At 37.2% G+C, this 72089-nt stretch overlaps 1 non-coding gene across 1 annotated transcript; it reads left to right on the forward strand.

Moving 5' to 3' along the window:
* Positions 1-33790: 33790 nt before the first annotated feature.
* LOC145123009 (small nucleolar RNA R71) lies at positions 33791-33897 on the forward strand. Its single transcript, XR_013714890.1, has one exon. It is a non-coding gene; the product is annotated as a small nucleolar RNA R71 (small nucleolar RNA).
* Positions 33898-72089: the final 38192 nt, after the last annotated feature.

Genomic DNA, 72089 nt, shown 5'->3' on the forward strand with positions numbered 1-72089 from the left:
CCGAAGTTGCACAAATCATGATTGACTTTATCAAAAAGATGGAAACAACGTTGAAAAAGACTGTTCAAAAAATTAAGAGTGATCATGGAACTGAATTTAAGAACAATGTTCTTGATTCATTTTTGGTGGACAAAGGAATTTCGCATAATTTTTCGTCTCCATATACACCACAACAAAATGGTGTAGTTGAACGAAGAAATAGATCTCTATGCGAAGCAGCAAGGACTATGCTGGCATATGCGAATCTTCCACAATACCTTTGGGCTGAAGCAGTATCCACTGCATGTTTTACTCAAAACAGCTCTTTCATCCATCGGCGTTTTAACATCACTCCATACGAAATTCTCAACAATCGAAAACCTAATGTGAAATTTTTCCATGTTTTCGGATGCAGGTGCTTTATTATGAATCTCAAGGATAATCTTACGAAATTTCAAGCTAAAGCAGATGAAGGGATTTTCTTGGGATATTCACATATCGCATATCGTGTGTTGAACAAAAGAACACGAAAAGTGGAAGAAACTTTTAATCCTACATTTGATGATTACTATATTAAACAAACTGAAACGCATTTTGAAAATCATCCTATTCTAAAAGAAATACAAGATGAATCTGAACCCTCACAAACGTTGGATATTGATTATGATTTAATTTTTCGTATTTCAGATCATGTTGTTGATGCTGAAATTAATGCCAATGATAATCATCTCCCTGAATTAACAAAGCTTACTGATGATTCAACATCAACTTCTCAAGAGATATGCGAAAGTATGCAATATAATCCAGTGGAGGGGGAGCACTTGGATTCGAACACTCTTGTTGAGGGGGAGCATTCTTTCGAGGGGGAGAATGAGATATTGGATGCTGATGTTGAGGGGGAGCATAATGTTGAGGGGGAGCATTTAGAATATAATGAAAATAATAATGATTTTAATGATGTTTGTTCAATTGCAGGTTCAGAGAATGATGATTTATATGAAGATGCACCTTTCGACTTTGATCCAGCTTATCCATCAATGGAAAAGTGGACAAGAGATCATCCGAAGGATCAAGTAATTGGGAATCCGCAAGAGGGTGTTTTAACAAGAGCTCAAATTCGTGCAAAGAATGAGGTATTGAATACTCATCAAGAATTTTGCATGTTCAATGTTTTCATCTCTAAAATTGAACCAAAGACAGTTAAGTTTTCAATGGAACACTCAGATTGGGTTGTTGCGATGCAATCTGAATTGTCTGAATTTGAACGAAACAAGGTTTGGAGATTAATTCCCAAACCTGAAAATGTTTCGATTGTCTGGTTAAAATGGATTTTCAAAAACAAAACCGACAAAGATGGAAATATCATTCGAAACAAAGCCAGACTTGTTGTTAAAGGATATTCACAACAAGAAGGAATCGACTATGAAGAAACTTTTGCCCCTGTCGCAAGACTCGAGGCTGTTCTTATATTTCTGGCTTATGCAGCTCACAAAGACTTTGATGTTTATCAAATGGACGTGAAGTGTGCATTTTTAAATGGAGAGGTTGAAGAAACAGTTTACGTGGAACAACCCCCAGGTTTTATTAACGAAGAACATCCTGATCATGTTTATATTTTAGATAAGGCAGTTTATGGATTAAAACAAACACCACGAGCATGGTATGCAACTCTTACTTCATTTTTGAAACAATCTAAATTTAAACAAGGATCTGTTGACCCCACATTATTTCGAAAGAAAGTTGGGAATCATCTAATGCTTGTTAAAATTTATGTTGATGATATTATTTTTGGCTCAACTGACCCTGCCTTGTCTAGAGAATTCGAAGATCTGATGAAAAGTAAGTTCGAAATGAGCATGATGGGAAAAATCAATAATTTTCTTGGACTGAATATTCGTCAAAGCAGAGAAGGAATTTTTATTAATGAAGAAAAATATACGAAGAAACTGCTTGAGAAGTTTGGATTGACGAATACCACCAAGTTACGAGTTCCTATGGTAACTGGCATAAAGTTGACACCTTCGTTAGATAAACCTGCAGTTGACCTAACTCTTTATAGGAGCATGATTGGTTCATTACTTTATCTTACAGCTAGTAGACATCATATCATGTTCTCTGTGTGTAATTGTGCTAGGTATCAGTCAAATCCACGAGAACCACATCTCACCGCTGTGAAGAATATCTTTCATTATCTTAAGGGAACAATTTCGTTAGGATTGTGGTATCCTTCGAAAATTGGGTTCTTTGTTCAAGCTTATTCGGATGCAGACTTGGGTGGTTGTAATCTTGATAGAAAGAGCACAAGTGGCGGATGTCAATTGCTCGATGGCAAATTGGTGAGCTGGCAGTCAAAAAAGTAAACATGTGTATCAATTTCAACGGCTGAAGCAGAATATGTGGCTGCTGCTGCTTGCACATCACAAATTATATGGATCCAAAGTCAATTGCGTGATTATGCAATTAATATGAAAAAGATTCCATTATATTGTGATTCTCAAAGTGCAATAAGAATTTGTCATAATCCTGTGCAGCATTCGAAGACTAAACATATAACTCTTCGTTATCATTTCATCAAGGATCACGTGGAGGATGGAAATATTGAAGTGTATTTCGTGAAAACAACTAATCAGTTAGCTGATATTTTCACGAAACCTTTAGATGAAAAATCCTTTGTAAAAATTTTAGAAGGACTTGTAATGATCGATGGAAATTCTGTTCCATGCGAAAAAGGAGAATGATGGTTGACCAGGAATCATTCAGAGGTGCTGAATAAAAGACAAAGCAATGTCATTCAGCGTTCAGAGGTTACTGTTCATAGTCAACGCTTCAACCCCTTCGAATTCGTAAATTTGTCACTTTTCAGGGGTTGATAAATTTTCGTGTATTTGCAACAAGTACATTTCGTTTGTCATTTAATTTTCGAAAAATCAAAAATCCAAAAAGTTTTTCGTTTGTTTTGTCATTTAATTTTCGAAAAATCCAAAATCCAAAAAGATTTTCGTTTGTTTTGTCATTTATTTTAGGAAAAATCAAAAATACAAAAAGATTTTCGTTTGTTTTGTCATTTAATTTTCGAAAAATTAAAAATCCAAAAAGATTTTCATTTGTTTTGTCATTTTATTTTCGAAAACTTCAAAATTCCACAAATATTTTCGTTTGTTCTGTCTTTATTTTCGAAAAATCAAAAACATCAAAAAGATTTTCTCTTTATTTCGTTCTTTATTTTCGAAAAATCAAAACAACAAAAATATTTTGTTTCTTATTTCTTTTTTGTACTTTGTTGTAGATATTCATGATGATACACAGTGGATAATGCTTGCAGTTCTAGGGTCAGGTAAATCTATCATACGAATCTTTAAATTTTTGAATATTTTGAACTAGTTAAGTTGTCCCTAGAAGCATGCTGCAGCATGTTGTCCAAAGCCTTCATTGACTCAATGTGTGTGTACGAAAGCCTTAATGAAATCTTTCATATGAAAATTTATTCCCAATCAGGCTTGTATTCACATTAGTCTCTTGAGCTAACTGACTCTTCTCACAATGAGTTAAGAGTTTACTGTTTTGTCCAAATATAATAGAAGTACATTTCGTGTCTTACATCAATCTTTTTCATCCAAAAAGTTCTTAGACTGTCACACACGAAGACATATGTCCTAGAGAATCTGTGTTTATGATCTGACATCATGAGACCGTGATGAAAGTGAAACCCAATTTTCTAAACTTTTAAGGAATTGACGGGGAAATATGATCCAGATTTTCACGAAACATTTGTTTCAGTACCCAAATTCGAAACTCCAAATCATATTCATTTCATATGAGTGGTCTTGATCAAACATTCGAAACCCATGATGTTTGTTACCCAATAAGATCCAGCACAAATTTTTTTCATGAATATGATCTTCGTGTGAGTTTCATTCGAAATCCAAAGTCACTTAAAATTTTTCAAAGCAAACTTGTCACTGACTACACTGGTCAAACAAGTAATTTCTGTTACAATTTATCACCTTATGTTTAGGTTGATATGTAATGAAATTTTTATAGCTACCCATGAAGCCTTATAAAAGAAGCCCTTCGATGCTTATCTACAAGTAATCGATTGTATTTCACGGGAACATGCACAAGCTGTTGATCATCTCTCTTGATGATTAACGAAGCAATCTTTGCCCGGGGTTTTATCTGCCTTCGTGTCAAATTGATATTTTGACATCACAGTATCCCACATTTTTCTTATTATTGCTTCTCGTCTAAATTCTTTAGAACACTTCACTCACGAAATCCTTGAGGTTCTGAGTAATACCAACTCAGGCTGATGATTTCAAACATCTGGCATATGACTTCGCTTTTTCATCCCAAAAGTGAAAGAGCCTTACTTCCATCCGAAGGGTTCTGACGGTTACAATTCTCTTGGGGCAAACAATACAGGCTGTTTTTCAATGACGTATGGTATTCTGTCCGGGTTTCAAGGAGAAATGACAGTTACTTTTTGACGCATGGCTACTTTTACGGAGTAGTGGTCTGACTTTCATGGTGCCACGTCGGATCTCATTAAATGCACATCCCGCTTCAAATTCAAACTCCAGGGTTACATATAAAAGGGGATACAAGGGACTATTATCGGTTTACGCGTTCAGAGGAAAAATTCCCAAATTCTCTCTGATCTTCAAAGCTTTCAAACCCTAACGATGGCGACTTCTGCTCATGTCGATGCTGACCCTTCTCAAGCCACTGATGATGTGTCTTCATTACCGATTATGAAGATTCAAGGAACTAACTATCAAGTGGAGGCCGATGTTTCTCAATACCCTGAAGAATTAAAGATGTTAGTTGTTGCTTTGAAGAGTTCTGTTCTGTCAAAGGCAATGTTCAGTTCGTTTTCAGTTCCGATGTCATGGCTTTCTCAAGCAGGATCAATAGCTACATACACCAAAGCTTTTGATGCCATTACTTTCAATTTGGTGAATGACAAAAAGGTCAGATTGTCCAAGAAACTCTTTTGCCAAATTCTTGAAATTCCAAATTCACCACCGTATGTTGATTTCTTATTCCCTCAAATTGTATATATGTTCAATGAGATGGGTTATCAACCTCAACTATCCAAGATCAGTGATTTCAAGAAATCTGGTCTTCCTAGTATTTGGAATTTTTTATTTGGTATTTTTCTGAGGTGTTTAACTGGTAGAACTGTTGGTCTCGATAAAGGACGAATGGAGGTATATGCCATGGTTGTTGGGCTATACTATGATCTTCAAGTGGATTATTCTACACAGTTATGGAAGGAATTCCAAAAGAGTGTAGAAAACACGAATGCTCTTCATGGTATTTCGTGTGCGAGGTACTGGAGCTTGATTCTACAATATTTCTACAACGAGGAGGGGATTTTGGTACCCAATGATGAAGAAAAAGCTGTTTTTCATACATACCACTATCCGAAGGATGTCACATTTTCCCTTTATGGCTCGTATTCCTAATGCTATGCTAAAACGAGTTGATCCTACGAATTCAGTCTTGGTGGCTTATTTGAAAAACATTGATTCTAATGTTGAAACTGGGAAATTATTGCCAAGAGAAGAGAAGAAATCCAAGCGTTCGAAGAAGAATGAACCTGGTTCTTCTGAAAAGAAAGTCACGGAGTTGAAATCTACGAAATCTTCAAAGAAGAAGCCAATTACAGTTGAAGAGCCAGTGGTACACGAAGTGTCCGTTGCTGAGAATAAATCGATTGAGCCTGTTGTTGAAGATACTCGAGAGAAAGTGGTCATTCCTTCGAAGACCGGTGTTTTTCGAAGAATCAAAATGAAATCTCAGCATATATGCAAGTCTCCAACACCTAACGTGGTACGAAAGCCTCAGGTTACTCATCAAGGTGTCTTAATTCGTGAAATACCAGCACCTGTTTCTCCATCGTCAAAGAAACGAAGGGCTGAAGATATGGCCAAACATCTTTCACAAAAGAAGAAGAAGAAGGCAAGAAATCTTGTAATCTCCACTAAGTCCACAGAAGACGAAGATGAACGAATTCCTGAAACACCAGAAGCAACTCTTAACAAAGAAAGTTCAACTCCTGAGAAGACAATAGTCATACCACCCGAAGTCTCGGTTGCCAAATCAGTTCCTGAGGAGGTACGAACTTCAGGCATCACTACAAACGTATCTGATACGGATGCAAATGTCACTATGGGTGAAGGAGATTCGAAGAAAGAAGATCAAGGTCATCCTACTTCTATTGCCTTCGAAAATATTGTTTTTTACCTCCAAAAATCATTCTAATTACTTCAACCACTGATTCACCTACATTCGAAAATATTATCAATCAACCCTTTACTTCCATTGTTTCTTCTTAATCCACTGATCCACCCAAAATTAATTCGCCTGTTCAAGAAACCATTCTTATGGAAACCGAAACTGACAACGAGGGTTTTGGAGGCATGTTTGATGAATTAGAGTTTCATGACGAAGAAGAAGATTTTCCAGATCATATGCTGATGACGATGAAGCAGTTTAAAATTTTGAATACGAAGTTGAATTCCATAATTCAATCTCAATCTAATCTGGGGGGTGGTTCGTCGGTTTCGAGTTTGGAAGTTGATACGATGTTGAAAATGTTTGAAGCCAAGGTAATGAGTAAAGTCTCTGGGATGGTTAGAGACTCGGAGTCGAGAATTTTGGAGAAGGTTGATCATATTGATCAAAACAATGAGCTACGAATAAATTCTCAAAATTCGAAGTTTGTAGGAGACTTGAAACAATTGAAGACAGTTGCAAAGGAAAGACATGTTCTCTTTGTTCAGGAAGTTAAGAAAGTTAGGGAGGATGTTAATTTGCAGATTCGTGAACTTCGCGAAGATATGCAAAAAGAGATTGCTAGTGTCCAACACGATTATGCGTCTCTGAATCAGAAGATTGACATTATTTGTGATGCTGTCACGAAATTTGTCAAGTTGTACGAAAGTATGAGTCCTCAACTTACTCAACTTTCTACAATGGAAAGTAAAAACTTTATGGAAGTGATTACGTTGCCAAAGGATTTAAAAGATCTATCTGTCAAGCCAGTTTCGTCTTCTCTAATTACTCCAGAATTCTTATCCCATAAGTTCACACAATTCGAAGCTATTCTACACAAGCAACTGGCCCCTCTTTCTAGTATATCAAGACTTCTACCAACAACAGATGCCCCACCTGTTCTCATAGGGGTGCAAGGGGGGGAAATAAAAGTTAAAGATACGAAGGCTGGTGGTGAAGATGCGAAGGTTGTGGGAAAGGTGTTTTCTTCGAAGATCCCAACAACGAAGCCAATCATAGCATCTGCTGGGCCGGTTACTTCAATAGTTGTAACAACTATGCCAATTACAAGACCAATTTCGAAAGGAATTGTGATTGGTAAATCGGCTGATACTAGTGGGAGTGGTTCGAAAACAAAAGAGGTAATAGATGATTCAGCTTCGAAAGATAAAGGGAAAACTAAAGTTGTGAAAAAGTCGAAAGAAGAAAGAAAGCTTAAGCGGAAGCTGAACTTGAAAGGCTAAGGTTGGTACAAAGCATAATGACTCAACGTGCTAGTGATCCTAAGGGTATGGACAAAGGTGATCCGTTCAAACACTACAATTACGAAACAATTGAAGCCAAGGTTGCATATAATCATATGTATTCGTTTGAGAAGAAACCAAAGCAGAGTTACATGGTTACAAATAATGATCCAAGTCAGCTTGACTTTCCAGTGAATGAGATGATGTTCATCATGCCACAATTCAAAGCAGAAGGAAATTTCAAAGTGAAGGATGATGGTACTCACATGAAGATTAGATTTCATGCTGTTCTTGCGAAAGCCCTTGAGGAAGTTTGGTCTTTGGTGAAGATCAAGAAAGTTATCAGTATAAAGAAGGATGTGGTGTTCGAAAACACCGTCCAAAATATCAAATACGTGGTGGCCAGGGCAAATGGAAATATTTGCGATTTCACAATTGCAGATTTTCCATTAATGAACTTGTATGATCTTATACAAGTTGCATTTATTCTGAAAGATAAATCTTTTTGATATCTTCAAAACACTGAACCTGATGAATTTAAGCTTGGGGTTGCTCACATCAAGATTTTCATCGAAAATTATTATGAGTGCTTGGCTCTAACTGATGTGGAGTTAGCTACAGCTAAAGGTTTGGAAATAAAAGCTCCAATGGCACCTACGAAGACTCAAGCTGATTTGAAAAAGTATGCTGATGGGGAAATCTGCTTGAAGCCTTTTGGGTTAGTCTTCGTAGGAAAGGACAAGGCTGGAAAATCAAAACGTTTCTTGTTCCAGGCATGCGAAGTGGAGATATATGTAACGTCTCAATATACGAACTTAATTGTTCGTATGAATCATTGTAAGAAGAACAATTAAGGAGATAAGAAAGAGCTAAAGAAGATAATATCCTGGTACACAAAAATTCGAAGAGTGAAATTGTATTCCATCCAGCTTCTTACAAATTAAGATGTTCGACTATGATTACAAAGGGGGAGATTGTAAGGGTCAAATATGTTGTAATTAGTCGAAGTGTGGTTTGTACTCTTCGTATGTTCTGTAATCTATTTTACTAAGGCGCTTTTATACGAAGCTTAAGTGTCTATGCCTTAGTATATTTTTTGTACGCTTTCTGTTTCCTATAAATAGGGATATTTACTAGAGTTAGATAAGAGTTTTTTTACAGACCTGTCTTTGTACTCTGTAAACATTCGAAAGCGTAATAGAGCTGAAACAACATCATATTTACATCCGTTGTTCAATCTCACATTCTTACTTCAATTTTAACTCTGATTCATTTTACTCGATTCATTGGTTCATCAAAAAGCGTACATGAAAGATGATATGAAAAAGAGTATGGATGGAGATGGAAAGATGAAGTGTAGAGTAGAGAAGAGCTAGAGCTAGAGGCAGAGATAAAGTATGTGGAGAATATGAAATGAGCCTGAGAAGAGACTAAGATATATATAAGAGATAAATGATTGGAAAGAATAGCATTTTATGCTATTGGCGAAGAATATTAGTAGGTATAGCATGAGAATAAGAGAATAGAATGCTAAGGCATGATAAGAGATAAAAGAAAATAGATAGATGTGATGAGATGAGAAAGATTGGTAGTCTATGCCAAATCCAGAAGAGTTTAAAATGTAGAGCATGAGATAGAAGAGAAGATGAAAGATTTTAGTGTGAGAGATTAGAAGAAGAGTATATGAACATGAAAATAGAAGGAATATAACTCACCATACATTATTGTCTGATGTTGTAGAGAAGTTTCATGTTTTACAGGTTTAAGTACCAGCACCCGTGGTACCAAAAGTAAAGACAGGAGCATAAGGACTTAGAGTATGTTTCGTTTCCTTGTTGTTTCAATTTTTATGTATAATGTTATTGTAAACCCGTGACTATGCTTAGGATATGAAATATTTTTATTTTTATTAGTTTATTGAATTTCGCAAATTTTAAGAAATAACTCTGATAATCCCATTAGATTAGTTGTTAGAAACTAAGGGTCTTTATAATTGGTATCAAATCCATATTTTAAGTGAATTAGGTTTGGGTGTAGCCATTCCTAGTCCTACGTTGTGGAATATAGATGAGAAGCAGAGAATATATGTTGGTTTTGAGAAAAACCATGCTAAAAGATTATGGTACACAATTAAAAAAAGTAAAGACAAAGAACTTGGAGAGTATGAGTTTAGTAGATGGAACAACATGGAAGGTTTGGGTCTAGATTGTTAGAGAACAGAGAAGTAAAATTTATTTTGTGAAATGACAAGAAAGTGACTCTCTAGTTAAAGAGATGTCAAGAGTATGTAGAGAGAATGATATTGTAGTATCATGAAAGAAAGATGTGTAAGAAATGATGTATCATCGTAGATGGAGAAAAAGAGAAAGGAGATAGCTGAGAAGATAGAGAGGAAGTGGTGCAATAAGTGTCATAATTGATACTTAGGAGGAAGAGAGAGATAGTAGAAGTGTTGATGTATTGGACTGTTAAAAGCCAAGGAACTTGAGAAATGTGGGTCAAGACTTCTGTGGAAGTAAGAGTTAGAGTATGTATAGTAAGAGGACACTTTGTGGTATGCCTATATAAGAGAAATAAGAGGAGGTGTAGCTCCTATAGTTAGAAAAGATGGACAAGTGATTGTATGAAGATGTGTGTGTTATGTAACACTTTACTTATGGGTAACTATAAGAGAAAGAAGAAGGATTGACCTTACGTGTAATAAGGGATATTTAGAGAAATATTATGAAGTTAAATAAAGAAGTGGGGGGAAAGAGGACTCACTGGAATAGTCTAAGGTTGGGTGTAGTTTCCCTAATAGAGAATGAAATAACTCAGTGTTATCTAGAAATGAGATGCTAGAAACATTGGGAGTGTGTGACTTACCAATGCAAGAAAAGAGTAAGCATATGAAAATACAAATTTTGGATGTCTCAAGAATAAAGTAGGTAATAAGAAGTGGGAAGGTCATTGCAGTTGGCTTGCGAGCAGCCGTGGACTAAAGATAATGAATACTCAAGAAACTTTCATGTTGTGAATTAGGTGATGAAGTGGTGATATTGAACCTAGGTAAGTATGACATGTATGCAGTGTATGGGCACTGCAAACACATGCTACTTATTATAGTTCAATGGAATCACTAATTTTCCTAAGGATCAAGTGGTTGAGATGAGCAGTGATAACATGGTTGATTGAGAAGAGTTTTCATGAAATAAATAGAAAACTTGTGAACCGGGGAAGGTAATGGTGAGGTTGAATCTAGGTAAGGATAGTGTGCATGAAGAAATATGGGTTATGCCTACACATTGCAGTTATGGCGATTCAGTAGAACCATTAAGCAACATGAGGATCGAGTGGCGGGACAAGAAAGATAAACATGCTACATAGAAGAAATTACCATATTTAGTGTGAGACTTGGTGTCTTAAGAGTAAAAGAAAGCTATATTTGAAAGTTTGGTGCACAAATTTTCAAGAGAATATGGAGAAAGAGATGTTGTAGTTAGATACAACATTTTAGAATGAAAGTGAAATAAGTAGATGTAACAATTCAACAAGGGTTAGAGCGATATATTCGTGCATGAAAAAGAGAAACAAAAAAGAGGATTATATACATTATAATCCTTTGTAAGATCATGTACTTATAATTATACACTTAAGATCATGTATATGAGCATTTGTGTATAACCAAAGCATGTTATGAGTAATACCCTAAGAGTAGATAAAAAAAGTATTGCATTAAATGTCTTATAATCCTATATAAGAATAGATTATGAGAGAAGGTAGTTATGTATACCTAAAAGAGTTCAGATAGAGATAAAGAATGATCATACCTAAATGTTACTAGAAATGGATAAATACTAAGTACTTAATGAATTAAGTACTAGAAGTGTAATAGAAGGTCACTTTATGAGATAAAGAGATAGAATGTTCGTGGGACAATAAGTATGTGATGATTCACATAATAGAGATAAACATGTGTAGAAAGATGATTCCATCGGGAATGAGATAGATGTTCCTTCGGGGACAAGATTATGATTTCATCGAGACAGACAACGAGTGGACACCATAGCATATGGGTGCCATGGTGCGGGGCCAAAGTAGAATGCCCTAGAAAAAGAGTACCAGCGCATGGCAGCAAGATGGCCACAACAAGGCAATTGAATGATTGACTTTGGCCCGGGTTAAATAGTTGACACGACGCAATGAACATGTAATCTTAGCGGTTAGCTATATATCAAAACCTTTGTTTCATTTCATTCTCTTCATAAGCAACCCCAAACCCCTATATAAATAAACTCAGACGATTTGGAGAAGGAAGAACGATCAAAGGGAGATTATGGGTATTTATGGATTGGATTGAACATTAGACACGCATGAGGTAACCACCTTCTCCCTAATTACGCTAATTAGGGATTTATTGTGTGTTGATGATTTTGTTAGATTGCTTGGCTTGATTAGCCTATAGACTGAGTATGATATTAGTGATGGTGTTTAGAAGCTTCGAACAAGCTTTATATGCGATTTTAATGGTGAAATGCGTGTATGTGAAGTTAGGGTGTGAAACGTTAACTAGTGATTGATAAATTGATTTATTATATTAGATTATAATGAATTAGGTATTATAGGGTGCTTAACTCATTGTTAGGATTGGATTAAAAGAGATAAAATGAGAAAATAGATTTATTATCCATTAAGTGGTTATTTTGAATTAAAGAGCAAATAAGCTCTTAATAGGATAAGATAAGTATTAAGATCTTTGTATGTATGTATCAATAAGCCTTCAGAAAGAATATGGATCAATATAGTATCAATTGGATAGAGGAGTCAAGAAGGATAGTTAGTCCCTCTGTCCCAAAATTTTTGCCTACGTTTGACTTTTGAAGTCTTTCAATGTCAACATTGACCATAAATAACTTTATTTGTGTTATATGAGTTTTGATGAGACTTATAAAAATGAAAATACATTTAAAAAACAATCAATTCATATATCTTTCATAAAAAATTATATAAAAAAAGTAAATTATTTAAGGTCAATGTTGAACAAAAGAGACTTAAAAAGTCAAACGTGGACAATAATTTTGGGACGGACGGAGTATATCTTAATATGTTTGTATGTATGTATATATGTATGTATGTTTTTATGCAAGAGTCAAATATCAGAGTCTGACAAAGAGAAAGAAAGAAGAGGATTATATGCATTATAATCATGAGTAATATCATGCACTTGTGATTATACACTTAAGATCATGTGTCAGAGCCTGTGTGTATATCCAAAGTATGTTGAGATGTACAGAAAGGGAATAAGGGTGTTATGAGTAATATTCTTACGAGTAGATAAAGAAAGTACTTGATTATATGTCTTATAATACTATGTAAGAGTAGATCTTGAGAAAAGGTATCTGTGTATACCTAAGATAATTCAAATAGAGATAGAGGATGATTACATTTAGAATAATCATAGTGTAAGTTCAATGTTTAGACATGATGGTATTGTGTGGAATACCTAAGTGTTACTAGACACGGATAAAGACTAAGTACTTAATGAATTAAGTACTAGAAGTATAATAGAAGATCTCTTGATGAGATAAAGAGATAGAATCTCCATGGGGCAAACATTATGTGACAAGTCGCATAATAGAGTTAGAGATGTGTAGAAAGATGATTCCTTTGGGAATGAGATAAATGTTCCTTCGGGGACAAGATTAGGATTCCATTGGGAAAGAGATAAAGGTTACTTCAGGGATAATATTTTAATTCCTTTGGGAACGAGATTGAGGTTCCTTTGGGGACAAGATTATGATTCCGCCAGGGATGAGAAAGAGGTTCCTCCGGGGAGAAGAGTATGACTCATCCGAGAATGCTATGATGGTTTTTTTAGGGAAAATAAATAGATGAGCCCTTTGGGGATGTAGATAGATGATTCTCGTGGGAACTAATCATTATGTATGGTTAAAAAAGACAGAGAAAGTGTTCCATGAGTGGAACAAGGTAATGGATTTTTTTAAGAACTTAGAAATAATCTATGAGGGATTCAAGAGAAGAAAGAAAATGTCAAGGGATCTATGAGAGATCGAGAAGCGATGTATGAGATCAAGAAAGAAGAGTAACATAAGAGCATGTATAGATCATAGAGAATAGCAGAGGAAAGGATGAGTTGAAATAGATTATGGATGGAGATAGTAAGATTAATAATAGAGTAGAGAAGAGCTTGAGGTAGAGGTGGAGATAAAGTATGTAGAGAATATAAGATTAGCCTGAGAAAAGGCTAAGAAAAATAAAAGAGATAGATGATTGGGAAGAATAGAAGTGTGTTCTATTGGAGAAGAGTAGTAGAGGGTAGAGTATGAGAATAAGAAAATATAATGCTAAGACATGAGAAGAGATAGATGTGGTGAGATGAGAAGGATTGGTAGTCTAGGCCACAAGAAGAAGGCTTTAGAATGTAGAGCATGAGATAGAAGAGAAGATGAAAGATTAGTGTATGAAAAATTAGAAGAAGAGTAGATGAACCTGAAAATAGAAAGACTATAACTCAACGGGATTGGTCCAACTGTCCCTTCCCTGGTCCTACTCGATTTTTATTAGAATAGAGGGAATATTATTAGTGGAACGGGAGCACTTACGCTACCATTTTCCCTTGCATCATCATTAAGTGGAATGTGCACAAAGTAATAGAACCATTGGATGGCCAGCGATGGTGTCCTTCCTTTACCGGGTCTGGGTTGTTGGCCCTATAAAGACTATCATGTTAATAAGTTGGTCATGTCATTGACCTATGAGATGGCTCGTTGGTTGGATAATGATTAGAAGTTGGTTTGACGGGTTGTTGTTGCTCTTTAAGTTGTGTCGCGACTTACCCGTAGGGGTATGTCATCAATCCCCCTTAGTCTAGTAATGATGGTGTGGGCACAGTCCAACCATTATGGTATAGATTTCAATCACACATGTCTCGGTTTTAACTACTTGTGCGATTATAACTTTCGTATTTTTATTCGAGATTTTCGACCCCTTGGTTACGATGTCATCTTTCATTTTTGATTTCCCGCTTTTTAAATCTTTTCCATAAATACTTCTTCTACTCATTCTTTCATCTTCATTCTATCTCTTCCTACTTCATCTTCTCTTATACTCTTTCATCGTTTCTGATATAGCTTTTCCACTAACCATGTTCTCTTCCGTCGATGTGGATCCCTACACTGGATTACTTCGATGCTCTTCGTGAGAAGTATGGTTTTCAGCTGGAGGATAGCGTTGTGATTCCTCTTGATGGAGCTTCGTTCTTAGATCGTCCTACTAGAAAAGTTGGTATCTTTTTCAAGGCCTTCAATATCGTCTATCGCCTAACCACTTATTATTTTCTTGATGAGTTGCTCTGTAAGCATGGAGTAAACATCTACGAATTGAATCCAAATGTTATGACCAAGATTGCAGCGTTCGAGATGCTTTGTTGTTCCCAAGGGTTTCTTCTAGACATCTGGGTGTTTAAGAATTATTTTTGTCTCTCCTCCTCTAATGAAAAATAGACTTTTTATACCCGGAAAAACAGTAATGTCCTTTATCACGAGGGAAAAAATATCATTAAGAATTTGCAAAGTTACTGGTTCTGGGTGGACGGCTCTTATGTCGGAGGTCCTTACTACTATATCGACTCAAATTTTGACAAGGCTCCCAAACTCCTTCCTCATAACCTAGAGGTTTTCTTTATTTTGAATAGCTTTATTGTTATTCCTAAGGAGTTCCTTAAATATATTATCGATGGGGCTAGGATGAGCACCGTGTGGTGTTGTCATCGTGAAATATAGGAAATTTTTGTTTTTAAGAATGGCAATACTTTCCCCTCCCCCCCTTTTTTAGGGAAGAAATAAGATATGATATGTGTTTTCCCTCAACAACGGTGGAACGGGTGTTAATATTTTCCGATTTTTTGGGAAAGAAATTTAAGGGAGTCCTCCAATTTTGCCTTGTTGCTTTAAACTATGCATTTCCCTTTCCTACCCAAAAATTAGCTAGGTCATGTCTGCCTATATAGTTTCTGCTTTTAACCAATTGATTGTTATTGAGGGTGATCCACCTTCCACAACTCTAGTGAGTGTTGCTGCTACTGTGTTGCCTCCCTTCGAGGGAGCTAATAACTCAGAGTGTGTTGTGGAGTGTAAAGATGGTATATTGACTGAGTTTTGCAGCTGCCGCTTGAGGAAGAGAGGTTTGCTAAGCATCAATTTACCTTCTGGAGGTATGGGTGGGACATTTATTGTTGATCATTTCCATACGAGAAACCATGGTATAAATTTTGTTGCCAAGCTACCTCCTTCCAGCAGGGAAGTGAAAATTATCCTCGATGATGATGCTAAACGGTGTGAGGGAGTAATTGGGTGCAAGAGCAGCCTATTGTTTCGAAGTTAGCGTGTCCAGGTAGCCTACATCAAACACATGAAAAGGTGTCAAAAAGGTCGCTCGTGGGATCAGACATGTCTGACTATGATGATATAGTTGCTGACTAGCAGGTGAAAGGTCCACTAATGACTCTAGTATTTCCTACAAGGAGGGGGCTACTAAGTTTTTCCGTCATGCTTTCCCAAGTGGATGCTTATCTGAAATGGATTGTTTTTTTGTTTGATGATCAAACAATTGGTTATCTGGTGTTTTCTTTTGTGTAAAGTGCATTTTTTCTTACTGCAGGTGCTCGGCGTCTTCGTCGTTTGAACATCTTCAATGCGAAACTTCGTTGGACTGAGAAGGACATGCAGCAGTAGGTGGCTTCTTTAGAGAAAAAAATTGGTTCCTCACATCAATAAAGATAGTTAATTGTTGTTGAGAAGATGGTTTATGAGGAGTGCCTAACATATGTGGAAAACAAACTTGATGAAACTTTACAAAAAAACGAGTCTTTGAATATCCAAGTGGAGAGTTTGGAGAGGGAGTTGCTAGAGAATGAGAAATAGCTTCTAGATCATGAGGTCAAGACAACGAAGATTGAAGATGAACTCAAAAGTTTATAAAATCTTTGAGCATCCCCAATTTTTTGCAAGGTGTTGATCGGATTAAGAAAATGTGTTTGGCCGCTTGCAAGGAGTCGGGTCGTGAAGGTGTGGAAAAGGAGATTATCGTTGGGACCTTTGATGCTGGTGAGATAGCAGATTCTATTGATGCCTTTATCACTTGTGATTATGCAGCTTTGATGCAGATAGGCAAGTTGGATATTGATGGTCTCTAAAAGCTTTGTGTCGATGATGATAGTGATGGTGAAGTTACTAGTGGAGCCAAGATTACTAGCTTGGACGGAGGTGTGGACAAGTAGGCGAGGGTATTTTTTGTGGGTGATAGGAGTGTTCCAATTGTGCTGCCCATTATGGGTGTGTTGTCTCTCTTTTTAAGTCAGTTTTTACATTTAGTAGCCTTGCGCGACTTTTTTCTTTTGCTAACTTTTGGATGTAACTATATTTAGGAGCTTATGTTTGCAATGTTAATATTGTTCTTTTTGAAATTTCATTTGTCTACCATGTTCAAGATGTGTCTGTTTTTGATTCTTACTTTTCTTCGCTTACCCAATTTGCTTGGTACTTTAGTCTTTGGAGTTTGTTTTCTTGTTGTGGGATGTATTTTTGGGAGAACTGACATACGGCTGTAAATAGTTTATAGCAAAGTTAATATTATTAACAATATGGCAGAATATGTTTAGGTAAAAGTTATAACGTCTTCAAATAATACAGGGTTGGTTTGTGCAACATGTCGCTTTTGTAGTTGTGTTCAGATACCAAGCATTTTTCTTGGTAAATTTTAAAAAGTTTTTAACCAAAACGAGGTTGGGCTGAGAATCCTGTTGCCGGAAAGAGTTGGACTGAGAAGCCAAACAATTTTCTTGGTAAAGGTTACAATCCTTTTAACCAAAATGAGGCTGGACTGTGAAGCCTGCTTCCGTGAGGAGTTGGGGAAAAAAGCCAAGTAGTTTTCTTGGTAAATGTTACAATCATTTTAACCAAAATGAGGCAGGGATAAGAAGCCTGCTGCTGTGGGGAGTTTGGCTAAGAAGCCAAGAAATTCTCTTTGTAAAGGTTATAATCCTTTCCACCAAAATGAGGCAGGGCTGAAAAGCCTGATGTCGTGAGGAGTTAGGTATAGAAGCCAAGAAACTCTCTTAGTAAAGGTTATGAACCTTTCAGCCAATATGAGGCAGGGCTGAGAAGCATACTACCGTGAGGAGTTAGAATGAGAATCCAAACAACTCTCTTGGTAAAAATTATGATGCTTTTAACCAGTAAAAGGAAGGGTTGAGAAGCCTACTGCCATGAGGAGTTGGGCTGAGAAGCCAAACAACTCTCTTGGAAGAGGTTATGATCCTTTCAACCAAAGGGAGGCAGGCTGAGAAGCCTGCTTCCATGAGGAGTTAGGTTGAGAAACCAAGAAACTCTCTTGGTAAAGGTTATGATCCTTTTAGCCAAAGTGTTTTTGTGAGAAAATCATTTTCAGAAAAAGAAAACTACTTCGGTGATCAATCCATCTAGCAAGTATTTGCATAAAATCGTAAATTGTAAAATTTGTTACAAGGAAAAGGTATGGCCGTAGATACTTCCACTTTTTGATACCGTATTCCCCTATTATGCAATTTTTCCCCTCTTTTCATTTTAGAAGAAAAACTTTTTAAGATGTTGAATATTCCAAGTGTGGGGAATCTTTCTTCCTTCCAAGGTATCCAGCTCATAAGATCCATTTCAATGTGTTTCCGTTATTCTGTATGGGGCCTTTTCACGTCGAAGCTAGTTTCCCCCTAGGCTCATGACGGCTTATTTCATTTTCTCGCATGACCAAATCATCCACTTTCATGACTGGCCTGTGTACCTGTTTTTTGTAATAATTATTAGTTTGCGCCTTGTATGATGCTTGACGGAGTTGGGCTCTTTCTCGCTTCTCTTATAACATATCAAGGTTATTTTGAAGATCGTTTTTTAATATTCCTTGATAAATTCCGCCACACACATAGATCCCGTTAGCAACTAGGGTGGGAACACCGCTTTTGTCACGTATGTTAAGCTGAACGGTGTCTCTTTGCTACTAGTCAGCAGAGTGGTTCGGTAGGACCATAGGATATTAGGGAGCTCTTTAGAGAAGTTGCCTTTTGTTTTTCCTGGCGCTTATTTATTTTTTTTCACCAAATTTTTGTTGGATATTTCTGTTTGGTCGTTGTCTTGTGGGTGAGCCACTGAAGTAAAGTGTTGTTGTTTGTGCCTGTTCTACCATCATCCTCTAAAAGGATTTTCTACGAACTACAACCCATTGTTGTTGATCAAAGTTTTAGGGGGTCCCAAAAAGGGTTATTATATTTTTCCACATGAAGTTAATCATGTACATCCCTTTTATTTCTGCCACTAGATATTCTGCTGTCTACTTGGTATTATAGTCGACGGTGACCACCAAGAATTTTACTTTCCTTGGTGCTTCCTGGAAAGAACCAAAAATGTTAATCCCCCATTCATGGAAAGGCCATGGGCTCTTGATGTTGGTTAAGTTGTCATATGGAATTCATTGCGTAGGAGACAACCTTTGACACTCTATATATTTTCTAGTGGCCTCATCTGCTTTTTTGTACATGTCTGGCCAGTAGAGGCCCATACGAAGTATTTTTCTAGTTAGAGCTCTTGCTTCGTCATGCGCCCCTGCTTTGCCTTTTTGTGTTTCATCGAATACTTTCTTTACCTCACTTGTTGTTATTCATTTGAACCACGATATCAAATATCCCCTCCTATATAGGTCTCCATTTCGAATTGGGAACAACGGTGCTTTGCTTTTTGTTTTCAGTGCTTTGGATAAATCACCGGGTCGCAAGCCATGCAGAATATAATTATAAAATGGAGTAATCTAGCCGCTTTTATCTGTGGAGATGGTGTTTGTCTTTTCATCACATATACTTCGTTGGTGAAGTATTTCCACCAATACTTTCATCGAAAGGTGATTGACTGTAGTGGGTGCTAGCTTACTTAAAGCATCTGCTCACCTATTCGCGTTTCTCTTTAGTTGTTGTATGGACAAATTTTCGAAAGATGCTGCCATTTTATTCACATCTTCCATGTATTTTTTCATTGTTGCATCCTTCGTGTCGTATGTTCCATTGACTTGATTTGTGACCAACTTCAAGTCAGTCATTTCTTTCAAGTTTTTACTTCTATTTTTCTTGTTATCCTTAGTTCTGCCAACAATGTTTCATAATTAGCCTCATTGTTAGATGCCTCAAAGTCAAAACATAGTGCATAAGAAATTTCATTGCCTTCATGATCTGTGAATATGATGTCTTCCCGATAACATCCAACTATTATTCCCAGCTACGAGTTCTCTAATCCTATCTGGATAGGTATGGTTATTTTTGTGTTTCTCATCTGGAATTTTTGTCAATAAATCCGTTTAAGCTTTCCCTTTGATATTCTTTTGAGGGTGGTAGTCAATGTCATATTCCCAAAGTTTAATTCCACATTTTGTTAACTTCCTAAACTTCATAAGTCGCAATAGGATGCTCTTGAGTGGTTGGGTTGTCATGACTTCAATTCGACGAGCTTAGAAATATCAACATAATCGTCTACCTACATATACTAATGCAAATACCACCTTTCAAACATTGGGTAGTTCAGTTTCACTCCCTGTAGTGCACTACTTATGAAGTAAATGGGTAACTGACTATCTCTTCTTTCTATTATTATTAGTATCGATACAACTTCTTCCGTTGCAGGTAAGTATATTGATAGTGTTTCTCCTAGCATGGGGGTGGTGAGGGTTGGAAAAATATGGAGTGCTTTCTATAACTTGTAAAGGTCATGTTCTGCTTGTGGTGTCCAACGGAAACTATTCTTGTCGATGCACCCCTACCACATTTGAAACAATGGCATGGCCTTGTAGCACACCATGGTATGAAGCGCCCTAGCGTCGTGTTCTTCCCATTTAATGTCTACATGTCTTTTAAGCTTCTTGTTTCTGTTACATCAAGTAACTCCTTCACCTTTTCTGGGCTTGGCTGTATTCCTTTGCTTGTTACATAATACCTTCAGAATTCTCCCTCCTGTATGTCGAATTTTGCATTTGACTGGGTTTAGCTTCATGTGGACCTTTTCTAGGGCTTGGTGTGTTTCTTCGACATCTTCAAGTAATGTTGAGTCATTGGGGATTTTAATTATCATGTAGTCCACATAAACCTCTATATTTCTTTCTTTCTGATCCGTGAAAACCTTATCGACCAGACGTTGATAGGTCGCCCCAACAGTTCTTAATGCAAAAGGCATTTTTTATAGAAAAAGTGTCATGATTTGTGTAGAATGTCGTCTTTTCCTCATCTTCATTCCTCATTAGCATTTCATGGTAACCCTTATATGCATCTAGAAAATATTTCCACTAAAAACCTTGTATTGACTCGACCTTTTTGTATATCTCAGGTAACGGGTATGAATCCTTAGGACATGCTTTGTTTAAATCTGGGTAGTTAATGCACATCATGCAGCTTTCGTCACTCTTCTTGGCCATGAATGGGTTTTCAGTCCAGGTTGGGAAGAATGCCTCATGTAAGATGCCTTCACCGACTAGTATAACTACATATGTATTTATTTCCATATTCCATTCTCCCGCTTGTTTCTGCTTCTTCTGTTTAATTCTACTGATTCCTTCTTGTATGTTTAGCCCATGTTCAATTACAATTTTGTCTACCCCTACCTTATCGATTGTTTTCCATGTAAAAACGTGTGCATACTTCTCCAACAACATTATTAATTTCCCTCTCTTCGTAACAGGGAGCATTGTGTTGATCCATACTGGTTTGTCAGGGTAATTGCTATTGATGACCTCCTTTTCCTTGGGTGTTTTTTCTCTTGGGAATTTGAATCCTATGGTGATATATGTGGCTTCCATGATTTGATTGCATTTGTGCCTTGGCATGGTCTCAACAAGTATTATTATTGGACCGTCTGATGTATTGAACTTGACCAGCCCGTGCACCGGTTACACTATGGCTCCAAATTTTAGCAGTACAGTCCTGCCTAGGATGATGTTATGCTTCGTTGAGTGGCATATCACTATAAATTCTATTATGACTTTCTTCATTCTCTTGTCATCGGGACCGTTCAGTGATAGCTGTAACTTCATTATTCCCAACAACCATATGTCGAGCTCTTCCTTCCATTCCCTAGGCATTTTTCTAAAACAATGCTCAAAAAATAAATTTAGCAAAGCTCCATGTATCTATGTAAACTCTGTGGATTCTGGTGTCATGAATTTATGCCTAGATAACAAGTGGTCCACTCCTACTCAAGTTGTGTGGGCGTGGATCGTGCATAGATAAAATGATGTTCATCTTATTTTTGATCATGTATTTTGTGTGATCTGTTACATGGCTGCTACTCTATCTTGATCGGATGTCTAATATTTCTTGTGCCGTCTCTTTTGGTCAATCATCATTTCGGTGTTGTCACTGTGGAGCTCTCTTTTCTCCACATTTGATGCGAAGACTCCATCCTATATTATTTATGTTGCCCTTCAATTGTTTCTCCTCCATTTACTGTCGTAGCATGGCACATTCGAATGTATCGTGTACTGTGATGCGATGATATTCGAAAATTTTAGCTCTTGCCTTACCATGTTTCTCATACCACTTGTCGGAGATGGAGTATATTTTTTACCGTCTCGCTCTTATATCGTCCCGATGATATGGTTGGTTTTGCACGTCATGTTAAGAGTTGCTTTAATGAACCATTCGAAGTATTCTTTCACTGATTCTCCTTCTTATTGTTTACATCCAATGATGACATGAGTATCTCCTCTATAGCGTCATAGTCATATAAAAATTGTTAGCAAAGCATACTTTAGCTACGCAAAATTATTGATACTTCTTGGCACTAACCTCTTGAACCATGTCCTTGCATTTTCCACCAAGCATGGTAGGGAAGTATGTATGCGAAATTTATATATTACTAGTTTTAAATTTATAAAACTAACCTACTTAACTAACTAATTTCACTTACACATTGTACCTAGTAAATTTATATGATAGTTTAGGTAGATTAGGTGTTGATCATAGGGAACATAATATTAATTTAGAAAATAACTACTAATAATTAAAATAAGAATCAACTTTTAATATCGGGTTTTTACTGATTTTGCAAGTTCAGTAACTTAATTCAAACAACTACCAATTTAACAACTATTAAAATTAAGCAAGGAATGGATACACGTGGACCCTTCCAAAGTCAAGGCGATTGAAAACTGGGCAACACCAAGAACATCGACAGAGATCCGCCAGTTTTTAGGCTTTGCCGGCTACTACCGAAGATTTATACAAAACTTCTCTAAGATCGCAAAGCCGCTCACTACCTTGACTCAGAAGGGAGTGACTTTCAGTTAGGAGAATAAACAAGAAGCTGCCTTCCAAACGCTTAAACAAGCCCTCTGCAGTGCTCCAATCTTGTCTCTCTTAGAAAGGACCGAAGACTTTGTGGTCTACTGTGATGCATCCAAGCAAGGCCTAGGATGTGTGCTTATGCAAAGAGGAAAGGTCATCACCTATTCCTCAAGACATCTCAAGACTCAAGAGGTCAATTACACCACGCACGACCTCGAATTAGGAGCAATGGTGTTTGCCCTGAAGATCTGGAGGCACTACCTTTACGACACAAAGTGCACCATCTTCACAGATCATAAGAGTCTTCAGCACATTCTCAATCAAAGGGAGCTCAACATGAGAAAACGACGATGGGTAGAACTACTAAATGACTACGAATGCGAAATTCGTTATCATCCAGGCAAGGCCAACGTAGTAGCAGAAGCCCTGAGTCGGAAAGAATATTCGGGTCGCCGAGTAAAATCATTAACCATGACCATCCATTCACACTTGTCCACATAGATCAACGAGGCGTAGCTAGAAGTCTTGAAACCCGTGAACGTCTCACGTGAGGCATTGCGGGGAATGGATAAAAACTTTGAAGTCAAGGGTGATGGAGCTCGTTACTTCATGGATCGAATCTGGACACCGAGATTCGGCAGGTACATAGACGTTGTCATGAATGAGGCTCACAAGACAAAATACTCCGTTCATCCCGGTTCAGAAAAGATGTATCTGGACCTCAAGAAACTTTATTGGTGGCCAAACATGAAAGCAGAGATCGCTACCTATGTGGGCAAGTGCCTGACTTGTGCCAAGGTCAAGGTAGATTATCAAAAGCCCTCGGGTTTGCTTCAGCAACCGGAAATACCCGAGTGGAAGTGGGAGTGGATAACCATGGACTTCATAACCAAGTTGCCCAAGACGACGGGTGGACTTGACACCATTTGGGTGATCGTTGATAGGTTAACCAAATCCGCACACTTCCTACCAATAAAAGAGACCGACAAGATGGAGAAGCTCACAAGGACGTACATTAAAGAAATTGTATGACTACATGGGGTGCCAATGTCCATCATCTCCGACAGAGATAGTAGATTCATCTCACGGTTTTGGAAATCACTCCAAAAGTCCTTGGGAACCAAACCCGATATGAGTACCACTTATCACCCCCAAATAGACGGTCAAAGTGAAAGGACCATACAGACACTAGAAGACATGTTAAGAGCTTGTATGATAGACTTTAGTAAAGCCTGGGATACCCATTTACCACTCATCGAATTCTCATACAATAACAACTATTACACTAGCATCAAAGTCGCGCCATTCGAAGCTCTTTATGGGGGCAAGCGCAGATCACCTTTCTGATGGGCTGAGGTGGGTGACACGCAGCTAGCAAGAGGACAAGTGCCTAATAGCACACTTACTGGCTCAGAGATCATACGGGAAACTACATAGAAGATTGTACAGATCCATGAACGGTTAAAGGCATCCCGGGATCGGCAAAAGAGTTACGCAGACAAGCGACGAAAACCCTTGGAGTTCCAGGTTGGTGACCGCGTACTGTTGAAGGTCTGACCCTGGAAGGAAATGATACGTTTTGGCAATCGTGGGAAGCTAAATCCAATGTATATCGGACCATTTGAGATCCTTGCTAGAATCAGCCCGGTGGCTTATAAACTTCGACTACCACAAGAACTCAGTAACGTACATCCCACCTTCCACGTGTCTGGTCTGAAGAAGTGTCTGTCCGACGAGACTCTTGTAGTCCCACTCGACGAAATCGAAGTAAACGAGAGTCTACACTTCGTAAAGGAACCCGTAGAAATCATGGACAGGGAGGTCAAGAGAACGAAACAAAGTCGTATACCCATAGTGAAGGTTCGTTGGAACGCCAAGCGAGGGCCCAAATTTACTTGGGAGCGAGAGGACCAAATGAAACAGAAATACCCACAACTTTTCCTCTAGTTTGCAAGAACCCGTCCAAGATGCAAATTTCCGGACGAAATTCCCTCTAACGGGGGGATGATGTGACAACTTGCAAATTTTGGGTCAACCAAGGTCTAAGATGTATCTTTGTATAATGTAAAACCACGTCATAACTTTGTTGCAATAAATCCTTCAAATCCAAAACACATCATTTGTATAGGTAAATATATATATGCTTTAAAAACCATACTTGTAATGAGCCTTTGAAAGTCAACAAGTTAGAACAAATCATGAATTAACCCTTGCAATTAGAGTTTTCGGCCTAGGACCCCAACAACCTAGTGGTTTCGGTTTGCACTAGAACCGAAATCACCCTTTAGTGGGTGATACAAAACCAAAAACACCAATTGTGGATGGCTTAGGACCGAAATCATGCTAAGGAGCCAAAATATCCCATGCCAAAACCAAAATCTCCCTTTAGTGGGTGATGCCATGGCCGAAATCATATCTAGGCCAAAATCACACTTGATCAAATCATGCCTAGGACTGAAATCACATATGATTTTGGTGATACTCTAGGGATTTCGGTGGGAAAGAAGGGAAAAGAAGTTGACTTTGTGACTTGATGGTTCATCCTTAGCAAAGACAAAAATATTACCCAGCATACATCGAAGCATTTACCCAACAGATAACAAAGCAAATATCCCATCACTTTTCCTTCCTTATCTTTGGCCGAAATCACCCCACAAATCCCCTACCATTTCCATATTACTTCATGTTACTTCCTTTCCTCTCGAAGAACCAAGTCCATATCCTCCAAGATCAAATTCTCCAAGTTTATTCATAGAAGTTTTGGTAAGTTTTCTTGTTAATCTAGTGTTTTTACACACTTTCATGTTAGTTCCATCTTATTTACACACATTATTATGTGTTAAAACTCTTAGGATAATATCATTTCCAAGGAAGTTCATCAACCACATTCAAGTGTAGTTTTTCTAACAAAAACTACAAGGTTTTTGAAGCTTTTTACCAAAATATAGTTTTTCTAACAAAAAGGGTTACATTCTAGTTATTTCACCATTTTGTGGGTTACAACCCAAAAATATGATGTTTTGGCCATACATTTTGACACTAGACAAGATAACTACTATGTATTTATATAAATGATTATATAAATAGTCTTATCAAACAAACATAATAAACTACAATTGGTATAGTTTGGGAGCCACAAACACTACATTATCATTTCGGAAGAAACATATAAGTATTTGAAGGTATAATTATTTCATTTACAAGAAAAAGGAGTTTCAGTTCATTACACATAAACTCGTTGAATCAATTATTTGTGAGACGTGTCTTCAAGTACTTACCTAAGTACCATTAAAAGTCCTGAATTATAACCAGAGTCTCTTGGAGGGAGAACGAGACACTTGTGTATATATCTATATGGGACTGACAATCCCACACCCTAGCTGTTAGCTACAATTAGACCGGCAGGTATGGGATGACAAATGTCGTTAACATTCTGACGCCTGAAGAACGTCGCAGCAGGCATATCAATTATAGTATGGTTATAAGAACTCACATGGGGAAACAATGACACATTTGGTTTACGGGTTAACATACATTAAAGTAGTTTTTAAAACTTCATAATACTATTTCCCAGTACAACATTACTTACATTTTAGTTTTTAGTCTTTTGATTTAAGACTTACAGTTCATTTCTAAAGAAAATATTGGATTTTCTGGATGTATACACTATCATTTTACACGAAACAGTTACAAATCCTTCTCATACAAAACGCTTATGAACTCACCAACTTAATTGTTGACACTTTTCAAAATCACTTGTATTCTCAGGAAATCAATAAACAGGTAATCAAAGCGTTTTTGGAGGATGAGGCATCGTCGCATCACGTATTTATTTTTATCATATACATTTGATGTCAAGTAGACAATGTTTTTGAGTACAATGTAAACTTATTAAATATTCAATACAATGGTTGTAATGCTTTGATCGCTATTATTCAGTTGTTATGATACTGTACATGAAAGTCATCCACTCCCAGACGTTTCCGTCGTTCTGGTTTGGGGGTGTGACAACAATAAATTCCTGCAATTAGAATGATCATCTACTACACAAAACTTGTACAATAAGCAATATAAATTAGAACTTAAACATGATAGGATTGTGATTTTCAAACACTAGTAAAATCAACATAAAACATCCATGAATTCAAAATCAACACATAAGATATGGGTTCATCTTCACCAAATAGAACTATAGGGTGATTACCCATAACTAAAACAGAAACAAACATAAAATCAAAGCTAATTAGACTAGAAATGGTGAAAGCTAGCAAACTAAATGATTGTAAGTTGTTCTCCTTCTAATTATCTTCAAAGCTTGGTCTCCAAACAAATTCTGAAATTCCAAGGGTTCTCCGGAGGGTTTTATTCGAAGCTCTTAACTTAATTCCCCAAACAACTCTGAAAATTCGACCTAAAGATCGATATATATATATATATATATATATATATATATATATATATATTGTTGCCAAAATTAGCTTCCTATGTCGTGGCACATAGGCTTCAGTGTCAAAAAAGGTGGCCACGTCGTGGCCTTGAGATTGGCACGTCGTGGCATGAAATTTGCACGACTTATTCTTTCTTCTTCTTTATTTTCAGATAGTGTCCTTTTCAATTTGAACACCTTTTCCTCGAGAATATGCTTTTTCACTGCAACATACAATTTATTCATTATAAGTATCATATATCTTTTCATTTTACCAAAATATAGCTCGAACATATTAAAGAAATGCCTAAATATATTTATAAATATGGCAATATCAAAATACCCCACACTTGTCTTTTGCTTGCCCCCAAGCAAAACTAATTTTATAATCATCATAGTATCACATCAAAACCTTAGGTACCAATATCGAACAAGACAATCCATTTTGAGCTTATCCATTACATCGAGACCGCAATCCATGTATTTGTGTCTAATGATTCCTAAGTACTTCGCCAATCCTAAATACTCACATTACTCATAAACACTTCCCACTCATTTTGAACAACATTCATTTTTTGCATTCCTACCACCTTTACCCTTTTATTTACCCCCTTTCGTCTCAAAAGTGATTGCCAAATTCCAAGCGACTCAACTTTTGAAAAGGAAAGTACTATATAATATAATTGTCCTAAAAATATTACTATACTTTTTTTTATTGCAACTCTATATTTTCATGGAACTTTTTCTCTTTTTCTTTTTTCTTTTTTAATTTCTCTATTTCTTTCTATCGTTTCTCAACACTTCCACTTTCAACTTTCACATATAAGCAAACAAATAACTTAAGTTGTAACTTTATTGCAACTTTACTAGAGTTTGTGACTTTATAATAGATTCATTGGGGTACTCGGAATCCCTAAGGCCACTAATGGGACCCATGGATTTCTATGAAAACCCTTTGAACAATATTTCTTCCCATCTATCCAAGCATTATAAAATAGGTGGATAGACATATAAAATGCCCTCGGGGGGAATACTCATCGAGTTCCAAAGGCCACAGAGTGGTCCCACTCCCGAGATGTTACTTATTTTATATAATAACTAGACTCAACAATGCAAAAAAGGAAACAGATAAATTTGGAAAACTGACTCTCTTTGTTTTAACAAAAAGGACCCAGGAGATAAATCGGTCAACGATAGGCTTTTTATTAAGTCTAGGTATTCACAAAGCAAAAATTATCATGTCCCTCAAACTGCACAAGGTTGTCTTTTTGTCTCATGATTTCACTAGGATAGGGAAGCCAAAAATAAACTAAAACATATATTGGATGAATTAAACATCGCATCCCGCATCGGATAGTCCCACACAACACTGGCAACCTAAGTCTCAACATAACAATATAAGAATTTGTTTAAAATTTCGCTAGATTTTAGAATTAGACCATTACTTCAAGTCTTTATATTGTAAAAAAACAAAAAAATACTAGTCATTTTTATTTTTTATCAAAATCAACATGCTTGTATTCCTAAATTCGACACACTACCCACACTTAATTCATGCAATGTCCCCACTGCATGCTTAGAACAAGTAAAACACATCAAAGTAAATAAAATGGAGAAAATGAACAGATTCCTCTGGGATAGTAGTGACGATATGCGAATCTGATTGATTATGGGAAAGCTTGAACATCTCGACAGTTATGCTGGAAACTGTCCTTCTGCTACTTCTCGTGAACGTGCCGACAAACTAAAAACAAGAATCTCGCCGTCGAAAATGTGGTACAAAATATCTTCAAATTAACTCTCTGTAGCAATGACACGGCGTAGGAAAGCAGCCACCACGTCGTGGGTAGGGTCTGGAAATGCGACGACGTCGGAAAGCAATGCCATGCCGTGGGAACTAGAACAATTCTCAACATCAGCTTCTGCCCCAATTCAATTCTGGAAATCTTTCAATGCATCGTATTTCTATGCAATAGGCTAAATTGTAATCCTCTTTATCTTCCAAATTGTAAACATAACTCTCTCAAAAACGACATGCACCCCACACTTATTCAAAAATGTGTTCTCGATTATATTCTTCAACACTCACGACTTTGTTTTCTTTCTATAACTACCCCTTAATCCTACACACCCAAAAAAATAAAACAAAATTCCTAGGTAATAATAGAAAACAACATAATCATTCGGTTACACATCAAACAAAATAACCAAAACAAATAAATAGTCTAAAACAAAACAAATCACACCACACATAAAACATAAAACTAAAAAGAAAAGGATAATCGTCATCACTTTTCATCATCATTCTGCTCCCCGCTTGTTCCAGCTCTATAATTTCCGGTTGTCCACAACTCTCGAAATATAACGCATTTGTTGTGGCATATGTGGTGTACACTCAATATGAAAATGAGAATATATCTCATCTAAAGATTGTCCTATATAACTCACACCCCCATGAATGTTGTCTAAGTAGGTTGCAACCTGGTTTTGAAATGGGTCATCTGGAATGCCACCCATGGGTATATCTTGTGGTGGTTGTTGGGCTTTCTCCTCTCATCGTCGAACATTTCATCGCCCCCTTGACCTAGGCTCCTCAACATCCCAATCGGCTCTACCAGGTTATCCGTCGGTATAATATGAACACCTCTTACCATCTCCACCACTCGCATGTTTTTCAAAAAAATTAATGGTGAGATTCTTAGCTCGAACACATGTCAATGATGGAATCATGCCCGGGTTCAACATGCCATATGATTTCGCTAAACAAGTCACAAAATGCCCCCGATGATTGGACTTCTCGGGCATGAATTCACCGCTATTTCTCCAAGAAAACGAGCCAACATATAAGGTATGTCACAAAATACATCCGGTGTAAAAATACTACATATATAGAAAAGATTCTTCCTCGGGACTTTATCTCCATGTTGCTTGTGGTTGATGCTAAACGTGAGGAGTCGGTGAATAAATTGATGGATTAGTGATCAAATGTAATTTTCATGAGACGATTTGGTCTCATACCTTCGATTGGAAATTTGTTGCCAAAACCGTACATCTTGCTCACCGGGAAGAAACCCTCTTCTAGTAGCTTTATAAAAAAAAAAGGCAAAGTGCAGCGACATAACTTCATCCCTACCATACAAGCCCATCCGCCATTAAAATTCCGCAAGGCTACACTCGTAGTAATACCCACCAACTCTAAAAGTTATCGCTTTTGAGTACATTAGGTCCATAGTGTTCATATCAAAGTTAACGATAATGAAGAACTCAACTGATAGCTCTTTATAAACGGATTCTTGAAGTCCAAAGAAGTTCTACCACCCGTTACAAACAAACGAGATTGCATCACCCTCATAAACTTTTTCCAAATATTGGTTCACCTTATCCATAACTCCACGATGTGTCAACCAAACCCAATAAATTACAGGTTCAACCGCAAAGTCCCTATTGTTCAGCCATCCCAAACAGTTGTTGAATTGTTCCAAAACTTCTTGTGGATTATCTTGTGGGAATCGATAAAATGGATGAAAATTTGACAAATCAATTTGATCTTGGTGAGAACCTCTTGGTGCCATTTCTGAAAAAACATAAATAAAAAAAACCAACAAAAACAAAAACCCAAAAGGTCAGCTTAAGTAGAAAAATAATAGGTTCTATGAACCCTATTCCCATGACGTGGGAAAGCAACGTCACGTCGCGGCATACGTGTGACAGCAGGGTTCGATTGGGTCTTTTTTTTGGCCAATTTTTTCACAATTGTTAAAAGGGGTTTAAGGTATGACTTATCTGACTGAAAAATCAGGCATAGATTCCACATTTCAAGGAAAGGAGTAAGAATTTCTACAAACAACCCCTAAAATCGGCCCTCGTCTAAAATTAAGCATAAACCAGAAAAATTAAGTGAAATAGAAATAAGGGTTTGTATCTTGGAGTGGATTAGACACAAATCAAGAATTAATTGGAGAAAAGTTGCAAAAACTTCAAAGGTTATGCAGAGAATCGGCGCACATTGTGAGTTATGAGAAAATGATATAAAATTTATCCATTTTAGGTGAAAAACGTGAACTTGTCACCCCTTCACTCACCATGTCATGGTTTTTTAAGGCCACATCATGTTTTCTTTTCGAGAATTAACTGTCAGGTTTTTCTAAATCTCCCCGTCGTGGCTTAGGAAACCACGTCGTGGGGTTTATAACATCATTAAAATACACATTTTGTTAACCAAATTTTAATCCAATTTACTCACAAACATGCATTAAGTCACCCCACACTTGAATAGACGCAAGAATCAAAGATGAGAATACAATTTACTCTAAACAAAAATTAAAAGAAAATATAAAGTAATTAAAGACAATGAAACAAAATGAAAGAAAATGCAAACCAAAAAGATCGGGTTGCCTCCCGATAAGTGCTTCTTTTGTAGGAGTCTTTAAGCCGGAATCCTTCCACTCTACGTTGCTGCAAGTAGGAGGGCATTTCCATTTCTCCTTCTTTTCCTTCCACTTCCTTATGTAGGCCACAACTCTCCTTTTATACGACTGTTTGATGTTTTCCTTTTTCTTCATATTGGCATTTCATGTTTACGTTTTAACCATTTGCTTTTGTCACCCATCTTAATCTTATTTTCCTCTTAATGGTGTTCTTTTATTTCCACTTCCATATCCTAAATCATAATTTCTTCATAATTTCTCTCCCCTTCTTCATTACTTAGCTCTTTATCCACTCTAGTGTCCTTAAATTCCACTTTGTGTGTAGAGAATGCGAATACTTCAAATACCATGGGAATTGAAGATCGAGGCTTCATGAGCTTCATCTCTTCTTTTGGTTTAGGGCGTTCCCAAACAAGAATATTCCCTTCCATCATACTTTCTATTTCTTCTAGCTCATTGACATCTTCCACTTCTTCTTTGTCATCCATAGCATTATCTAAATCGTTCACACACAATACTTCAATCACAGATTTTTGGTGCCTTGTATTGTGGTTTACCACAAAGTTGATTTCTTCATCTTCTACTCTAAGTGTCAACTTTGAGTCATGGATATCAACAAGAGCGCATGCGATGCTTAGAAATGGTCTTCCCAAAATTATGGGAAGGTCTTTATCTTCTTTCATATCTAGCACAACAAAATCTACCGGAAAAATAAATTTCCCGACCTTTACCAATAAGTCTTCTATAATCCCACGAGGATATGTAATCGAGCGAGCTTCCATGCGAATGGTCATCCTCGTGCTCTTCAAATTTCGTAACTCGAGCTCCTGCAAAATGAGTAACTCATGAGATTAATACTTCCCCCCTGACTCAGCTAAAGCATTAGTTTTAGTGGAATTTACGAATTCGCAAGGCAAAGTTAAATGCCCCATATCTCTCATTTTTGTTTGCAACCCTTCATTGATTGCTGCAGAACATTTCTCATTTAGCATAATGGTAGAGGCCTTCTCTAACTTCTTATGATTTCTCATCCCATCCTTAGCAAATTTGGGAATTTTAGCCATGGATTTGATGAAAGGTGTATTGATAGAAAAGGGATCTGACTTGCTGCATGAACTTCTTCTGCTCCGGCTCTAGTAGGTTATGTTTGGCTCAAGAGGGGTACGGAGATGGTGGTTGATAAGGTCGAACATGAAATAAATTTTTACCATTTATCAGTGGCCACAACATGGCATCGTGTTCTCCACGTTGTGTACACTGTGCATAATGGTTTTTCAATTTTTCTTCTTTTCTTTCAAGCTGTCGATCGGGATCCTTCCTTTATGATTCTAGAATAATTAGAGGCTCAAAAATCATGTCTTCTTTAGTAGTAATGGCCATAACATGAGTTTCTGGTTTTAGATCGGGGTTTTTAGGATGTAACCTCTCGTTTATGAGTTTGGTCAATTTATCCAATTAAGTTTCGATGCTTGATATTGCAGATTGTTTGTTTCTTATTGTAGCATTAGTCGCATCATGCCTTTGCTCAGAAAAGGCTACAAAGCGTGAAGGAATTGACTCGAACTCGGATTTGTGCTCGGTGGGTGGTTGTTCCTTTTAGTAGAAGCCTCGATCGGTTTGCCGATATTTCTCTACTTTATCCTTTTTGTATTCATCATATGGAAACCACTCCTTTTTAGGCTTTTTCCAATATTCATCAAACCGATCACCACAAGAGTAGCATAATTCTGCTTTTCGGTTCCCATTTTCATCCAAGTCGCAATCTTTTGTCAAGTGTCGTCCATTACAATTGTCACAACCCACTTTTATGTCATGTATACATTGACCCATATTTGTCATCCTCCGGTTCATATTCTCTAGTTTTGCCATTACTACTGCCAAATTTTTGGTTTCTCCATCTCCAACTACCTTGCCTCTTGTAATGTCTTCACGAGGGTTGTGGTACTCTCGCGAATACTTTTCAAACTCTTCAATCAGTTCCTTGATGGTAGCAGGATCCTTCTTTGTCATTGGTCCTTGAGAATCAAGGAGTTGCCTTGTCGTTGTGTTGATCCCATCATAAAATATAGAACCTTCTTGCTGCACATTGAGATCGTGTTAAGGGCAATTTCTTAACAATCCCTTGTATCTCTCTTAAGCATCATACAAAGATTCACCATCATTCTGTAGGAAATTTTCTATCTTCTTCTTGAGTTTGGTTATCTTTAAAGGAAGACTGAACTGCTCAATGAATGCTTCAAAAAGGTTGGTCCAAGTTGTGATTGTTCCAAGTGTAAGTGACTTCAACCAAATCTCCGCATCTCCTATGAATATTATCGGAAGCATCTTGAGTTGTACCGTATCTCTTGAAACATTTGGAAGATGGAAGTAATTAGTGATGTCCAACACCTCATCAATGTGTTTAAAAGCATCTTCATAGTCCTTTCCAGAAAATGGAATGTATTTGAGTATTGAGAAAATGCGTCCCTTGAGCTCAAAGTTTGTTGTAGTCGGAATTCTTGGTGGAACAATATGTGGCTCATTGTCGTCATGCATACTCTTCTTCTACTCTTCCATTGTCACCGTCTTGATGTCTGACATCTCTTCTACCTTGATTTTGAGTTCTTCTTCCGAATTGCTTTCAATTTCTGACTCGTATCTGGTTTCTTTCTTGTTTGGAGTTCTCTCAAATCTTTCAAACTTGTCTAACTGTAAGGTGCTACTAGATTCATCGTTCTTTTTATCTTTGTTTTTATGGAATGCAGAATCTGGATCTTCAAGTGGCTGCACTAGTGGAAATCTTGATCCTCGGGTCATATATCACTGAAACAAAACATACAATAAACACGTAAAAACGAACTAAAATGAAATAAACGAAAAATAGAAAACGAATTATGCCCACGTCGTGGAAAATAATTCACCACGTCGTGGGAGCTGGTTTCTTAGAAAAATAAAACTATGCAGAAAATGTAACGATCTAAATTTTCAATTAAATTTTTTAAAATTTTAATTCTCAAATTATTACTCATAAATCCAAGTCATCAAACAAATTGTAAGTTATTATCAAAACAACATCAGAGTATCCCAAAATCCTCAAATCTCTATAAGCGGGTGGATGTGTACAATCGAGCCTTCGCCTTCCCGAAATCTACATAAGTACTTGAAACACATATCACACAACACTGTAAGCACGAAGCTTAGTGAGTTCCCCAAAATACCACACACAAATAATTAGCCTCTCATGGCTATATCTCGATAAGAACCCTCCGATCAATGTGTCTCAGTGAAGACGCTCCGGTCTCACAACTCTGGTTGGACCCTCCGGTCCTAACCCAATAATGTACATCATATATCACAAAGACAAATGCATGATATCAAATAACTCAGTATAAACATATAAGACCCACCGGTCGCACAGTATTACCACTCAGGTAAATATAGTGATAACACTCACCTTGCAGAGTAAAGCAATGTATCCTACACCCAAGTTGCTGGTCTAGACTCCGCCTACACATATCACAATCATCTCTACTTAACAATTATATAAAATGTTAAGCTAACTCCTCTACTAAATCTCAAAAAGGGTGAAAGACCATTTTACCCCTCCATGTTCTCCAAAGTCCACAACCCAACCCTAAAATTCAACGAAAGTCAACACTAAAGTCAACAGTCCATGTTGACTCAACTCGTCGAGTGCAGCTCATGAACTCGTCGAGTCCCCCCAAAACTCAGTAAATCGCGAAAGCCCGAGTCAATTCGCCGATTTGTTAACCAACTCGTCGAGTTCATGCAGTGACTAAAAGATCAGGGGAAAACCCTAACCACTCGTCGAGTTGTCCCATCAACTTGTCGAGTTCTCTCAACATCCAAAAACAGGAAAACCCGACTCAACTCGTCGACTTGGGTGCCCAAATCGCCGAGTTCTTCAGCCATTACACATTAAACTCATTCCAGTTGATTCCAATGCTCCAAACTTCAGATCCAACCTCCTAGGATGAAGTTACTACGTAAAGTTGCTAACTTTACGATCATGCAAGGCCTCACAAGGCTAAAACATCCAAAACTAAGCTCAAGAAGGGGTTTAGGACTTGAACACGGGTCAAAGCTTCATAAAGCTTGAGGCTTTATGTACATGGGGCCTAGAGAAGTCCAGATCTGAAACTCATACCCTCTGGACAATCTTAACCCGAGAATGGCCCTCATTTTGCACCAAAAAGCCCATAAACTCACATAAGAAGAGATCTAAGGAATGGAAAGCCAATGTAAAGACTTTTTACCTCCCACTGGATGCCATCACGATGTAGATGTTGGATCTACAAGAATGTTCTCGTTCCAAGCCTCTAAGTCCTCAAGCCTCTTCAAGGAATGCACCAAAAACACACTTTTTGCCTCACACACACACACTTAGCTCGCTAGGGTTACTCTATAGACATGAAAGGTTGTAAGTGAGGCGGGATAAAGGACTTAAGGTCCTTTAAATAGGCTGCACACCCGAGAAATTAGGGTTTTCATCACACACCCTCAACTCGTCGAGTCCAGCCCTTCAACTCGATGAGTAGGCTTCCTAACCCACGTGTCCTGATCAACTCCTACACGACGAGTTGGGGCCAACCAAGTCGTTGAGTAGGCCCTTCAACTTGCAATAAATCCTCAAGTTCCACATCCAAGAATCAGGGTGTTATAATTCTCCCCCACTTGAATAAGATTTCTCCCTTGAAATCGCTCTTTATCAACATGTCGATCGAAACAAACAACCCGAGAAGCACCACCGAAAAATCTCATATCATACAACGATATCCCTCCCAAGACATTTGAAACCAAACAGGAACTCCCAACCCGAAGAAGGACGGACCCTTTTGCCGTTGCAGTACTAGCTTTGTCTCTCTAGAACTAGGAAACTATAGTGGTTTGTCTCCCCGACGGACCGCCCATGTAGAATATCCCTATGTTAATTGCTCATCGAATAACAGACCTTGATAAAACACTTCTAACTCGGATTATCTTGTTGCGACTGATAGGAACAATCTGTTGACCATAATTGGCTGCTGATCATTCACGTTAGACATACTAGTCGATCCAGATCGTAACTCAAAAGGAACAGAGGGGTTACATCTCACCAAGGACTAACCACCGGTACTACTATCAGAACCCATCTGAAATGAACCTCGATACTCTGTCCTCAAACACTAGAAGAACGACCATGCCCGGTCGGAACTATCATTTGATATCTACAGTCATAAGCCCCAACTTCTTCTCAAATGTCCCTTCCAACACTTAGTACCAGGTCAGCTCCCGACCCAACAATTGAACCTCCCAAGGCTACCCCTTGCACACCCAGTAAAACGACTCTACAGCCTTCCGTCTCACAATATCAATCTCACCCATCATATGGTACAAAAAATCACGAAGTTCGCTTTACCCCAAGCGAACACTACAACCTATCTGAAGTCGCTTCACCTATGACCTATGTTGTCTACCACTTACTAGTTCCATGCGTCTCGTGGTCCTTCCCAAACCAACGAACCGACGCACTCAGGTCTAAAAACATCAGATGGAAACCATTACCACTAAAAATGAAATCCATCTGAAAATCCGAAATCTCATCCTGCCTATCCAACATACAAATATAGCCAAACTCAAGCTCGAGAGTCTGGTTTGACAGCAAAATTGGAACCACTCATATCCAATCTGATACTCAACTCATGACCCATGATCCGTGAATTTACGCGTACATTACTTCTCCAATCCCTTTCGATTTGTGACAACCCCTCCATAATAATGGTTCCCGACCATCATGGAGACCCCAGTCTCGCCCCTGGTCCGGCCACCAGGTTCCCAAAGACTCAATTGGTAAGGCTACCCAAGCCTAAGAACCCCTCTGATTAGTGAATACTACGGCTCCCCACAGTTTTACAAAACTCTCTCTTACTGATTGATGAGTGATATGGCTCCCCACAGTCTTATAACATTCTATCACTAACTACTGAGTGCTACGGCTCCCCGTAGTCTTACAATACTCTCTCTTACCGACTCATGAATGCTACGGCTCCCCGCAGTATTATGATACTATCTCTTACTGACTCGTGAATGCTACGGCTCCCCGCAGTAATACGATACTCTCTTTTATTGACCCGGGAATGCTACGGCTCTCCGTAGTCTTACAACACTCTATCACTCACCATGGGCTCATCCCACGGTTTTACCTGATAGTACAAAGTGATTACTCCCACCTGGATCCACTCACTCTCTTATCACCCCACAATCTCATCATCAAGCCATCACCATACTGAGTTCACTAACTCATGCTCCGTGATAGATAGGTGCACACACCTACCCAGATTATGCTTCGCTACTCTTGACAAGAATTCTCATAGACAAGGCACTTTCCCTCAGTACAGTTTACACCCTTGGACAATCCCTGTTTGATGACAATTAACTGATGGTCTCACATCTGAAAATATAGTCGCTTGGTGTTCCACTTGTCGTCTGACAAACCCAAGTCTCATAGTAATCTAACAATATAGGGCATCATACTCGGATACCTCGATACACCATCACAGAATCTCACGATGTCTTGCCACGACCGCTGATCTTCCACTCACACAACTCGAAGCCTTGAAGTACTCCAACTCACAACTTGAAGCACGGAGGAATCGTCAATGACTAAGAACACGTTGACGACAATCTAAAGCCCCATCCTCTACTGATCAAGCCCATGCAAAACTACTCATACCGACTCTGAATTTGATTGACAAATCAACTGATGCCCTTCCCGGAGTACATATAACAACCTATACGTCGAGCTATCAATCTCTCAATAATCGAATCTTGACCTCATCAACCCATCCGTCTCGAAACTCAAACATTAGCAAACCCGAAGAACACGGGCCACAATCAGATTCCTGTCTAACGACCACCTTCCGTGAAGACACTCATTCTCTCTTGGGAATATGCATCATGCATCCTCTCGCTCTGTACGTTGCCTTAACTACCACATGACCCCATTCTCATATACTCGGACCACAAATCCCCATAACCCAAACTTCTGTAGCACATCAGATTGAGGATCCTCCCTACAGAATACCTAGTTCTCCCCCACTTACGGTTCGAACCATCGTCCATTGACATACCAAACAGACCAGACTACAGACTGGCTCACCAGATATACCATTCCCGACTCATGGAACGTACCACACATCACTCGATGATCTTCTAGATAATTACCAAATAACTCCGAGTATCTTGTATCTCAGATGAAAACCTCGGAATCCTCCCAATGTGACTGCCTCTAGTCACCCAAAATCTCATACCGACACATCATTGGACATCTCTACTGTCCCGAATGAACTATCACACACACCTCATCTCCGATTCCTCAGCCAACATTTCATCGTGTGAATTATCATAAAAGCAAGAGACCTCACTCTCACAGTCGATATACAACGTAAACAACGAGGGCTGTCGCCCCGATATACTCCTCTTGATTACCTGGAACTACTGCTAAAATATGCCTTACTATACTCAACTAAGGCATATCCTTGTCCTCATCCATCTCAGTCTCCACCGATGACTCTCTTATGGTGTAACAAATACCTCGTGGACGACATACTATAAATACTCTGGTGAAATTATCGCAACTATATGCTACCCCACGGAGTTTACCTCCAAACTCTGAAACCGAAAGTTCATTATCTCTTTCTCTCCACACAGGAAGTGGAAATAGTGTAATTCTCGTCACTGAAAGTGACATCTCAACCATCGGCCGATCCAGACCGCAATCCCCCATAAGGCATTATCTCCACTTTTCCTTGAGTCCTGCGACTCCAACTGGAAGCTCACTAGTCAAACCCCTTGGGATCTAGACTCAATTTTCTTCACAAGGTACACTCTATTGAAGCTCGACCGACATCGCCCTCTGGCCCCACAAACTACCATATCCACTCTCAGTCTGAACAACCACAACGAGATAACTGGTAAAGACGGAAGCACCCTCAGCTACGAATCATGATACCCGAACCATGTTATCTCCCCTCAATCTGCTATTTAGAACCTCTGGAATTCTCCCTATTTCGAGTATGGATCCTCTGCTTTTAGTAGTATAGGTCCATACTGCCTGCCACGTCTACCCATACTTTCCGCATGGATCGTCCCAGATTTACTAAGTAGTTGCTCAACCTTCTCGATCACCAATCCCATTACACATGTTCTCTCTCCAGCGAATACTCACCTCTATACAGCGTACTCATCGGACTAAAATTACTCCCTAGGCTCTCCTAGGTTCTCATACTTCTCTGTCATCAGCTGCTCAAAAATTCCTCATGATGCCAGCCATCTACCTCCTGAATATCGTCATATTCACTTAGTAGCTGACTCACACCATTCAAGAGTTCCACAAATCACAAAGCAAGCAGCATTCAGGCATCGAATAACCTCCACCAGCACATAAAACCACTCTAGCATATAACTCCACTTGCTCTATCCACAACTCAAAAGGCATCACCGAACTCAGGCAATCCTACCTCTCGTGGGTATCTAACTATTTTCTCAGTAGATTCCTCAACTGCACATCTAGGTATCTCTCCTAGATTACTCCGCTACTCACAACTCTCTCTAAAAGATTCCTGCTAGGTACTCCTACTCAGCACATACATAGAGAAAATAGTAGATAATATTAATCAATAGCATCCTCTAGGCTAAGGCATCATGAATCAGGCAACTCTAGCTCTAAATTCCTGAAATACCTAGCCTATCATCTAGCATGCAGTTCTAATATCTCATAAGTATTTCATCTCATAATATAAACAAGTAATGCTATTTTGGGGGAAATCACCGTTCGGGCTCTGGCTGATTGTACACACTGCTTCATCTCGTTTTCTCTTAAAAGCTCTTACTTGTTTTAGAAAAATCATTTCTTTTAGAAAATTTTCTCAAATCCTCAGTTTGAGTCCAGACATACCCGAGAGTACATCCGAATCCCTCAAACCAAGGCTTTGATACCAACTTGTAACGCTCTAAATTTTCAAATAATTTTTTTTTAAATTTTAATTCTCAAATTATTACTCATAAATCCAAGTCATCGCACAAATTGTAAGTTATTATCAAAACAACATCAGAGTATCCCAAAATCCTCAAATCTCTATAAGCCGGCGGATGTGTACAATCGAGCCTTCACCTTCCCAAAATCTACAGAAGTACCTGAAACACATATCACACAACACTGTAAGCATGAAGCTTAGTGAGTTCCCCAAAATACCACACACAAATAATTAGCCTCTCATGGCTATATCTCGATAAGGACCCTCCGGTCAATGTGTCTCAGTGAAGACCCTCCGGTCTCACAACTCTGGTTGGACCCTCCGGTCCTAACCCAATAAGGCACAGAATAATATACAACATATATCACAAAGACCAATGCATGATATCAAATAACTCAGTATAAACATATAAGACCCTCCGGTCGCACAGTATTACCAATCAGGTAAATATAGTGAGAAGAATCACCTTGCAGAGTAAAGCAATGTATCCCACACCCGATTTGCTGGTCTAGACTCCGCCTACACATATCACAATCATCTCTACTTAACAATTATATAAAATGTTAAGCTAACTCCTCTACTAAATCTCAAAAAGGGTGAAAGACCATTTTACCCCTCCATGTTCTCCAAAGTCTACAACTTGACCCAAACCTAAAAGTCAATAGAAGTCAACACTCAAGTCAACAGTCCATGTTGACTCAACTCGCCGAGTGCAGCTCATGACTCGTCGAGTCCCCCCAGGACTCAGTAAATCGCGAAAGCCCGAGTCAACTCGCCGAGTTGCTAACCAACTCGTCGAGTCCATGTAGTGACTAGAAGATCAGGGTAAAACCCTAACCACTCGTCGAGTTCTCTCAGCATCCAAAAACGGGAAAACCCGACTCAACTCGTCGACTTGGGTGCCCAAATCGCCGAGTTCTTCAGCCATTACACATTAAAATCATTCCAGTCGATTCCAATGCTCCAAACTTCAGATCCAACCTCCTAGGATGAAGTTACCACGTAAAGTTGCTAACTTTACGATCATGCAAGGCCTCACAAGGCTAAAACACCCAAAACTAGGCTCAAGAAGGGGTTTAGGACACGAAGATGGGTCAAAGCTTCATAAAGCTTGAGGTTTTATGTATATGGGGCCTCAAGAAGTCCAGATCTGAAACTCATACCCTCTGGACAAGCTTAACTCGAGAATGGCCCTCATTTTGCACCAAAAAGCCCATAAACTCACATAAGAAGATATCTAAGGAATGGAAAGCCAAGGGAAAGACTTTTTACCTCCCACTGGATGCCATCACGATGTAGATGTTGGATCTACAAGCTTTCTCTCGTTCCAAGCCTCTTCAAGGAATGCACCAAAAACACACTTTTGGCCTCACACACACTTAGCTCGCTAGGGTTACTCTCTGGACATTAAAGGTGGTAAGGGAGGCGGGATAAAGGACTTAAGGTCCTTTAAATAGCTTGCACACCCGAGAACATAGGGTTTCATCACACAGCCTCAACTCGTCGAGTCCAGCCCTTCAACTCGACGAGTAGGCTTCCTAACCCACGCGTCCTGATCAACTCCTACACGACGAGTTGGGGCCAACCAACTCGTCGATTAGGCCCTTCAACTTGTACTAAATCCTCAAGTTCCACATCCAGGAATCGGGGTGTTACAGAAAATAATTTGTTGTGGATGTTTACCACATAAAAAGGATTGATTAACTAAAAGTAATTAAAATAAAACAAAAATAAGTTGTTCCTCTACAAAGGTGTCAAAAACTTGATGTGCAATTTATATATTACCAGTCTTAAATTTGAAAACCTAACCTACTTAACTAACTAATTGCACTTAGGTAGTGTACCTAGTCAATTTATAAGATAGGCTAGGTAAGTTGGGTGTCGATCACAGGGAATTGAATTTTAATTTAGAAAATAACTAATAATAATTAAACTAAGAAACAACTTTAAATATGGGGTTTTTACTGATTTTGCAAGTTTAGTAAATTAATTCAAAAAACTATCAATTTAACAACTATTAAAACTAAGCAAGGAAAGAAAAAGATTTTTAATTCAAGTTTAAAGAGTACTTCCATTTAGTTCCGAATTACCCCTTACATATGGTTGATTTCTAATTGATAAAGTATATTGACTACCAATTCATTAAATTATTAGTTATCATGATGTGATACCTAGTTTTGCCAATTTATGAATTACCATGCAATGATCAATCATATGTTAGACACAAAATTGAATAAGCATGAATTGGACTGTGAATGATAAATCTATGAATTACCTATCCTATATTAAGACAAGCAACTCAAGCACAAATTATTGATCAATTATGCTCTCTAACACAATCAAAGTACCTAACTTTTATTTACCTAACCCTTAGGATTTGTTCAATCACTAGATATAATTATTTAATGGTCATAAACAACTAGATAACAAGTTCATGCAATTAGACTGATCATCTACTACACAAAACATGTATAATAAGCAATATAAGCTAGAAATTCAACATGCTAGGATTGTGATTATCAAACACTAGTAAAATCAACATAAAACATCCATGAATTCAAAATCAACACATAAGATGTGGGTTAATCTTCAGCAAACAGGAGTATAGGGTGATTAGTCCATAACTAAAACAAAAACAAACATAATATCAAAGTTAATTAGACTAGACATGGTTAAAGCTAACAAACCGAATGATTGTAAGGTTTTCTTTCTTTAATTACCTTCAAAGCTTGATCTACAAACTATTTCTGAACTTCCAAGGGTTCTCCAAAGGGTTTTAGTGGAAACTCTTAACTTAATTTCCTAGCCAACTCCCGAAATTCGACCTATATATATATATATATATATATATATATATATATATATATATATATATATATATATATATATATATCAGTGTTGCATAAATCGGCCTAATCGGCCGATTAATCGCTAATCGGACCTCCACCGATGAGATTTATTGCTAATCGGTCACTATAATCGGGTTTGGTCAATACAGGTCAAAGTCGGAATTAATCGGACATAATCGGGTTTGGTCAACGCAGGTCAAAGTCGGACCTAACCAGCCCTAATCGGACCTAATCGCCGATTAATCGCTTATTTTGTAGGATTAAAGTTAGATTTATAAATTTTTGAATAATTTTCTTAATAATTAATGGTCCCCGATTAATTCCCGCCTAGCCGATTAATCCCTAATCGCTACTCCACCGATTAGCGGTCAATTAGCGATTTCTGCAACCATGATATAAACTCTCAAATTAACAAACGACTATAAATAAACAAATCTTCCTTGATGCAACTTCACTACTCAATAGAAAACCCTAGATGACTAGGTCTTTTGCCTGTGAATGTATGCTCTGAAAACTGAATTGGAAAAAAGAAAGTGAATGAGCCGATTAAAAGATATTAAAAAATATTACTTTATTAGTAAAATGTATTATATAAAGTAAAAAATTAATTTTATATTATAATATATATAGGCTTATTTAGGCTTGCGAGCATAATCGAACTCGGTAACAAAAGCTCGGGCTCGAGCTCGTTTAATAAATGAGCCTTATGTTGAGCTCGAGCTCGAGGTCGGCTCAGGCTCGTTTAACTCGAGCTTGATTTGATTTTTTAATGAGTCGATCTTGAATAGCTCACAAGTAGCTCGACTCACTTACACCCCTATGGGTAATTATAACATCCGCAAAATCGGCTTACAAGTTTTGACTACTTTTAGTAAAAATACATTTTTACAAAAATAAAATAATAACAATAATTAATATATGATAAGTAAAAGTTAATAAATAAAATATATGGTATATATGATGATAGAAATAAAATATAAGTTTAATAGAGTGAAATTCTGAAAATTCATAATAAAGGATCAAACTTGCCAACTCACGAAATTTAAAATTAATCTTAAGTGAACTTGACTTAACCAAATGTGACTTAAATTATAATAAAGAGGGTTAGGAAGGATTGAGAGTGTAATTAAATGAAGTGTTAGTAAGTTGTTTGGTTATTTTTGTGGTCAATTATTTAATGTAGAACTTGAGGGGTTGTTGTGTAATTTTGCAAACCTTCCCTCTTATCTTCATTTGATGTAATTGACCGTCAGAAAGGGAGAGACACTTTGAAGATGGCTATATTGAGATCTCATGGTGCAATTGAAGCCTCCTTAGTGTCTAAGTAAAGCATATTCCATTGTCTCTTCATCCCTTGGTGAATAGGTATAATTTCTCGTCTAATCTCTTCATTTCACAATTTAGGGTTTTGAGTGATGAAGTCAAATCTAAATTGATTATTATTTTAGATCATTTCTATTCTACTATGTGCTAGATATGCTTTGAGTTGTTGAAACTATTTGATGTTTCCTTATGTGCAATGTGTTTACTATATGTATTATTTGTGTTAGAATGAAATCTTTTTTAAAAAAGTATGTTTCTCAATTGAGGTATTGTTGATTTGAAAACAATTTTGCAACATCCTTATGTGTATACATGTAGGATGGGAGACGGTGGGTGTAACTCATGATACCCGAAGGGGTTTGTCAAATTAGGTTTTGTTAAGTCGAATGTGAGTAGATTTCTAGATGATCCCCGTGTTGCACATGTAGGGTAAGCTACCCCTTATGTGTCCCAGTGTGATGGTTTAGTATTGCCTAGACTATAAATTAGCAAAATTAAGGAAATTATATCATTAGCTTGATGATTAACTATCTAATTTGGTGAGTTGAACTTTATGAGATGTACAAGGGTTTTGAATAGATACATGCCCTACATATTGCATATTAAATCATTTACTACTCTTTTTGGAAGTTTTGAGATGATTTGTTGTTCTTCACTAACCAATGTGTAGCCTTGATCGTATTCGGAGATATGGGTTATATATTACCCTTTTTGGTTATTTTGGTTCTTAAGAACCATAAATTGATTTATGATGTTATCTTGATTTTGGAGGTTTAATTTGAGTAAGTAGATTGCTATCTTCTTATTCAAAATGAATCAACATCGAGTATTCTCACTAGGTATTTCATTGTCTAACTTATTTTGACTTATGCTCAAATTGAAGACTAGATTGAAGACTGATGAGTTGATTAGAAGATAGCGAACATATTTTGAAGGCCTCGGTTTGTGAGGTTGCATTTGAACTTGTGATGATTATTAAATTGATTACTCTCTTGTGTTTTTAACCAAATTCTTATATTTTTGGACTTTGATACTTTGGGACCTAATTTCACACAAACATCTTTTGATGTATTTTTAAAACATATTGAGACCGGATTTTCCGCATAAATCAAGATAAAAATCATATTTATATAAAACCAATGATTTAATAATGATGTTTGAAACTACACTAGTGAGAGGTGTTCCACATTTTTTGGCGGACTTTAACCTAAAGTGGTTGACTCGGTAAGTTCTATAATCTAATAAAAACCAAAACGCCCAAGGAGAGGGTTGTGTGAACCATTTTCAACAACTCCAAAACCTGCTGATTTACCATTAACTAAGCCCTTGTTTGTATAATCTAAGCCTAACACCGTAATCGACAAACACTATGTTCTAACACATCTTGAAAGTTGCTCACCCTAAGTCACTGACTGTGATTTTTCAATAAAGACAATTTTTTATGTGCCAAATGCATTGCCAAGAGAAAAGCACGTGACATGATTATCGATAGTAGGAGTTGCAAAATTTTATTTAAACAAGCATGGTGGAAAGCTTGGGCTGAAATCGAAAGATCTGATGTGGCTTCGACCCAATCAAACAACTGTTGAATGCTATGTCTAATTCATATTTGACAATTATTCCTTGGAAATTAGACAACTATTCCTAGGAAATTCCTATTTCATTTTCGTCCAAAAAATGTTGGAACTTTCTATTGGTTTTTTGGCGGTTACTTTGGTTCTAACCATTGGTGATTGGTACCAGATAAAAACAAAATACCATGGTAAATTAGTGCTTTGCGTGGATATGAATATAAAAGAATAGTAAAGAATTATACAATAAAAACGTAGATACGAATAGAAAAAAAATTATACAATAAGAATGTAATGATTAAAAACTACATTTGTGTAAAATTTCCTGTGGTTGATTAGAATAATTATAAAAAGAAAAGGTTGATGAAAATATAGAAAAATATGTCACAAAATTCAAACAAGTAATGATGGAAAACTCACAAGCATGCTATTATCATTCTGAAACAAAAAAAGTAAAACAAAATAATGAAAGACTCTTAACGAATTTATGGTTGTGGGGAACAAAATCAATTCCCCAAACAGGGGAAACATGATGGCCATAAAACATTACACCAACAATAATACTATATATTGCAATACTTATCGTGATATCGTCGTATAAATTTATAAACCCAAGGTTACAAACTAGTTTACTACTTTTAACCCAATTTTGATGTTATAGCAAAAGTTATTGTAACTTATATTTTTTTTAATGGCCGGATTCTATTATAAAGAGAAGTAACAAGTATTCATTACGACAAAGTACCAAGCTAAGCTTGGATTCTGCAGTCAAACAATTAAGATAACTTAGCTATTCTATATCTATAGTAAATCCATAAAAATGGCATATCAACAACATCATCAAAATAGAGGATTTCTTAGGAATAGTTGTCCCAAAGATGGTGAAATTTTTGAAATTCCACATTCTCCACAAAACCATTATGATCACTGCATCAAACGCCCTATGTACCAAACCGAAAATGTCCAAGAGAAAAGAGATTGTAAGATAATCGGAGAAGGAACCTGAACTCCTCACCAAATGGCAATCCGGCCCCAAAGCTCCACAAAATGCAAGCATCCTGCAAAGATGTGGTCAACATACTCCATCAAAACTGAACACACCGGACACATAATCGACTTAATTGTAATACCACAAGTAGAAAGCCTCTCCCTAAACGGCATAGTCGCCAAATGAATCCGCCATAAGAGGATGAATTAATCACTTATAACTTTATAACTATAAGATATTCACACATAATTTTCCACTTAATTTCTTATTATTATGATTGAATTGTTGAATTCATAAAGTTTTGTTTAATGTTAGAGGGTTGAAGACCACATAATGAATGTTAAAGTGAGATATGTGATAGAAGACGTAAAAAAAGATGATGATAGCAACATGGTAAAAACTGCAAAACAAGTAAAAGTGGAGCTACAATCCCTACAAATTATCGAAGGAAATGGGACAATCACGTAATTTATTTCACCATATTTTTGACCAATTGACCTTAAGTCAAATCTTGATGGATGTCTTCTTTTTCTTTTGAAAAGGGTGATTAAACATTGAGGGGTTTAGTTTAAATAGATCATATGAGAAACTACATATTGCTAATTAAAAGATGTGAAAATTACTCATAATAAAAATTAATAACTAATATCACATGGTGTCCGAGTAATTATGTATGGGCGACTATAGGTGTATCCGGCAAAACTAACTACAAGCTGGTAGTTAGTAGCCGGAAATTATATCGTTTATATTTATATATGTGTTAGATAAAAGTAACTAAAAGTTTCTAAATCATGTAAAATTATTTAAAATAAAACTTATCTACCAAAACACATCATTGATTTTAAACAAAATGATAATCAAGTTTGAAATGGTTTTTGAATTTGAAGATTTTGTTTTAGTTCAAAGGTTTTCTACTGTGGAACAAAACTTTTTTCCGAGTTTTTTTCTTAAAAGTTAAAATGTAGAAGTTTTCAAAAGTTAAGTATCGAACATGTCCTATTTGTGATCATGAAACGATTATCATTTGCAAACCATGATAATCGGATGGATTTATAAATATGATTCACTTTGTTTCTCATTTTTACTAATATTCGGTTAGTTATGGGATGTGCGTAAATTTTTAATTAGTATTTGTAATAATATTGTCTATATTTTCGTATGACCGTCTACATCCATATAATGCCACTAAGTTTTCAATTGTTTCACATCAATTTTTGTAATAACACTTACATCATTACAATAGCATTATTCTTTCATCAGTGCACTACATACACGTAAATTAACATTCATAATCCTTAAATTAATGGTATTTAGTAATGATTTTTCATGTTTTTCTCATTATTTTATATTTTGTAGTAATGTTAGTAGTATATAAGCAAAAGTTTGTCACAAAAACATTCATGTATTTGAAAGAGTTTGCGATTCAAATATAAAAACTTCAATAAAGTATTTTGTCTCATCAATTGTTATTGTTATTACGCTTGGGATTTTTCATTCGTACGTTTATTTTTATATATTTTTTAAATTATTTTACAAGTTCTTTTTTGTATGATTTAGGAGTATTTTAATATGTTCGTTGAACAAAAATTTTATAATATATGGTAGTCCTTTTATGTTGTAATATTTTTTTTTGTACTATGTGTTATTTTTATATTCTATATTATAGAAAAGTTCCTGTGAAATTTTACTGTTGAAAAAATTCGCTTTTCCAAATGATATTGATTTGAAACCAAAACGAGTTTTCTTATTTTTAAATTAATGATATTCAACATCAATATAAATTCAAAAAATCATTTTCTTTTAACTGTTATCATATTAGATTTAACTTAGTATTTGGATATGTTATATATGGACCATTGTCATTTTAGTATACATAATTTAGAATTATTTATATAAAATATTTAAATTGTTAACTTAAATATCGTTTAAAATAGGTAACCTAAATGAAAATACAAATTAAAATTAATAGAAAAATCAAAGTTTGTTTTGTAAATAGTTCAAAGTTAAAAAATACAAAAAGAGTTTGTGATTGAAATATGAAAAGTTATAAAACAGGTTTTGGCGCATCACTTTTTATTACTTTTTCGATGTATATATATATATATATATATATATATATATATATATATATATATATATATATATATATATATATATTCATGAAATTGCTATACAAGTTTTTTTGTATGATTTATGAGTAATTTGATGTGTTCTTTGATTATATATATATATATATATATATATATATATATATATATATATATATATAGGGAAAAGTTCAATAGAAAACCATAATTATTGGTTCTTCAAGGAAGCAAATCGTTTTTTAAATTTCTAGAGCTTATTCTTTATCGAAAAAAAAATCTAAAAATATCTAAACTCATATATTAACATTGTGAATGTGAAAAATATTTTTCGGATTCACCGTGTGAATCCGGATTTACATTGTGAATTTTCAAATATTCACATTGGTTCATTGGTTCCTTGGTTAATTATGGTTCTCTATTAAACCTTACCATATATATATATATATATATATATATATATATATATATATATATATATATATATATATATATACTGCTTTGGTGTTATTAAAAGTTATAGTATTTTGTCAGCTATGTATTATTTATTATAATTTATACTAAAGAGGTCGTCTAAAATGATGTAGTTGAAAAAAATAGTTATATAAAACCATATTCATTTAAAGATGAAGCGGCCTTTCATATTGTTTTTGTATGACTTAATTCATAATATTTTTCTTTAACTTTCAACATATTATCTATATTTCGGTAGTTTGAATATATTGTTATATATGAACCACTATCTATTTAATGTGTATTACTTTTCAATTAGTGATAAAAAAAATACATAAATTGTTAATTTAAATATCTTGTTAAAAGGTTAACTTAAATTAGAATGTCATTTAAATTTAAGAAGAAAATTCAAATATTATTTTGTAAATAGTTAAAAGTCATAAAATATAACATCAAACATAAAACCTAAACTGTAATCACTAATTAACTAAATTTCAATATTAATTCAGATAATATCTTTTTCTTCTACTTAATCATGTATTTAACTTTCAACATATTACGCATAATGGCGTATTTAAATTTTAACATATAAAGCTTAAGGATAGCTTGTAATTAACTACTAGTAAGGATGTGTTGTTGTATTTAAATCATTATCATGTTAAAGTCATAGCTTCTGAATAATTGGAATAAAGTACTTAAATTGTTAATTTAAGTATAATAGTAAATGGTTAACTTAAATTGAAATGTCAGTTAAACTTAAAGTAAATCCAAAGACTATTTTGTAAACAGTTAAGACTTTTAAATTATAATGTTAAATGTAAAACGTAAATTGTAATCCTAAATTAACTAAAATATCCTAAAATTATTTACATAATCATAAGAGTTCCAAAGAAGTAGCTTAGAGGTAATTAACAATAATAACTAGAGGTATCCCGTGCTTTGAGGCAAACATAAGTGATCATACTTTTCCAATCCGGTCTTACCTGTACAAACAAAGAACTAGCAACCTACTTTTATTTATGTATGTATTATAGCATCATACTTTCATTTGTTTATGTTACAACCTTGTACTCTCCATCTTTTTCTTGTTGAATAATAGTAATTTGAAAAATCTATGTCCAATTATACTATGACATTTTTTTCTTTATTAGGACATTGTACTTTGAAACATTTACTTAATTATCGCAGTAACTACTTTATATTTTGTATTTCAGTGACACTGCTACCATTGGGTATAACTTTTAAAGTATAATGTTGTAATAGGAAAACTTAAAATTAGGATATGCTATAAAGAGCATGTCAACATAAATAGTGGCATGTCTGGATGCTCACTTTGAAATTCTTTCCCATCTGCTAAAATTGTTTCTCTAGTATAACTTATTAGATTAGCAAAAGATAGAAATCATCAATAAAGATGTGTTCATATTCTATATCGACCTGATCATAAGAAACATCAATTAGTTCTACGGGATGTTATTTGAACGATCCCATGTTCTCCAACATGCGAAGGTGCATTCCTTCCACCAATTATCTTAGCAGCCATTTGTTGGATTTTGTGTCTAAGCCCATAACTATGTTTGGTATGTACTTGACCTGATTGTAGTATGGTCCTTTTGGGTTGCCTTCACCAAAGCAACTTGATTGGAAGAATAATTAAGAAAGAGGATAAAAGTGGTTTATTAATATATTATATGAATAATATATTAAAAGAGAAATCATATTATTTAATTAACATTGGTCAAGAATTAATTTAGAATTAGTTTTGTGGTTAAAAGAGGTTAATTGAATTAAAGGGACTGAAGTTGTAATTATAAGATAATTGCAAAATAGGCTGATGAACCCTTTGGAAAGGGGTGGACAAAATCTTATGGGAGCCCATAAGGATTTCGTCCAAGGCTAAGTTCTGGAAGATTCTTATGGGCTGCTTAGAGCCTAAGCAACCGGATTAGGTCTTTGACTGAAACCCTAATTCCTCACCTATATAAAGATCCCTTAGCTTCATATTTTCGGCTACCACAACCCTAGAAGGATTCCTAGAGCCGAAAATAGCCTTTCCCTTCTCTCTCTAATATTCTCTAATTGCTTTGGTGTTTGTGATCTATTAGAGGCATCGCATTTGAGGTGCTAGGTTCTCAAAAGCTCAAGGTTATCAAGCTACAATCAAAGGTAACATTATTACTTGTTTATTTATGTTGATTTCGATTTTGTATGCTAGTATTAGGGTTTATAAGCTTTGGATGATTATTGTATGTACAATTAGAAAAACCTAGATCCAAAGCTTTAGGGTTTGCATGTGCACCACAGGATTGATGTTTTGCTCATAACCCTACAGTGGTATCAGAGCCAAGGTCGTTTTTTCTATTGTATTTGATGCATAGCTAAATTGTTTAAGGATTGAAAAGTCGAAAAATCTGCTTCTTTCTGATGAACTCGTCGAGTCCCCTGATGAACTCGACGAGTCAGGGCTACTCAACGAGTCCAGTCAGTGACTCGGCGAGTCGGCTCGTCTGTTAGCAGATTTTTCGGGATTTTCACTAAAATTGGGTTGGGATAATTACCATAAACATTTTTAATTGATAAAATCCGATTTTTTCAATATAGTATTTATTATCCTCATTCAATTAGAAGATAATGGTTAAATAATAAGATAATTACTTGTTTATATGATTAAATAAATTATTTGTATTATTTAATATGAATTATCTTGCCATAAATTGAATTAGGTCAAATTTAGATAATCACAAATTATTTTATATAAATTATTTGAAATTCGATCTAGAAGGTTTTGAAAAGTTTCAAAAACTTGCCCTCAAGTTTTGGAATTTAAATTTTGATTAAAAAGTTTAATATTTAAATTCTAAACCCTAGAGTTTTAAAAATTTTAAAATTTGACCCTTATACTATTATAATATAATAAGATTAATAATTATATATATGTATAAGACGAGTCGGTATTACCATTAGTAGGCCTCATTCACGAAGCCGGTCTATAAGGGGGTATAAGGTTACTACCTATAAAATGGTGGTTTAATGGGTGTCCACTCTCACCCACCGCTTCCTTGATTGGTGGAGGGTCGTTAGCCGAACGGGTAGGATAGGACAACTAATTCCTCACTAATAAGTATAATGATTTAATAAAGTAATTAAATGTTTTTATAAATTCTCAATCTTAGTTACTTTAGGAAAAATGTGAAAGTGTATGCTATTCCATGAAATTACAATTTCCACCTTGCCAAGTCGTTAGTGGAGCGTGTGTGGTTAACCGGCACAGTAATTTGGGACTAGCAAAGGTGGTAAAGGGTAGCTCGATGTTTTATCATAGATCAATGGAGCGTGTGTGGTTAACCGGCACATTGATTAGGTGGTAAATGACATCGAGAGTACCAAGTACATTTGCATGGTTATTCACACCTTGTTTGTGATCCTCGGTATCCCAGTCACAAACTTGAAGGGGATAATCGAGATTTAAACATGTCATTGAAAAGTTCAATGAATCTCAAAAGAATCTAGGAATTTCAATTCATTTAAAAATTAAAATCCTTTTCGTTTTTCATGGTGGAAATTGGTAAATCGTCATTTACCTACCTTCAAATTATTTGCAATTAGATTACGACATCCCACTTCTGAATTGTAAATAATTGTGTTTTGTCCTAGCCCTAATTTCTCATTTGGGTGTTTAATTGGGGATTCTTATCTAATCTAAACTTTGTTCCTTTTCTATATCAGATGTCTACTTCGAACAACAACAACGCTTCTAGCTCGACCCCTTATGGCTCATTCTCACTCATGAACTTGTGTGGGAGGGTGATATTTGATGGAACTAATTTTAATGATTGGATCCGCAATATTCGCATGGTCACCCACTACGAGGATAAAAAGTATGTTCTCGACAAGGAGTTGAAGGAGGTTAACGTGAACACTGCTACTCCCGAAGAAATTGTTGCGTACGAAACTCATGAAAGGGATGCAACGAAGGTACATTGCATCATGCTCACAACAATGATTGTTGAACTCCAAAAGTCCTACGAGGATTACTATCCATACGAGATGCACCAAGATTTGATGGAAAGGTATCATCAAATTGCTAGGCAGGAGAGGTACGAGATCATCGCCTCGATGATCACTACCAAAATGAAGGATGGAGAGTCCATCACAACCCACTTGCAGAAAATGCAAAGGTTTGTGGACCGCTTGCTAAAATTAAATGTAAACTTCGACGAAGAGCTGGCCATAGATATCATTCTACACTCGTTGCCTCCTTGTTACGACCAGTTTCATATGACCTATCATATGAACAAGGAGGAGGTCACTCTGAGCAAGCTTCAGGGCCTGCTAAGGACTGCTGAGAGTAGTCTAAAAGGAAAATCTGTTGCATCTACTCCCACTACTGTTTCCCCTGTCTTTGCAATTGGACAAGGGAAAGGGAAGAAGAGGAAGGCTCCTTCTAAGAGCCACAAGGGTAAACCTCATGATGGATCCTCTTCTAGTGGGACCAAAGCTGGTACGAAGGGCATTGGAAACGAAGCTGCCCGAAGTATTTGCAAGATATCAAGGATGGGAAGATAAAGCCCACCTTCGCAGGTATTTATACTATTCAATCTAATAACTCATCACATGTTATGTCTTGGGTCCTCGATACAGGATGTGGTTTTCACATTTGTTCTGATTTGCAGGGTCTAAGAAGAAGTAGGGATGTGGAGCATGGGAAGATAAACTTGATCATGAGGAATAGGAAAGCATCGCCTGTCACCAAGATTGGAGTTTACTCTTTAGTGCTTAGTAGTGGGTTAGGTTTAGATTTGAATAATTGTTGCTACTCGTCAAAAATGACACGAAACATTATTTCTTTTCATGGTTTGTATAAACAAGGTTTTAGATTTTCTTTTAATAATGAAATTGGTTCTATTAATGCTTTCTTGAATGGTACTTTCTATTTTGAAGCATTGCCTTGTAATGGAATATATGAAACTGTGATGGTGTAGACAACTTAGGAAATGATGTGTTTCATATCGATTCTTCCAATGGTTTGGACAAAGCATGCTTGTGGCATTGTCGTCTTGGACATGTCAACAAGAAGCGCATAACCCAACTCCAAAAGGATGGAGTGTTGGAGTCATTCGACCTCAGGGACGATGACACGTGCGAGTCTTGTTTACTTGGAAAGATGACCAAGTCACCCTTCACTGGCACTTGTGAAAGGGGTGAGGGTTTATTGGATCTGATACATACGGATGTATGTGGACCCTTTAGATCCACCACAAGGGATGCGAACCGCTTCTATGTGACTTTTACCGATGATTATAGCAGATATGGGTATATCTACTTAATCAAGCACAAGTCAGAAACTTTTAAAAAGTTCAAAGAGTTTAAACAAGAAGTGGAGAATCAGCTGGGCAGGAAAATCAAGATGCTCCGATCTGATCGAGGTGGTGAGTATCTTAGTATTGAATTCCACGACTACCTCAAGGAATGCGGAAATGTTTCGCAATTGATGCCACCTAGGACACCGCAGTTGAATGGTGTGGCTGAGAGGCGCAATCGAACCTTGTTGGACATGGTTCGTTCCATGATGAGTCGAGCTTCGTTACCTATCTCATTCTGGGGGTATGCCTTAGAGACTTCCGCCCATATCCTTAATTTAGTCCTAACTAAGAAGGTTGCCAAAACACCTCACGAGATGTGGACAGGGAAAATTCCCTCGTTGGCACATATCAAGGTTTGGGGTTGCGAGGCTTTCGTAAGATGAGAGACTCACGACAAACTCGAGCCTCGTAGTGAGTGGTGTATTTTCATCGGCTATCCGCGGAATTCCTTTGGATATCTCTTCTATAGACCGAGTGAAAATGTTGTTTTTGTTGCGAGGAGAGGGGTTTTCCGAGAGTGAGAACTCATATGCCAAGAAGACAGTGGGAGGCAAATTGATCTTGAAGAGCTTCAAGAATCAAACGATGAAGGAACCTCTAACACTGGCGCTCAACCCGATGAGGAAACTCCTGTTGAACCAATTGACGAGTCCCTACCTCTTAGACATTCCAGTAGAGTTAGTGTTCCACCCGAATTATATGGTTTCCATATAACTGCTGAGGGTGATATGTTTATTAGTGATAGTACACTAATAAATTTGGATGAACCTAACAACTACAAGGAAGTCATGTCAGGCCCAAAGTCTGGGAAATGGAAAGAGGCTATGGACAACGAGATTCAGTCCATGTATGACAAGCAAGTTTGGAACTTGGTTGACAATGTGTCAGGTCGTAAGACGGTCGGGTGCAAATGGATCTTCAAGAAGAAGACCGACATGGATGGGAAAGTACACACGTATAAGGCGCGATTGGTTGCGAAGGGCTTTACTCAAACTCTAGGATTTGACTATGATGAGACCTTCTCACCAGTTGCGAAGATTAAATATATATGGGTTATGCTAGCCATAGCTACATTTCATGACTATGAAATATGGCAAATGGATGTCAAAACCGCTATCCTTAATGGGAAGTTGGCTGAAGATGTTTACATGAGTCAGCCAGAGGGTTTTGTCAATGCAGAGCACCCTAATAGAGTGTGCAAGCTTGAGAAATCCATTTATGGATTGAATCCAGCGTCTCGCAGATGGAATCTTTTTTTTGATGACAAAGTCAAATAGTTTGGTTTCTCGAGAAGCGAGGATGAGTCCTGTGTATATGTCAAAGCCAGTGGGAGTATAGTTAGCATTCTCATTTTGTATGTAGATGACATACTTGATGGGTTTTAGTATACTACAACATCCTATGGTGCACATACAACCCTAAATACCTTGGATCTATGTTTTCACTAATTATACATGCAAAGGTGTTTCCAAGGTATTAATCCTATAACTAGCATGCAAAGATGTAAACTACACAAGATACTAGTTAGTGTAACATACCTTTTATTTGGCTGGAAGTCTTGATGTATTTGGTGTTGCTTGAAACACTTTGGCCTTTAAGAACTTAGTGCCCCAAGTGTTGCACCTCAAATGGAATCACAACTCACCTAGAAAAAAGGTGACTCTTGAGAGAGAAACTACATGCACCAAAAACCTTCATGAACTCCAAGAACATGCACACATACACAAGGTGGCGGTTTTAGGTCATCATATATGTATTTATATGTGTGGTATTTCAAGGGTCATGGGTATAACCCAAATCCATACCCATGGGTTTTATGATCCATGGTTCATGTGGCCCAACTCTTTATGTATCCATACATAAAATTGGTCCAACATGGATCATAAGCCCAACACATATAAATATAACTAATTACCATAATTAGTCCCCATAGATTTAATTAGTCTCTTTTGATCACTAAATTAATTCCAAATTAATTATTGATCAATACTAATTAAAACATATGATTTCATATTAATATATTATAACTTATATTAACAAATCATATATAACCTCCCTCTCAAGAGTCCATCCTAACAAATTGTCCTGGTGTTATGCAACCCAAATGGACCATGCTACTCTCGGGTCGAGTACATACCAATAATAGTTATGGGCTTAGACACCTAATCCAACAATACTGCTCATAGGAAACGACATCCCAACTTTGCAGGAGGTTAAGTCCTGGCTTGGGAAGTGCTTCGCTATGAAGGACCTCGGAGAAGCTGCTTATATTCTAGGGATAAGGATATTGAGAAATAGGAGTAAGATACTAATAGGACTTAGTCAAAGTACTTACTTTGATAAAGTGTTGAAACATTTTAGCATGGAAAATTCCAAGAAAAGGGAGTTACCAATCCAAAGCAATACCAAGTTGAGTAAGACACAAAGTCCGAGTACTGATGTCGAGATACCAGAAATGAGCAGAGTACCTTATGCTTCTGCGGTTGGCTCAATCATGTATGCTATGACATGTACTCGCCTTGATGTGGCCTTTTCTTTGAGCATGGTGAGCAGATATCAAGGGAATCCTGGTAGAGCTCATTAGAATGCGGTAAAGAACATTCTTAAGTACCTGCGGAGGACTAAGGACTAGTTTCTTATCCTCGGTAGGAGTGATGACTTGAGAGTGCAAGGGTATAGTGACGCCAGTTTTCAGACCTACCAAGATAATTTCCGCTCTCAGTCGGGCTGGGTCTTTACCCTGAATGGAGGAGCAGTGACATGGAAACGTTCCAAGCAAGAGACCGTAGTTAATTCAACGTGCGAATCAGAGTACATAGCAGCGAGCGAAGCGTCGAAATAGGCAATATGGCTAAAGAACTTCATCGAAGACCTTGGAGTTGTACATGCCATAAAGGAGCCTATAGAGATTTTCTGCGATAACGAAGGTGCGGTTTCCTTAACCAAGGAACCAAGGGATCATGGCAGATCTAGGCATATCGACAGAAAATATCATTTAATGAGACATCGGGTAGAAGGCGGACTCCTCGTAGTAAAGAGGGTATCGTCAGAGGATAACCCAATATATCCCCTTACGAAGGGACTGAGTAGGGTTAAGCACTTACAACACGCTAGGAGCATTGGGCTGAAGGACGATATTAGTTTTAGTGATTAGATAGCTTTTAGAAACTTGTAATAGATAAATTGTAATTGACATTTTGATGATTAAATAAAGGTGTTTTATTTATAAGTAATGTTATTGTCTTGTGTCAATTATTTACTATTGTTTCACTTTTCATGTTTTAACTTCCTAAATAATAAGATTATTTAAACTATCCACAGTCGATCATACGTTGGAAGTAAGTATGAAAGAAGACTGTCATGAATGAGCTTGTAGATTGTCTAAGCGTTTAGACATAGCAAAGGTTTGCTGCAACGTTCATGAGTGCTCCTGAAATAAGATTTGAGTATTGGATTAAACCCGCACTCACATGAATCACTTCATGGAATTTAATCACGAGTGATTGTGAGATGATAATATCATATAGTCTTTAAACCTAGATATATGAGTTGTTGTTTACGAGTCGGTTGTGCATTGAAAATGTGTAAACGCATTAGTAACTTGATGTTATAAAACACATTGTTGTGTACGATTTGATGAGTAAATAGTACAAGAATATAAGTCGAAGTTTATATGTTCCTTTTATCCTACGAGGCTAAAAGCGATATCTTGGTCCCCTCGATGATTTTGTTTTGACTTATGTGTCGGTCCCGGTCAGGACTAAGTTGATGTGTTCAACTAAGTTCTATGTCAGACAAATCAGAAATCGGGAAACAAACTGCTGGACAATAAGTATGACTATGTTCCATGTATTTGTCCGCATGATATCTTGAGAACGGAGGACTACATGATCCTTTATCTATAGGACGTGTCAGAGTTCGACAACGGCTTTTGAGAGCTACGATTGCTAAATCGGATTTTGAAGTTGTACTTGCATTTATAGTTATTAGACTTATCCAAGTGGGAGACTGTTGGATTAGGTGTCTAAGCCCATAACTATGTTTGGTATGTACTTGACCCGATTGTAGTATGGTCCTATTAGGTTGCCTTCACCAAAGCAACTTGATTGGAAGAATAATTGAGAAAGAGGATAAAAGTGGTTTATTAATATATTATATGAATAATATATTAAAAGAGAAATCATATTATTTAATTAAAATTGGTCAATAATTAATTTAGAATTAGTTTTATGGTCAAAAGAGGTTAATTGAATTAAGGGGACTGAAGTTGTAATTATAAGATAATTGCAAAATGGGCTGAGGAACCCTTTGGAAAGGGGTCGTAACGCCCATAGATTCGGGCTAGTCAATTTAGAGATAATAGGGGTCGAAAACGACTTTTCGACAAAATATTATTTAGAATAAATAATCTTAACCAAGTTTTAGAATATGTCTCAAGGGTTCCATACATATAAAGAACGCCGAAATCCGAGTTATAACGAAGAAGTTATGGCCCGTCGAAGTTTTTCGGCAAAACCGGCATGGCACCGGGAGACGTAAATAGTGAATTTACAATAGAGGACTTTTTAGACTTAGTGATCTAAACAAAAGTTGTAGTATATGTTAAACCGAGAACATCCATAAAAATAACGCCCAAATCTGACTTCGTATGAGGAAGTTATGAATTTTCTAAGATTTGGTATAGCAGTGCACGACCCGAAACTCGAATTTCAGTTCGAGCGGTTTTTGGCTTACGCAACCTAAATGAGAGTTGAAGATCTCATTAATAGGAACTCAACGGTAAAAAGACAGACGAAAATGGAGTACGTATGAAGGAGTTACGAATTCTTCGTGGTCATTTAACAGTCTAATCTAATCCTACTGTTAAATTTAAGATCAGTCGAGAATTAGCCGATGGAGTCTAAATGAAAGTACTAGATCTTGTTTTTACCTATGCGTGGAAAAAAAGAACGTCGAAAACGGAGCTCGTATGCGAATGTTACGGGGTTTAGAAGTCGGCAGGGTGCTGCTGCAAAAGGGGTGACGCGGCTGATTATGGGCCAAGGCTTTCTCCCCAAGGCAAGCCACCAGAAGGTGACATGTGGCATGGACTCGACGAGTAGGAGGACCTACTCGACGAGTAGAGCTGTTTTCCAGCCTATAAATAGAGGTGTCGGGTTCCCTCATTCTTCACACCATTCCAACCTCTTCTCACTCTCTCTAGAACCTCTCTTTAGCCCCTAAACCCCCCAAAAAGCCTAGGGAACCTCCCTAGCACCCGAAGGAAGCCCCGAGGCTCCTGGAGTCCCGATAAAGGAGCCTTTCGGCTCGGGAACGCTGCTCCGGTGAAGCCCGGTTTTTGAGAAAAACCCGCTGTAAGTGCGCTACGCCTAACCTATCTTTAGTATAGCTTATGTTTTAATATAGTAATGTTATTAGGACCTTATAATAATTATTTGGGCTATTATTATGAGTTATATAGTGTTGTTTAACGCTTATATAATAATAATAATAGCTAGACTATTAATTAGTCTCGGTTAACGTTAGACTAAACCCTAGTGGTATTGATACTAGGTTTTGTCAAGGGAAAATTGTTTTGAGATAACGAAGCGCTGTCCGAATTCCGAGTCACCACCTTTCAGGTGAGTGCATAGTCCCTTTCATCTTACACATAGATATGAAGTATTTAATATAAATTACGTGCTATGTGTGCATATTGTCTGTATACTTGCCGTCTGTGCTGGGTGAAAGATTTTTATACATGTTTTAAATGATTTAAACTGTATATGTATTTTATATCTACAAAATGTGTTGGGTAAAACATGGGTAGATGAAATAGTTGTTGTGTGACAAAAATAAAATGATGAGAAGTGATATAGACCATGAGATAAGGGTGAGAGGTAAACCATGAGAGAAGCCTTTTACCCATGTGTTGGCCCCGTCATTCAGCAGAGTATGGAGGACAACCACGGACTATTCTAGACAGTCCAGTGGACACTAGCAGGCTCGCAACCTGTAGGTGTTTTGAACTGTGTATTTACCAGATGTACTCTAAAAACCCATTGACATGTATTGCGAGTGGATTCTCGGAAACGATACTGTCGATAAACGAGATAAAAACCCATTGACATGTATTGCGAGTGGATTCTCGGAAACGATACTGTTGATAAACGAAATAGCCCTGGCAGCTATGGATTTAGTGCCTGTTGAGCAAACCCTGGAAACTATGGATTTAGTGTCCGTTGAGTAAACCCTGGCAACGATGGATTTCGTGCCTATTCCTTAGGATGATCCTTAGGAACGAATGAAGAAGAAATAGTTGATTCTTAGGGTAGATCCTTAAGAGTAAATAAGATAATGGGGATGAGTAATTGGGTTAATTGTTTGCTGATTAAACATAATAATTATATTATTGTGGGTTGAAAACCCTATGTACTCAACAGGTTTCCCAACCTGACCCACTCAAGCTTATTTGTATCACAGGTGTCGATATGAAGCTACTTTACACTGAGAGATTTAAAAGAGATGTAGATTACTAGTGCAAATGAATGTAAGTTCTGTTTATGCTTATGTTTCTGTATTGACGATGACATCCCAATGTTTTGAAAATGATGTTGGGTTTTAGCCATAAGCACTTTCCTATGTGCACATGCAAACCCTAATGTTTGGATCTAGGTTTCTCTAATTGAACATGCAATGTATCAAAGACTTTCAATGCTAGATCTAGTGAATACAATTGAAACATAACATATGAAATCAGATCTAGATGAATACCTTTTGATTGCTTGCTTGAATCTTCTTGTTCTTGGAGCTTAGAGTCACAATTGTCACTCCTCTAATGGCTTACAAACACCAACTAGCAAGAGGTTGATTTGGAGAGAGAGCAGAGGTGTAGAAATCGGCTCTAGGGTTCCCAAGGAAGCAAGGTGGCAGATTTCTCCAACCCATAGGGTCTATTTATACTATGAGCTACTAGGGTTACCTCCATAACCCTAATTGAATAACTTAGGCCTTAAGCAATCCAAGGATCCTTCTAGATTAAGGCTTGGACGAATTCAAGGAGCCCATACTCCTTAATTTCGGCCACCCTATATCCCATAAGGATCCATAGCCCAACAACTCAACTATCACACATTTGACAGTTTAAAGCCCCTTTATTCAATTAACCTCTTTTAGTCACCAAATCAATTCCTAATTAATTTATGACTAATATTCATCAAATAATATTATTATTCCTTTAATATATTATTCTCATAATATATTAATATAATAATATCTCTTCTCTCTTCATAAATCACCCTGTCAAGTTGCTATGGTGAAGGAAACCCAAAAGGACCATGCACAACCGGGTCAAGTACTTACCAAATATAGTTACGGGCTTAGACACTAATCCAACAGTCTCCCACTTGGATAAGTCTAGTAACTATAAATGCAAACCTAATCCGATTAGCAATCGTAGCTCTCAAAGACGCCGTCAAACTCTGATCTTATCAGTAACATGTCCTTCTGATCTTATCGTACGGACAATTACATGGAACATTGTCATACTTATTGTCCAGCAATTGGTTTCTCGATCTCAGATTCATTTGACATAGAACTTAATTGAACACATCAATTCAGTCGTGACCGGGCCCGACACATAACTCAAATTAAATCATCGAGGGGCCCTGATATCGCTTTTATCCTCTTAGGATAAAAGGAACAGATAAACTTCGACTTATATGCATTTATTATCCATTAATCAAATCATACACAACAATGCATTTTATAACATGAAGTTACTGATGCTTTTACGCATTATCAATGCACAACTAATTAATAAATAATAAACCATATATCTAGGTTTTAAGACCATATGATATTACCATCTTGCGATCACTCGTGATAAATTCCATGAAGTGATTCCAGCAAGTGTGGGTTTATTCCAATGCTCAAATCAAGTTCATAAGTACTCATGAATGTTGTAGCAAACTTTTGCTATGTCTAATACACTTTAGACAATCTACACACCAATTCATGACAGTCTTCATTCATATCTACTTCCAACATATGAACGACTGTGGACCGTTCGAATAATTCGATTATTATCAAATAACTCAATTATTCAGGAAGTCAAAACATGCAAAATTGAAACAATAGGTAAAAGATTAACATAAGACAGTAACATTACTAATAAATAATACTCCTTTATTTAATCATCAAATGTTAATAACAACTTATCTATTACACGTTTCCAAACTATCTAATCTAAGCTAATATCGTCCTTCAGCCCAATGCTCCTAGCGTGCTGCAAGTGCTTAACCCTGCTCAGTCCCTTCATAAGCGGATCTGCTGGGTTATCCTCTGACGATACCCTCCTTACTACGAGGAGTCCTTCTTCCACCCGATGTCGAATAAAGTGATATTTTTTGTCGCTATGTCGAGATCTACCGTGATCTCTTGGTTCCTTGGTTAAGGCAGCCACTCCTTCATTATCACAGAAAATCTCCATAGGCTCCTTTATGGCTGGCACAACTCCAAGGTCTCCAATGAAGTTCTTCAACCATATCGCCTCCTTTGACGCTTCGCTTGCTGCAATATACTCTGATTCGCATGTTGAATCAGCTACGGTTTCCTGCTTGGAACTTTTCCAAGTCACTGCTCCTCCATTGAGGGTAAAGACCCATCCCGACTGCGAACGGTAGTTTTCCCTGTCGGTCTAAAAACTGGCGTCACTGTACCCTTACACCTTTAAGTCATCACTCCCACCGATGACTAGAAACCATTCCTTGGTCCTCCAAAGGTACTTAAGATTATTCTTGACCGCGATCCAATGCGCTCTGCCAGGGTTCCCTTGATATTTGCTGACCATGCTCAAAGCGAAGGCCACATCAGGGCGAGTACAAGTCATAGCATACATGATTGAGCCAACTGCGGAAGCGTAAGGTACTCGGCTCATATCTGCTATCTCGACTTCAGTACTCGGACTCTGAGTCTTACTCAACTTGGCATTACTCTGGATTGGTAACTCCCCTTTATTCGAATTATCCATACTAAAACGTTTTAGTACCTTGTCCAAGTAAGTATTCTGACTAAGTCCTATTAGTCTCTTACTTCTGTCTCTCACTATCCTTATTCCCAGAATATAGGAAGCCTCTCCGAGGTCCTTCATAGCGAAGCACTTCCCGAGCCAGGACTTAACCTCCTGCAGTGTCGGGATGTCGTTTCCTATGAGTAGTATGTCGTCGACATACAATACGAGAAAGCTTACTACACTCCCACTGGCTTTGACATATACACAGGATTCATATTCGCTTCGCAGAAAACCAAACTCTTTGACCTTCTCGTCAAAACAAAGATTCCATCTGCGAGACGCTTGCTTAAGTCCATAAATGGACTTCTCAAGCTTACACACTCTGTTGGGATGCTTCGCATTGACAAAACCCTCTGGCTGAGCCATGTAAACATCCTCAGCCAACTTCCCATTAAGGAAAGCGGTTTTGACATCCATCAGCCATATTTCATAGTCATGAAATGCAGCAATGGCCAGCATTACCCTGATAGACTTTATCTTCGCAACTGGTGAGAAGGTTTCGTCGTAGTCAACTCCAGGAGTTTGAGTGAAACCCTTCGCAACCAATCGCGCTTTCTAAGTGTGCACGTTTCCATCCACGTCGGTCTTCTTCTTGAAGATCCACTTGCACCCGACCGTTTTACGACCTGGTACATTGTCAACCAAATTCCAAACTTGGTTGTCATACATGGATTGAATCTCGCTGTCCATAGCCTCTTTCCATTTCGCAGACTCTGGGCCTGCCATGGCTTCCTTATAGCTATTAGGTTCGTCCATATTCACTAGTGTACTATCACTAATGAACGTATCCCCTTCCACAGTAATATGAAAACCATAAAACTGGGGTGGAACACTAACCCTTTCGGAACGTCTAAGAGGTAATGACTCGTCAATCGGTTCAACCGCAGTTTCCTCCTCAGGTTGAGCGCCAGTGTTAGAGGTTCCTTCATCGCTCAACTCTTGAAGCTCTTCAAGATCGATTTGCCTCCCACTATCTCCTTGGCTTATGAGTTCTCGCTCTCGGAAAACCCCTCTCCTCGCAACGAAGACTACATTGTCACTCGGTCTGTAGAAGAAATATCCAAAGGATTTCTGTGGGTAGCCGATGAAAATACATCGCTCACTATGAGGTTCGAGCTTGTCGTGAGTTTCTCGTCTTACGAAAACCTCGCAACCCCAAACCTTGATATGTGCCAACGAGGGAGCCTTCCCTGTCCACATCTCGTGAGGTATTTTGGAAACTTTCTTTGTAGGTACTAAGTTAAGGATATGGGTGGCAGTCTCTAAGGCATACCCCCAGAATGAGATAGGTAGTGAAGCACGACTCATCATGGAACAAACCATGTCTAGCAAGGTTCGATTACGCCTCTCAGATACACCATTCAATTGTGGTGTCCTAGGTGGCGTCAATTGTGAAACTATTCCACATTCCTTGAGGTAGTCGTGGAACTCAAGACTTAGGTACTCTCCACCTCGATCAGATCGAAGCATCTTGATTTTCCTGCCCAACTGATTCTCCACTTCTTGTTTAAACGCTTTGAACTTTTCAAAGGTTTCTGACTTGTGCTTGATTAAGTAGATATACCCATATCTGCTATAATCATCTCTGAAAGTCACATAGAAGCGATTCGCGTCCCTTGTGGTGGATCTAAAGAGTCCACATACATCTGTATGTATGAGATCCAATAAACCCTCACCCCTTGCACAAGTGCCAGTAAAGGGTGACTTGGTCATCTTTCCAAGTAAACAAGACTCGCACATGTCATCGTCCCTAAGGTCGAATGACTCCAACACTCCATCCTTTTGGAGTTGGGCTATGCGTTTCTTGTTCACATGTCCTAGACGACAATGCCACAAGCATGCTTTATCCATACTATTGGAAGAATCCACACACAACACATCATTTCCTAAATTGTCTACAACCATCACAGTTTTATATATTCCATTACAAGGCAATGCTTCAAAATATAAAACATTATTAAAATAAGCATAAATAGAACCCTTTTCATTATCAAATGAATATCTAAAACCTTGTTTATATAAACCATGAAATGAAATGATGTTTCTAGCCATATCTGGAGAATAGCAACAATTATTCAAATTTAAATCTAAACCATTACTAAGCACTAAGGAATAAACTCCAATCTTGGTCACAGGCGACGATCTTCTGTTTCCCATGATCAGATTCATCCTTCCACGCTCCACATCCCCATTTCCTTTTAGTCCCTGCAAATATGAACATATGTGAAAACCACATCCTGTATCAAGAACCCAAGAAGTAGCATGTGATAAACTATTAGATTTAATTGTGTAAATACCTGCGAAATATGGCTTGATCTTTCCATCCTTGATGGCCTATAGATATTCTGGGCAGCTTCTCTTCCAATGCCCTATCTTGTGGCAGTGGTGGCACTCTGCCTCCTTAGGGTTTGAGTTGGGTTTAGCAGAACCAACTTTGGTTCCACTAGAAGAGGTGTCATCTTGGGACTTTCCCTTGTGGTGTCCCCTTGAGGAGGCCTTCCTCTTCTTACCCTTCCCTTGCGCTATTGCCAAGACAGGGGCAGTAGCTGGAGTTGGAGGCGATGCAACAGATTTATCCTTAAGGTTGCTCTCAGCAGTCCTTAACAAGCCCTGAAGCTTGCTCAAGGAGACCTCTTCCTTATTCGTGTGGTAGGTCATGCGGAACTGGCTATAGCAGGAAGGAAATGAGTGAAGGATGATGTCAATTGCCAGTTCTTCATCGAAGTTCACATTCAATTTCAGCAGGCGATCAACATATCTCTGCATCTTTTGCAGATGGGCAGTAAGGGACTCTCCATTGCCCATTTTGGTAGTGATCATCAAAGTGATGATCTCATACCTCTCTTGCCTAGCGCTCTGGTGGTAGCGTTCCAGCAGATCCTAATGCATCTCATAGGGGTACTTGTCCTCATAGGACTTTTGGAGTTCAACAGACATAGTCGCGAGCATGATGCAATGGACTTTCGTGGCATCACGCTCGTGGGCCTCGTAGGCCGCGATCTCATCGGCAGTAGCAGTTTCGATATCAATCTCCTTTAGCTTCTTGTCGAGGACATATTCTTTGTCCTCGTAGCGAGTGACCATGTGAATGTTGTGGATCCAATTACTGAAATTGGTCCCATCGAAGATCACTTTCCCACACAAGTTCATGAGTGAGAATGAACCAGAGGAGTTTGACCCAAAAGCGTTGTTGTTTGCGTTCGACATCTGAAAAGGAAAAAGAACAAAGTTGATTAGAAATGAATTTCCCCAATTAATCACCCAAATGAGAAATTAGGGCTAGGAACCAACAACATTATTTATAAATTAGAAAAGGGATGCCGTAATCTAACAAGTAAATAATTTGAAGGCAAGTGAATGTCGATTCACTAATTCTCCACCATGAAAAACGAAAAAGAATTTAGGTTTTAAATGTATTGAAAACTCCTAGATCTTTTGAGATACATTGAACTTTTCAATGGCATGTTTAAAATCTCGATATGCCCCTCTAGTTTGTGACTGGGATGCCGAGGATCACAAAGTGGGTGTGAATAACCATGCAAATGTACATGGTGCCCTTATTGTTACAGTCACCTATTCGATGTGCTGGTTAACCACACACGCTCCATCGAACTATGACAAACAATGAGTCACCCTTTGCTACCATTGCTTAGAACCCAATTAATGTGTCGGTTAACCACACGCGCTCCATTAACGTCTTAGCAAGGGTACAAAGTGTAATTTCATGGAATTGCATCAATTCACTTTTGCCTAAAGTAACTAAGATTGAGAATTTTATGAAAAACGTTTTAGTTACTTTATATAGATTCATTATACTTTTAATGAGGAAAGGTTTGCCCGATCCTACCCGTTCGGCTAACGACCCTCCACCAATCAAGGAAGCGGTGGGTGAGAATGGATACCCATTAAACGACCATTTTATAGGCCATAACCTTATACCCCCTTATAGACCGGCTTCGTGAATGAGGCCTACTAACGGTAAGACTAGCATTTAAGCTATACGTATATATATTAATCTTATAATACTATAAGTATAAGGTTGAATTTTAAAACTTGTAAAATTCTAAGGTTTGAAATTTAAGTGGTTCAAATTAAAACTTTTAATTACAAAACTTAAATTTCAAAACTTGAGGACAAGTTTTGAACTTTTCAAAACATAAAGGATCAAATAGCAAATAATATAAATTAACAAATTAATTTAGTGGTTATCTAAATTTGACCTAGTCAATATTACTTGCAAGACAATCTACAAATTAATTCAAATAATCAATTATTATCACATAAGGAAATTATTATTTAACTAAATGGTAATTATCTTTTGTTTTGTCAATGATATAGTCAAATATATGATAAAATTCGGATTTTATTGACCCAAAATGATTAAGGCAAGTATCCTCAAGCAAAACAGCAAGAAATCCCGAAAATCACTCTGACAGACGCTTGGACTCGCCGAGTACCATCATGGACTCGCCGAGTACCATCATGGACTCGCCGAGTAGCATGAACTCGCTAAGTCCACAATGGGACTCGCCAAGTCTGTCAGTCAGGGGCACAAAAAAACGATTTTTTTTTCATGGCAAGGACAATCAAACAATGCATCAATTCAATAGAAATCAATCTAAGCTCTGATACCACTGTTGGGTTTTAGCCATAAGAACTTTCCTATGTGCACATGCAAACCCTAATGCTTGGATCTAGGTTTCTCTAATTGAACATGCAATGTATCCAAGACTTTCAATGCTAGATCTAGTTAATACAATTGAAACATAACATATGAAATCAGATCTAGATGAATACCTTTTGATTGCTTGCTTGAATCTTCTTGTTCTTGGAGCTTAGAGTCACAATTGTCACTCCTCTAATGGCTTACAAACACCAACTAGCAAGAGGTTGATTTGGAGAGAGAGGAGAGGTGTAGAAATCGGCTCTAGGGTTCCCAAGGAAGCAAGGTGGCCGATTTCTCCAACCCATAGGGTCTATTTATACTATGAGCTACTAGGGTTACCTCCATAACCCTAATTGAATAACTTAGGCCTTAAGCAATCCAAGGATCCTTTTAGATTAAGGCTTGGACGAATTCAAGGAGCCCATACTCCTTAATTTCGGCCACCCTATATCCCATAAGGATCCATAGCCCAACAACTCAACTATCACACATTTGACAGTTTAAAGCCCCTTTATTCAATTAACCTCTTTTAGTCACCAAATCAATTCCTAATTAATTTATGACTAATATTAATCAAATAATATTATTATTCCTTTAATATAATATTCTCATAATATATTAATATAATAATATCTCTTCTCTCTTCATAAATCACCCTGTCAAGTTGCTATCGTGAAGGAAACCCAAAAGGACCATGCACAACTGGGTCAAGTACTTACCAAATATAGTTACGGGCTTAGACACTAATCCAACAAATGAATAAAATACATTTCTTCAGAAATGATTTGATAACGTATTTATCATGTTTTTCTGGGAACAAATTCCGCAACATTTTTATTAAAAGAGGTGCTCTGATTTTTATAAAGCATAAACAAAATCGGTCTTTTCTGGCCGTGAAAATGGGGATGTCACAGTTGGTATCAGAGCATTAGTTTAAGCGAACTAGGAATTTGTAGGAAATTTCTAGACTTAAACTTAGAATGCTAAGCGATGATTGTGAGATGAGTGTCTGCTATATTTTAGACACGAGCACTAGTTTATTTTAGGAAAGATGCCTAAAATGTTTTATGTGCTAAATGTTTTATGTTATAGTTATAAAGATGCCTTATATGCTATTATTTGTTCGGATCTATGGTCTATTGTCGACCGGATCTGGAAATTTTATGTGTTCAGATTTCTAAACGTTTAATTACGATATTAGAACTGGCATGTAACTTTTCGGAGTAATAGGGAGATTTATACGTCTATCGTAAATAAAACTTTCCTATCTTAAATTCTCGTCTCGGTACACCAAATGTCTGCTTTGGTGTACAAAACGTCCTGGTGAAGACAGACTAGGAAATATCCGAGGAAGATGACAACCTGAGCCAAAGAATGTGATGGGTCATGCATCGGTCGTTGCGCCTGCACCCGAACCTATCACAATGGCAGAAGTTCAGGAAGTGATGCGAACCATGATAGACTGATAAAATAGAGGAAATAATAAGGCTTACGATAGTGAATGATACCTATCAGAAGCTATCGCAAGAGAGGTATGTTGCCTTTAGAATGCGTCTAATAAATAATACGTCTAGTACGGGAGAAGTACACTTTCGATTGGCAGAAAGAAAGAATTTTTGGTATAATCCATAAAGTTATCCCATGGTCTTGAATTTCCAATACCAACCGAGTTGAAGCATAATTGATGATTGAAGATGTGCATGGAAGAAGTCCTAGTAGAGTCTAGGGAAAAAAAATTATGATTATTTGGACACACTCGTATGTGTTAAATTGTTTTGTGATTTACGGACTTGGGGACTGCGAGACAATACTTGGGACGAGTATGAGTAGGTGTGAAAGGTAGTAGATGTATATACTACCGGAAGCATAGGACTCACGCTTGGATCAGGGAAAGTCACAAGGTTACCAAGGAGCTAGTAATTCATTTCGTTTTATTCAAGTATGTCGTTACCATCGTTTCGGTAATGACTAAGAAGATGATTGTTATTCCGACCCTAGTGGTCATATCAAATTGAGTCCGACTACGCTGAGTATGTTATGTGGTTCAGAGAATCAAGTTCGATGTAGCATCTGACTTAAGACGGAAGATTGAAATAAAAAGCGATCAGTAGAGGTATCGCGATAGTTGCTTGTAGCTAGAAATTGTACCTTTTAAGATGTGATTATATCCCATTAGAACAATAAGGAAGGTATAGTCTGTTCTGGAATTTGACTCTAAGAGACCTGAGTCTAAGCGTTGCAACATACGATGATAGGTCATTAGAATATGACACATCAGTCCATTGTAGTAATAAAAGAACTTATCTTAAGTTCGTGTCCAGTGAGGATCGAGATTGTGACTTGAAGGTCATAATTTGGAGTATAACGTGAGATAGGGAGCAAGTGCAAGATCGAGCACCACCTACAGACAAGGAGTCCAAGAGTTAGATACTCATTCGAAGGAACATAGAAGTTACGATTATTACCTAGGATGAAGAGATAACGTATGGAGTCATTATACAGCCCTGTTTTGTTGATGATTCCGGGACGTAATCATCCTAAGGGGGAGATAATTGTAACGCCCGTAGATCCGAGCTAGTCAATTTAGAGATAATAGGGGTCGAAAACGACTTTTTGACAAAAGATTATTTAGAATAAATAATCTTAACCAAGTTGTAGAATATGTCTCAAGGGTTTCGTACATATAAAGAACACCAAAATCCGAGTTATAACGAAGAAGTTATGGCTCGTCGAAGTTTTTCGGCAAAACCGGCACGGCACCAGGAGACGTAAATAGTGAATTTACAATAGAGGACTTTTTAGCCTTAGTGATCTAAACAAAAGTTGTATTATATGTTAAACCGAGAACATCCATAAAAAGAACGCCCAAATCTAACTTCATATGAGGAAGTTATGAATTTTCTAAGATTTGGCATAGCAGTGCACGACCCGAAACTCGAATTTTAGTTCGAGCCGTTTTTGGCTTACGCAACCTAAATGAGAGTTGAATATCTCATTAATAGGAACTCAACGGTAAAAAGACAGA

The sequence above is a fragment of the Lactuca virosa genome, chromosome 6 (assembly GCF_052849685.1).
Source record: "Lactuca virosa cultivar CGN04683 chromosome 6, Lactuca_virosa_CGN04683_v6, whole genome shotgun sequence".
In the NCBI taxonomy this organism is placed as follows: Eukaryota; Viridiplantae; Streptophyta; class Magnoliopsida; order Asterales; family Asteraceae; genus Lactuca; species Lactuca virosa.